Raw genomic sequence first — 72,089 nt, 5'->3', positions numbered from 1 at the left:
CATAAGTAATGTCCTAACTACCACAAACAACTACTCGTACATCATCAATGCATATACCATCAATTCACCATCGATTAAATCATCACCATAATCAATATTAACCCTACCATAATCACCATCAATTAGATCATATTTATCATTTCAACCAATAGCTCACCATCATCATCATCATGTTACCACACATGTATCATTATCTTAGTCATCAATAGGTGCATCACACCAAGGTGTGACCCCTTACATTGACCTTACACTACGTGCAAGGTGTAGTCCTACAACTCAAGCGTGAGTCCCACTTGGTGCACCACTAGGCCAACTCAAAGGGATAAAATTCCAACCATAAGGCTTCCAATGGTGTAGATCCAATTCCACAACTAAGTGGGCTCCACATATTCCATCACCAACTAGAAATAATGCACAATCTCAAAAATAGGGGCAACATACTAACATCCTTCATGTCATACATCATATTGGGCCAACTAGCCACATGCACAAGCAAACTAAGGAAAAGCCCAATTATCCAATTTATGCATTTTAAAATAGGCCTCGCTAAGTGTGGTCTGCTTGACTAGAGGTAGTGTGTAAGGTACACTGACCGCTGGGCAATGGGCCTGCCCAACCGGCTTAAGGAAGGTTACCATAGTGGGTTTCTCATTTCCCAACGACTTCTTGCCTCATTTGGATGCGCCCAAGGCCACCCATATCTTAAGAAAACAACTAGGTAGCAAGATTTGTCCACCACACATTTCACAAGTTAGATAACACCCATTTACAAAACATGACAGGTGGGCCTCATTATGTACCTGAGTATGTGTTAAGTGTAGGATGATGAAATATAAGGTAATATTTGAAAATCTAAAGTCTAGTTGATTAGTAGATTTTTAAACAAGTTCTTTTAATGAATTAATTGATACAAAAATTTAAACATCAATTTAGTCTAGTTCACAATTTACATCTAACTCATATTATTTAATGCTAACTAGAACTCCTAGTGTTTAGCTTGATGATTACTCAAAAGTGTTAGGAGTCGAGCCTTAAAATCCTTGTATACCTTAATATAAAAAGAAGAAAAGGACCAGATAAAAAAATATAACTAAAAAGGCTACCTATTACATATGCATTGGATTACACAGAATAGTGATTTTCTGAGAGAGGTTCGAAGTTTGGGTTTTAAAGTTAGTTTCACACGTTTTGCTCGGGATTAACAAAATGCTGGTTGGGGTGTGTGTTGAGTGTGAAATATTACATATTTTTCCCTTATTGTACATTGGTTTTATATGAATAAGTGTGTTAAACTGATTTAATTATGTGTGTTTTTCTATGCGAGGTGATTTGGTGAGCTAGGATGAAAATGGTGATTAAAGTGAAAATTTAATGCTCGAAGAATAACCAACTAAAAGATTGGATCTATGGAGGTCAATATTAAAGAATTCAAATACCAAAGATCCATGAAAACTACGTGAAAAGGATAGAGAAAAGACTAGAAAAATCACACAATGCATTAATAGAAATAACAGGTTGTTCTGTCCCACCTAAGGTTGGTTCGGTCCAATTAAAACTGCATAAACAGTCTAACAAAAAATCATGATTTTCATATTTAATTTGGTTTGAAGTTAGGTTCGACCAAAGCCATGTTTGGTGCAATCGAAGAAGGCTTCAATTCGACCTAAGGGAGAAAAAAACTTTAGAATTTTTTTAAGGAAATTCAGCTGCAACCGAGAGACCAATTTGGTGCAAGCGAAGTGATGTTCGATGTGACCGAAGGCTATAGTTGGTGCAATCGAAGTGTAACAAAAATATAAAAATATAAAGTTGGTGCAAAGTCAGTGTGAGTTTTTCTTATTTAAGGGGGGGTGATTAAGGCTCTTATAAATACAATTTAGGATTTAGGAGAGGGAGCAAGGAGTAGCGGAGCATCTATGGAGACGTTCTTCTTCGCCAATCTTTCGGTTCTAAGTTCTTTTTCATGTTTTTGTTTGAGTTTATTTTAATCATTACTGTGGTTGGCTAAATCTCTTAGATAGGGCTAAGAGGTGAAGCTTGTACTAATTTTATTATTCTAATTTACTTTGATTCAAGTTATTGGTTTGAATGTTGAAAAATTCATTAATATTAGTTTGAATAAGCTTTAGTTTTGGTTTACTTTGATCCATTGTTGACTTCGGGTACTTTGGATCCTTAGGATGGCTAAGATTGATTGCTTATCTCTTTTGCAAGAGATTGATTTGTAAAATCCATTAATCAATCATACATTAAGTGATGTGAGACATGAAAACTAAGTATGATATGCAAGATTTTAGGCTTTAAATCATATTAATTTTAAAACAATCATAAAAATTCCACATCCCACATAAAGTCAAGCATTCAACAAAGGGAATCTATGAGGGTCCAAGCCTACATATGTTAGGGATGAATCAATTAAAATTATAGACCAAACAATGCTCAAAGGAGAATAGATTCATTAACACATGCAAAGGATTACTTCCCAACCAACGGATTCACATGTTTCAAATCGGGAAAACCTAAGATTTGCAAAAGTGGCATTGGACTTAGGATTTAAGATTATCTAGGGTTAGGTTTAGGGAGATAAGGCGAGAGAGAAGTGAAAGAGAGGAGAGAGAGAACCTGTAATCAGTCTACACATGTGGACAGTAGGCTAGCCTAACGCATGTGCGTGGATTGCTGTCCGCACGTGCGTGGGGCCACAAACCCAAAAAGGTCTAGCTAAGTATTGGTCGGCTAGGATGGGCCACCCACACACTAAGTTTTAGGGTAATCGAATGACTGGTTTGAGCACGATGCTCCGTTGAAGTTTCGGCCCTCGTGCAGGGCTTGATTCTAGAAATCTGTTGTAGAGAAAGATTGGCTGCAAAATAAAGGTGGATATAAAGAGGGGATGGTTGTGAGAGATGATGAATATAGAGGGTAGAAGGTGGGGGTGATTTGAAATGAATGTAATTTCGCACCATGGTAGTTAACCCTTCGAAAAAGGGAGGGTTTCACACCCAATTAGATTTTCACAACTCAGAGAATTAGAGAAGTAGAAAAACACAGAATTTTGTTAATAATCTTCAATGAGAAAAAACTTAAAAGGGGTTTCCTATTTATATAAAAACCCTATACCCCAAAAGTCACGCCATGTACGCACACTATTGCTTAGAAATGAAGTAGCAAAAATAACAACTAATCAAAGCAATCTAAACCATTCATGACGTTCCTAATAATGATAATAAGTAAAACTCAAAGTCTTAAATCATCTATGGTAGTGGGCAATGATCATGAGATCCAATGGTGGGATCCACATGATGATCGGGTCCACCCCAAGGAACCAAAACATAGTCCTCTAACTAGGAGGCCCTCTATGGATGTCGTCATCGATCCAGATTGAAGGTGGGGCCCTCCTCCTCCTTGCCTACGTACGTATGTGGGCATGCGTGTGCACATGATGTCCCCATCAACTCTCCCCGGTTACGAAGATTTCACCACTGGAGAAACAAAACTCATAAACCGCTCCAAGATGTCAGGATCAATTTGTTGAAGCTCCTCCTTAGTGAGTCACATACTATCTAAAGCTGGGTGTGACTTCCACTTAATCAAGTCCTTTTGAAATTCATCGTCCAACGTTGATACTATCTGATGGTCCAAAATATCTTTTATCTCCTCTCTAGGTGTGGAAAGGGTAGGTATGAGAGGTAGAAGCTGGGAAGAAGGGTCGGGAAGAGGCCATGGATCAAGGAAAATGTCTGGAGAATCAGGATGGCTAGATGAAAGGCTGGACAATGTATCAGAGGTCCCTTGAAATGCAACTAGATCCTCCACATTGAATGTGGAACTAATTCCCCATGGAAGGTAGAAGATCTACCACATACACATTGAAACCGTTTCATTTTATAATTTGAAATGATCCAGTGCTACGCGCGTGTAATTTATGAATGGCTCCCTAAGGGTACTGCTCTGGCTTAATGCGGATCATTACAGAGTCCCCTACATTGAATTCTTTGAAACATTTATGCTGGTATGTAGAAAGTTTGTAATCTTCATTACTAGTAGTGATCTTTTGCCTGATTTCTTAATGCAATGAATGAATGTGATGTGCAAAGGACTTTGTAGACTCTGATGGCCTATAGGACAGTGACATAGGGACAAGATCAATAAGCCTCCTAGTTTTATAATGAGTAACAACTTCAAAAGGACTTAAACCTATGGACCTATTGACAAAACTATTAAATGCAAACTTGACTATAAGTAGTGAAACGCCCCACCCAAGGACACAATATTGTCCGCTTTGCCCAGAGGGCTCACGGCTTTGTTCTCGGGGTTGTCCCTAAAATGTGTTGTATCCTTAAAGTGAGAACCCCACATATAGCCAGGACTTCAAACGACTGCCTAAGTGATGTGGAACAAAGTTTCATCCACAGTCACCTGCAACAGTAGCTCGCCCAGTCACCTAGCCTCACCCACATTAGAGCAGGGACCGGGGAGTCACAATCTCCCACCGTTCGAATAAAGTCATCCTCAGCTCTGATACCAAATGAAACGCCCCACCCAAGGACACAATATTGTCCACTTTGCCCAGAGGGCTCACGGATTTGTTCTCGGGGTTGCCCCCAAAATGCATTGTATCCTTAAGGTGACAACCCCACATATAGCAAGGACTTCGAATGACTACCCAAGTAATGTGGGACAAAGTTCCGCCCATAGTCACCTACAACAGTAGCTCGCCTAGGCACCTAGCCTCATTCACATTGCACCCGCCCATATTGGAGTAGGGACCAAGGCGTCACAGGTAGTGCAGTGTCCCACGTCCTGGTGTGTTCCCCCACTAAACATCTGAGCAAACTCCCTAGGCTCTTATTGACCACCTCAGTAGGCAGAAGAAAATTGGAGCCTAGTATTCATTATTTGCCATAGTGTCTTCCAAAAATAACTCATGAATCGCACGTCACGGTCAAACACTATGCTTTTTGGTAACTCGTAAAGTTTTACAACCGTACTAAAGAATATCTTGGCAAGATGAGATGTATCAAATATCTTAGAACAAGGAATAAAGTGGGCCATTTTAGAAAAACAGTCCATGACAACAAATATGGAATCGTGTTTCTGAATAATCTTGGGGAGCCCAAGCATGAAGTTCATACTGATGTCCTGCTAAGGGATGAATGGAATCGGCAAAAGTGTGTATAGTCTCGTATTTTTCTTTTTCTACTTTGCCAGTTAACAAGTACGACATTGCCCTATAATTTTGGCCACGTCTCACTTGAGGCTTGGCCAATAGAACGTATCCTCCACTGGGGTAATGGTCTTGTCTTGACCAAAATGACCCACGACCCCTCGTGAATGTAACTCCTAGATAAGAAAATTGTGGAGGGTGTTGCGCAGTATGCATAAACAATCACTCCTAAACAAATATCCATCTAAAATCAAGTACTCACTGCTAGCTCTTGACGAACTCTCTAACAATTACGCGTACATAACTGCAAAATCTGGGTACTTAGAATAGTCCTCTCTGACATGCTTGAGGCTTGTGACTTCGACACTCATGGAATTGACTAATGTGACTCAATAACTCAACATGTCAGCAGGCTTATTCTCTACACCAGCCTTGTGCTTAGGCACAAAAGTGTACTCTTAAAGGAATTGGATCCACTGGCATGGCTAAGGTTTAATTTCTTCTGAGAGTTCAAATATCTCAAGACCTCGTGATTAAGAACAAGACTAATTCTTGCGGCAATAGATAATGATGTCAATGGCGCAGTGATTGCACTATTGTTGTAATGCCCTGAAAATTGGGGGTCGAGTATAAGTCCAACCCCAAGTTCCAACACATCACTTATGCAACATATTTAATGATGATTAAATGTTGTCTGAGTTAGTGCATTAATCATGAGTGGGATTATACCAAAACAGTAATTCATACTCCAGATCAATTCATATAACGCAAGCAGAAGACTGAAAAATGTATATAAACGTATATGAACCAAAAAGATCATGATCAGTCTCTAGAGTATGAATACATCACTGAGTCACCATATACATGTAATAGTTCAAATAGTTCAACTACAAAAAAAAAAAAACCCTGTAGCCCCGTCGATCCGGATGGTCTAAGCGAAACCCCCGGAGAACTGCATATATGAGAACTAGTCCTGATCATCATAGAAATCAGGCTCCGCCTCCTGAGTCGCATCATCATCAGTAACTAAGACAGAGTCTGGTGGGTGTTCAGAACATCGTCTCAGAACGTGGGAGTGAGTGATCAACTCAGTAGAATAATAAAGCAAAGGTTAACATGTTATCAATTCAGTCAAGCAGTAATGATAACGCAATACAAGCAAACATCCCTAAGTACTATGATTAATGCAAGAATGATATGAATAATAATGCATGCCCTCACCTACGCTCCCTCAGTGAGTTCATCTTACGATCACGCATGCAACACTGCCACAGTGCTTGACCTGCTATGCCAAACGCACGCGTAATGCGATGTATGAGCAGATTATCAAGTTCTTATTAGGCCTTTTCATACAGCAGGATTGGAAAGCTAAGGTACCTCCCTTGTATCAATTCACAAACAATGATCCATTCTAGGGTCGTCAATCCTAGTAAATCTCATACGATGATACGGTTCTAGGTCACTGCAAAGGGCTCGTCACCTTATCAGTGTAGGCCTAGTGTACTCTTGTTGCTATATAAGGGCTCGTCGCCTCTACGCAGTCTTACTGTACGCTCGAGGTCACTACAAAGGGCTCGTCACCTTATCAGTATAGGCCGACAGCTCGAATACAGTGTCTCATACCACCGTATTCAGCTCACGAGTCTGGGTTGCTCACTGGTCACTACGGGGAGGCTCGTCACCCCAACGTAGGCCGACAGCTCGACCATAGTGTCCCATACCACCATGCTCGGCTCATGAGTCTTAGCGAATCGAGGTACCAAGGTTTAAAAAGGATTTTCACTGGTGAGTTTGGTACCTTAGATTCAAGAAGTAGCGTCCATACATGGTGAACATACATCGGGTCAATCGGGTTACTTGACAAGCTCGACTGGTACGAGCGTACATTGAGTTAATCGATATGAAGTGCGTAAGCACTCCGTGTGGCCTAACCACTGCCGACAACTAAGGTACGACTCGTGTTCATCGAACATGTCCTATGTGGCGAGACAACCTCAGCCACCAATCAGAACCTGTTACCAATTGCCTGGACTATTTCATAGTCCCAAACACATTTAATTATAATAGATACTCATACAAGAAATTCAGAACAGTAATGGATCAACAATTCCAATCATACAAGCATGTGAGCATTTGATGGATTTCAACTTAACATAAATTCACACATAAGTAGTGTCTAAGTTAAGCAGACAAAGAATGTAAGTTACATGGAGGAAATCATACACATCGTTAAGGTAGTTGAGAATCTCTTCTCAATGCCCATATAAAGTATAATATATTACACACTTGTTCATTCAGACATTTCTACAAACACTTAGACTACATATTCTAACATACATGACGTATGTTGGTGATAGCACATATTAGGACAAATCCTTTCGCCAAGGAGTTATTATACATACGACTAGCATAAACATACGACAATTAATTATGGCAAACACATGTTCATATTTCATATGTATACGATACTTTCTACCTATACATGGAATACACTAATCTCAATATAGTTCATATATATCAGAAACGCAATACAAACACCGCATTTTGCATGTGAAATTGCACCCACATCACTACTAAACCATTAACTGACATTGAAAGCCTTGAAAACCATAACCTATACATTTATAGTCTGTACCTTTCACCGGTAGACTTGTAATGAACTCAATTTAAAGCTAAGTCTTTGTCTACGGCAGATTTGGCAACCTATAGGATAAATTAGGTTAGCTATTTGATAACCTATGCTATCAGAAACCCTAGAATAGATTAGGGTTAGGTTTTCTTACCTAAGAACTGAATGGAATTTGCTGGAATAGTGATCCAATAGCGATGAATAAGCACGGGAAGAGGCAGGGTAGAATACCAAGAATCTTCTCCAAGTTCTCTCTCACTTTCTCTCTCTTTACTCTCTTCTCTCTCTTAGGGTTTTTCTCAAATTCGTATGGAGTGAATGAGAGAGGGTTTAAGGTCCTTATATAGGCCCAGATTGATGGGAATGGCCCCAAGGCCAAGGTATACTTAGGTTATATCCAAATATGGGCCGTTTCGGTCCAACGGAGCACTTCTGGTGGCCCCTTTTCCACTTGCGGTCGGACTTAAGCTCCTTGACTATGGATCTAGGTCAGGCTGAGTTTTCGTTCCGATCGGATTTACAGATCAGCCGTGGCGGACCAGTTTCAGTTCAACGGTCACGGTCACTCGATCAGGGCCACAAGTACATCGACATGTGTGGGACATTTCCCCTGATCTGAGGGTGTATTTGGGTCGAATTCTAACGGTCTGAATCCTTATATTTGGCCCGCAAGCGAGACGACTCAGATTACTTAAATTTAAATTTTATTTTTAAATAGTTTTACGTTTCTCACACTCTTCGCTCCGGGCTCAAGTTATGCATTTCTGGACACAGTTAGGACTTGATTTCCGAGGGGGTTGTCAAGTCCAGTAATGCTATCATAACTGTATAGTTTCGGGGTAATCAGATTTTTGACATGCGGTCCAGGTTCGATACGGAGTTTCAAGATGCTCCCGAGAGCAACCGAGTTTAAGGATGGATTCTAGATTTCAGGGTAATGTAGCGTCAATGATTCTGCATGTTTTGGGTCTTGCAGATCATATTTAAAATGATTAGTGTTAATTTCATAAGCACTCTACCTTAGCACTTGCTAATATTAACCTAATTTCTAAAGGATTTGGTTCTGGGTGATTTCTGCCTGAGGTGGTACTCGGGTCTTTGTACGGATTTTTTTGGGACGTTACAATCGCTTAGAATTCTTTGTCATAGGTGGAGTTTTTTTACTTCGCCTCATTTAGTTTCTCACTAAAAAAGGCGACAAGATGTCCTTCTTGACTAAGTACTCCTCCTATGCCGACTCCTAACACGTCGCATGCAACTTCAAAAACTTTCAAAAAATTTAGAAGTCGCTTGACTGGAGCTTTGGTCATCCTGACCTTTATCTCCTTGAAGGCTTTTGAGGCTACATTTGTCCATTGAAACTCTCCTTTTTCATGCAATCCGTGATGGGAGACATAATGGAACAAAAGCCTCAAATGAACCGCCTATAGAAGGTGCCCAAGCCGTGAAAGCTATGCACCTCATGAATATTGCGAGGTTCAAGCCATTTGACAATGGCTTTGACCTTCTCGGGATCCACCGACACACCCTCGGCTAACACAGTAAAACCTAAGAAGATAACACTACTAGACATAAACATACACTTCTTTAGGTTGGCGTACAATTTCTCAGCTCTAAGGATCCCATAAATTTACCTCAAATGGTTGAGGTGTTGCTCCTTGGTCATGCTATAAATCTAGATATCGTTAAAGTAAACGACCAGGAACTTCTACATAAAGGGCCTTAACACTTGGGTCATCACACGCATGAAAGTACTTAGGGCATTAGTCAACCCAAAAGGTAAGACTAGCCACTCGTATAGCCCATCCTTCGTCTTGAAGGTTGTCTTTCACTCATCACTAGGGCGTACACGAATTTAGTGATAACCACTTTTGAGGTCAATTTTTGAAAAGATAGTAGCGCTGGCCATCATATCCAACATGTCATTAAGACGCAGTATGAAAAACCGATACTTGATTGTGATCTTGTTAATGGCCCTACTATCAACACACATACTCCATGTGTCATCCTTCTTAGGTGTGAGAAGGGCGGGCACGATACACGGGCTCATGCTCTCTCAAATAAGACTTTTTCCTTGGAGCTCATCAATTATCTTTTCAACTCTGCACGCTCCTTTGGGTTCATTCTGTAATAAGGGAGGTTTGGTATAGTTGCCCCAGGGACTAAATTAATGGCATGCTGTATATCCCTCATAGGGGAAAGCTCATTCAGTAGATTCTCAGGAAAGATATCATGGAACTCATCCACTACCGAAATGGCTTTAGTAAGTAACTTTACACTAGCCTTTGGTGCACTCTCCCTAACCATAAGGGAGTACACCACCAAGTTTGACTCAGTCTCTCGCTTGAAATATTTGGCATTTAGAATGTGGAGAGGCTTAGACTTGGACCTTGACTCCTTCAATTCCTTCGAGCTGCTCACACCACTCTTTGTGGTGGACTCCTTTTTAGTCATGTTCTTAGGTGGAAGTAGATTTAGCTTGACTTTCTTGCATTCAAACCAGAATGTACATACATTTGAATGACCAAATATGGTGACATCTTTGTCACAAAGCCAGGGCCTACCCAAAATAATATAGCCAACATCCCTGGGAACAATGTCACACCAAAGTGTGTCTTTATATGATCCAAACTGAATAGGGACAAGACGACGGTGCAAGACTGAAATGAAAGTCTCATCAACCCAAGACACTCTATAGGGTTGAGGATGGGCGTCGAGCTTCAAGCCCAAATGGACCACATTGCTAGTTGATGCCACATTGGCACAACTACCACTATTCATGATCATCTTGCAACTCTTATCACTACATTTTGCATAGGTATAGAAGATCATGTTGCGGTGCCAATTATCAGTATTCTTTACTTAGGTAAAGGCGCAACGCACAACTGTCAGGGTCACAAACTCTTGCGCTCCCTCTTCCTCATCACTAGGGGTCTCTACTGGCTCATACTCTTCTTCCTCACCGTCACTTTCTGTGAGGCACTACTTCTACTTGCCCATCAATAAGGAGAACCTTGGACCCTCTTTCGTGCCATACTGGTGGGCATAGTGACCAAACCCCTGACATCTAAAACACATGGTTACATCACTTCTGCATGAACTAGACCCAATAATTCCTTTACCCTTATCATCTTTAAGCTTATACTGGAAACTACTGGAAGGTTTATTTTGGTATCCAGTGCTAGGCTTAGCCCCAGAAGGGTTGGCCTTAGCTTCAGAATCGTGAAACTCAAACTACCTTCCCACAGATGCTTTAAGGTATTGCTCAACCTCCAACACTAGTTGATATAATTGTTCAAGAGCGTCTATGTCCTTGGTGAGCAACTCTCGACTGATGTCAGAATGGAGGCCTATCTTAAATTGAGTAAGACTGAGTATGGGATCCTCATTAACTTCACACCTGGTCAAGTACTCTTCAAACTTTTCAATGTATTCCACCACACTCATGGAACATTGTTGAAGAGATTGTCATTCCTCAACTAATCTCAAGTGATAAGAGAAAGGGAGGTACTTTTCCTTAAGCGTTTTTTTCATTTCTTCCCAATGGACTATTGGGGGCTCCCTCGACCTTTCTTTCTTTCGCTCAACAATAGCCCAAAACCTCTTTGCTTGGCCCACAACCTTCAGCTTGGCAAATTGGACCCAACAAGTATCCGACATGTCATACCACTTAAAATAGTGATCCATATCCACCAGCCAATCTAAAAAAGCTTTAAGGTCCAAGTAGCCATCAAATGTATACTCTAACTCACTTAAGGAATTGAGCATCTAGGTCATAATGATCCTGATGTCCCTCGCGAGGTGGGTGCATGGGTGCCCGCCCATGACTATTTCTTTGGCCACCTCCATTCCTTGGTCTATCCTCTTTATCACCTACTTGTGATTGAGCATCTACCTCAATGGTGGTTTCTAGTTGGGTAATGCGCACATCAAGCTAATCCAAGTATTACTCAATACATTGTTCCAAGCACCTACCTAAAGACTCAAACTGTCAAGTTAGGTCATTCACAGATTCTTGTAATTGCTCCATGTTTAGTGTAGGGTGCAAACCAAAACCACGACTAGTACGAGTGGGCATACCACTCACTTAAAGATCCTCTAATACAACTATATGCACGTAGATGGGACTAAATGATCCTACATGACTCTATGTGAGGGAAACTATATAACACTACTAAAATTCCAGCAACATAATTGCCTAAATAGCTTGTTAACAGAAAATTCAGCCATGAAAATTGGGGATTTTCTGACAATAGAAAATTTAGCAGTCCATGTTATGAATGATGGGTCCTAAATAGCCCTATATGATGAGATTTAATGCAAATTAAATGTGAGTAGACTAAACCCTAAACATGCAATGTAATCCCCTAGGAAAAAACCTAAGCTTTGATACCAAATTTGATGCAGGACGTGAAAATTAAATATGATATGCAAGATTTCAGGCTTTAGATCATACTAATTTTAAAACAATCACAAAATTTTTACATCCATAAAGTCAAGAATTCAACAAAGGGAATCTATGAGGGTCCAAGCCTACACATGTTAGGGATAATCAATTAAAATTATAGACCAAACAATGCTCAAAGGAGAATAGATTGATCCACACATGTAAAGGATTACTTCCCAATCCAAGGGATTCACATATTTCAAATCGGGAAAACCTAGGGTTTGTAAAAGTGGAATAGGACTTGGGATTTAGGATTATCTAGAGTTAGAGTAAGGGAGATAAGGTGAGAGAGGAGTGAAAGAGAGGAGAGAGAGAACCTGTAATCAGTCCACACGTGTGGACAACAGGTTGGATTGATGCATGTGCGTGGATTGATGCCCGCACGTGTGTGGGACCACAAACCCAAAAAGGGCCAACTAAAGGTTAGTCAGTCAGGGATGGGCCACCCACACACCAAGTTTCTGGGCAATCAGATGACTAGTTTGAGCATGATGCTCCACTAAAGTTTCGGCCCTCCTGCAAGGCCTGATTCTAGAAATCTGCTCTAAAGAAGGATTGACTCCAAAATAAAAGTGGATTTGAAGAGGGGATGGCTATGGGAGATGATGAATATAGAGAGTAGGAGGTGGGGGCAATTTGGGATGGATGTGGCTTCACACCATAGTAGTTAACCCTTCGAAGAAGGGAGGGTTTCGCACCCAATTAGATTTTCACAACTCAAAAAATTAGAGAAGCAGGAAAACGTAGAATTTTATTAATAATCTTCAATGTGAAAAAGCCTACAATGGATTGGCTATTTATTAGAAAACCCTATACCCCAAAAGCCACGTCATGTGCGCACACTATTACTTAAAGACGGAGTAACAAAAATAACAACTAATCAAAGCAATATAAACCATTCATGACATTCCTAATAATAATAATAAGAAGAAAAACTCAAAGTCCTATATCATCTATGGTAGTGGGCCGCGATCATGAGATCCAATAGTGGGATGCATATGATGATCAGGTCCACCCCAAGGAACCAAAACACAGTCCTCTAACTAGGAGACCCTACATGGATATCATCATTCATCCAGATCGAAGATGGATGTCTTCATCTTGGTAACTACAAGTGGATCCTTGGCACCCGAGTTCCCACCTTTAAATTCATAAGTTTCAATCAACAATATTCGTCATTACTCTCAATTATTCATATTTCAATTTAGGTCTTTTTCTGGTTCTAGTTCTAGTTATTTTCAGAATACGTACAAGTTTAGTCCTTGTGGATTCGACCTCGGTTTTATAGAGTTATTACTACATCGCGACCCTACACTTGGGGTTGTGAACAACTGCCAGCCTAGGTCAAAGGGTGTTGACCTGAAAATTTCCAAAAAAGAAGAAAGTCCTCTCTTTCCCGCCTGTGCATGGTTTAAACGAGTAGCACCTGTTTTTGTCAGTTGTGGCCCACCATCTAGGGTCATCAAAGAGATCCAAACTGTTCATCATGTGTGGACTGACATTCCGACCAAACCCTATGTCTTTTCACATGTTTTTCTGTATGTGCGAACACATGAGCTTTAGCTCAAGTGGTATTGCGTCCGGCTATTTTTACGAAATGGGAATCCCATTCTTTCCTCTTCGCCGGTGATCTATGTGCACCTCTCTCTGAGCATCACGACCGTCCATTTGAATAGATCTTAACCCTCCAAGTTAGGGTTTTCCTAGTTGGAAAAGATTACGAGGGAATGTTTTTCTGTTTCGGCTCAGTTATTAGTGTGGGTGTTAGCCGTTGTTTCAATGTTCCTCTTCCTAGCATGGGTGATGAATATGCGGGCATGCCAGAATTAGAATTGCAGTTCCAATTCAAACCGAATAACAATGACCCTGAGCACCAAAGTAGGTAGACACTGGGTATGATCGAAGTCTATGGAGATCAGTCTCCTAGTTGACCACTTGCTCAAAGCGTAAATTAATCGAGTGATAGTCAGAGGGTGGGGTTCGTCCTCTGATGATGAGTTTCTCCTTACCTTTAATATGAAAGGACTTTCTCAATGCATGAATGATAAAATACAGAGTGATAATTTAAAATTTCGACGGCTAAAGAGTATTCAGATTCTAGCTATCGACTATTGTATTTACGCTACAAATTATACTAGTGAAAGTAAGTAAATGTGATAAGTAACTGATTACTCTAAAGGAAAGAAACTACTTGAAAGAAGTTGCGATTACACTATGGAATATAAATCTGACAAGATATTTGAAAGATAATTTAAAGACCATTGATTTGTTTGCGTTAGTGTGTGATAGTTTTACCTATTAACATTTTCTTCGTATTATAGCTTTGATCCAAGCATTCTGGATCCTTCTCATGATCTGATGGTTACCATAACCATTTTTTCCCATGCTCTGCTTTCAGATTCTTCCCACGATGTAATCTTTCTTAAGTCCTTAACCCTTATTCAGCATTCGTGATGACTCGACCACTGGCTGACTTAATCAATCGTTCGCTTGAATTTGGTTGTGCCTCAATGATTACTTGTCATGTTCAAGACATGTGATAACACTCTCTGGAAATTCAGTCGCATATTCTTATTGTAATCTTTCGATCATTAACCTCATGCATGTGTGACCCACATGAATATGACTGAAACGAGATCCAATCGAATATGGTACAAACATTTCCCCCCTCATTGCGATCTTTTTGAAGAAAAGGGTTGCGACGTTTAAGTATGGTTTTTAAATATTCACACGTGTTTCCATCATATGGCATGTCGATATCGAACAGCGAAGACGTCTTGCACAGACACATGTCTTCAAAACTAGCCGTTCTGCTGCGAAATGGCATACTCCTTGTAAGGTATCCCTCATATATATATATATATATATATATATATATATATATATATATATATATATATATATATATATATATATATATATGAAAATCTATTTTTTCATCTTGAATGATTCCTCATTTCTTTCCTCCTTTACCCTATTTCTTAATCTTCTTAAGAGAGAGAAATAGAATGAATGGGTGTGCAGAATGGGCTCATGGGTTTGGGTTGGGCTTCAAGCCCACTCAATGGTAGTTAAGGAGGCCCTCTTCGTATCTCTTTTTGGGATTTCTTCTTGGACATGGGTTTTAAGTTCTTTGCGTGATATGACACGAGTTTAGGTCTATTAGGGGGATTTAGGCCTATACGATTTGGGGATTGCACTCTCATTCTCGGGGGTGTGCACACACATAGGACGATTCAGGGACATATATGCACAAGGGTATGGGCATGCACATATGCGCACACACAAGGTTCCGAATTGACAGGGTACCTGCGTTTGCACTCGGAGGGACAATGAGAGATTGGGGGTGGGGTGCTCACTCACCTGGGGGTCTAAGGAAGGGTTGAAGGCACATGAGTGTAGATCACACACTCGTGCGTAAATTTGAGTGTCAGGAAGGCACTAAAAAAGACTAGGATATGACAACAATTTACATTGTTTGTGCCCTCTTAGTCATTTTCTATAGTGTAAAGCAGATAAGAACCTGGAGATTTTCATCCCCAAAGGCGCAAGAAGGAATTTTACTTGAAAAAAGGAGAGGATGCCTTGGGTTTTTTTAAGGATCTCTCAAAAACATTCGAGAATAAAAAAGAAATCCTTAGAATGAACCCTGTGGAGATATTTATAGGCAAATCCCAAAAGGTCAAGAAGCATATGGGAACACATGGAATTCTACTGTTGGCCAAAGCAATGCATGAGTGACTCTGTCTCACACTAACAGGCTTACCCAACACGTATGTGGCACACTGTCATTAGCTAAAGAAAACTTACAGAGCTTAAGACCAAAGATATGCTTATTAGATTAAATTTATCTCTAAAAGTCATTGCCTCTTTTTCCTCTGCACCTTAGAAACCACCAATCATATTTTCTTTAATTGCCCTTATGTCTCATGGGTCTATGAGAAGATTCACCAAAAGTTATATATCCCTACCTTCTTCTCTCATTCTCAACCTTAGGCGATAACCCATCTACTTTAAAATTGTATAGACCTTGTTAGCAATTTTTTAGTAGGCTCTACTTTTCACCCCTTTCCTGGCACATCTAGAGGAAATAATCATCTTTTTAGAAAAACCTCCTTTCTAAAGTAGACTATCTTAACATGTATTCTGGAGGAGGTGAGGTCCTGATCCCTTTTCTTTTTTGGTCTCTTTATTATTATGATCTCCCTTATGTATATTTCATCTTCATGAAATCTTCATAAATCTTTTTCAATCATAATCCCTGACAATTTTTCCAATGGGAGGATCCAATCATTCATTATGGGTCTCCTTGGATGCTCTCTTACACCAAAATTAACTCCTTGATTGGCCTTTTGTGTTCTTTCACTTCCTCTAGGACCATTTAGGTGTTATCACTGATGTGAGTAGTCAAGGGCATAGGGATAGGAGTCTACCTATATTCTTTATTGCCTAAAGAGAATGATTCCTGTTATTTTAGGTATTCTTATCAAAGTGCATAATGAAGATCGTTACCATGCGATTTTGAAGCATGATTCTTCCTCTTAGAGTATGAGACTCTTAGTCCATAGTTTGATACTGAGTGAGGGGGGTGAAGAACATTAGTAAGCGAAAGAAAGTATTTGTATCTAAGCATGCTAGTATCTCATCCAATTCCTTTATTCATGTTATCTCTGAGATTGAGTTAGCTTTGTTCCTTTGAGTGTAGCTCTCCCTATCTTTCATACTTTCCACTTTTCCCTGGCCCAGGGTATCGGCTCCTCCCTCGACTCGTGTTGTGGGTTTAGTTTCTTTTCTTTTTCTTTTTCTTCTTCTTTTGTTACCTATTCCATAGCCTGGGTTATGGGCCCTGTAAGTGTTATAGTTTATAGCCCTTTTTGTTGTCAAATTTGTGGTGTTAAAGACACTGTTATGAAGCTTGCATCTGTGAAAAACAGTGCTCTACTCAAGATCAACTTTGTTTGACAAGCACTATTCACAAGTCAAGAATCTCAAGAAGCTTTCAAGTTCAACCTCAAGATCTCAAGAAGCTTTCAAGTTTAAGCTCCATCAAGACTTCAAGCTTTGCTACTTTCAAAGGTCTCTTGTCTCTAAGTTTCAATATCCTTACTTCACTATTGAGGTATGACTGACCTTAGGTTGACCTTTAGAGTAGGTCATTCTAGATACATAATTCATATGTTTTATATACATGAGTTTATGTTGTTCTAAGACTAGTCCTGGACTTTGTTCGACTAGTCCTAGCACTGCTTCGACCTGTCTAAGAATTTCCTAGATCAGTCGTAAGTTTGTTGCAAAATTTGGATATTTTTTGTTTGGCTTCAACTAGTCTTAGGGTTTGTTCGACTAGTCATATGAACAGTGTCAACTGTTTCTTCGACCTATCGTAGAGCTACGACTCAATGTAGAATGTTGAAGATTGGCTAGCTTCGACTAGTTGTGTGAAACCTACGACCAGTCGAAGGGGACCTATGACCAGTCGTATACCACCTACGACCAGTCGTGAAACCGCCAGATCTTATCGCGCCTGAATTTTCAAATATTTGTTGGTTCTATGACCAGTCGTAGAGGTCTTTAGACCAGTCAAAGACGTGATTTAATCACCTATAAATAAAACACGAATCTCATAATAAAATAGGAAATTGAAGCTAATTTAATTCGGCCTTCTGAGAGATAAGTCTGTGCTCCATTTTAAGCTAAGTGTGCATATTTAATATTCTCTTTCTTTAGCTTTCCTTATTTTATTTTGTTCCTGCATTCCAATCTTATTTGAAAAGTGGAATTGTTGTATTCCGTCTTCTTAGAATCAAAATCAAATAGAGCTACGCCTAATTGGTTTAATTTAAAATCTGTTAGAACTTAGAACCATTACAAAGAGAGTATTGGACATTGAACTATGACATTCAAATCTCTACTCTGACTTGGTTCTTCTAGGATGCTACAACGAAGGAGAAAGTTAGGTATTTTACCTTTGTGTAATTTACTTTCATTTGGTTTTCTTTTGGGATTTACCAGAAAAATCTCATTGTATTGGTTATCTGAGGAGAGCTAGGAAAACTTAGAAGAGGGGTTTTTAATTGTGTAAGCCCACAGAGAAAAACACAATTGTGAAGGTTTTGGGTGAACCTGGAAAACCTATCTTTGATAGTGAACGCTAATATCCCCTGTGTGAGGATATTAGGAGTGGAGTAGCACTGTGTGGCTGTTGTTGAACAGTTGGTGTACACACAGGCGAACCACTATAACTCTTTGTCTTGTGGTTTGAATGCTTACTTAATTTTTATATCTTTTTTCATTCAGATTTGTGGAATGTATGTGTGAATGTGAATGTTGTAAAATTTACATTTCAAGCACAATGGGAATATTGTAATAATTTAGTTTTAAATTCCTGCAATTTATTTCAATTCCTTGCTATTTATTTATTCATCTCTAGTTTGAGTTTTTGATACAAAGGACGTTCTAGAAATAAGGTTGTCCTACCATAAACCTTTGGTTTTTATGGTGTAAGGTTGTCCTTAGAACTGAATTCGTATCAACCTCTCAATACTTGTTTAGTGAGGTTACTTTTATTTCAGCATTGTGATTTGATTTAGTTTATTTATCTATCTATCTTACTTTATTCCGCTGTTAAAGTTTTATTTTGGCATCGTCCTATTCACCCCCCCCCCCTCTAGGACGTATAGCTAGGCCATTTCAAGTGGTATCAGAGCCTAATAGCTCGCTCTTATTGCTTTTTATTTGGATTTAATTCATGAACTAACGATCTAAGCTATATATAAGATGTTAAATTTTGATAGCCAGTCAGTCACTAGGCCTCTACCCTTTGATGGCTCCAACTATGCCTATTGGAAAGCCAGGATGAGGATCTTCCTCAAATCAATGGATGAGAGTGTGTGACAAGCCACAGTGACTGAATGGAACCCACCTACCACTAAAGTGACTAGTATTGATGGTTCAAAATCAATGAGAGTAACACCATATTTCTCATGGACCACCCTTCAGAAAAATGAGAGTAGTGTCAATGCAAAAACACTAAATGCAATCACTTACGCACTATCACCGAATGAGTTCAAAAGAATCATATCCTATGATACTGCAAAGCAAGCCTGGGATATATTAGAAATGACACACGAGGATACTACAATTGTCAAAAAATCTAAAGTCCAACTCCTCACAACCAAATTTGAAGAAATTCATATGGAGGAAAATGAAATGTTTATGGACTTTTACACTAGATTAAATGACATTGTAAACTCAATGTGGGGTCTTGGCGATAAAATCCCAGAAAGTAAAGTGTGTGCAAAGATACTACGCTCACTTCCTGAATTATTCAACTCTAAGGTAACTGCGATCCAGGAACTTCGTGATACGGACAATATGAGGGTAGAAGAACTAGTTGGTTCTTTACAAACTTTTGAGTTAAACTTTAAAACTCCTAAAAGTAAATCTATCGCTCTTAAATCTTCTAAAGAAAACTCTGATTCTGAAGATGATATGGCTCTTTTAGCGAAAAAATTTTATAAGATTTTCAAGAGTAAAAAGAGGGTTGATTTTCAAAAATCAAATGATAAGAAAAGATCAAAACCCAAATCTAAAACTTGGAAGTCTTTAAAAGATAGTCAATGTTACAACTGCCAAGAATATGGGCATTTAGCAAACAAGTGTCCTAAAAAGGACAAACCTAAAAAGAAGGGTATGTTGGCTACTTGGGATGAATCATCTGATTCTGAAGCTTCTTCTGAATCAGAAGATTCTGAAATCGAGTCGGGCAGTGAAGTTAACGCCCTTATGACTCTAGCCAAATTCACTTTTCAAATCATGATGATTCAACTAGCCAAGAAAATCTGAATAGTGATTATGAAAATGAAGATGATCTTCAAGATGCTTACAATGCCCTATACAAGGAAAGTTGTAAAATTGCTGTCAAACTTAAACTTCAAAAAGAAAAGTTTTTTAAACTCAAAGAATGTTTTGAATCTCTTGTTTTAGAAAAATCCCAAATTTCAGATTATTTTGAAAAATCAAAATGTGACTTAGAATTCAAAACCTCCCTGATTGAAAATCTAAAATCTGAAAATGAGAGACTTAAAAATGAAGTATCTTCTCTTCTAAGTTTAAAGAATACATGAAGGTATGCCCAAGGAGATCCAAAGTTAGAAAAACTTTTTCTGGATTTAGAAAATGTGGCGACAGATCCGGGTTGGGCTATGATAAAAATGTTCCTCCTAAACAAAAGTATATTTCTCCTAAGTTTGTGAAAGGAGAGTCCTCTAACTCAAAAAGGAAAAATACTAGTCAAGGTTTTTCTAAAAATACAAAAGCTTTTCAAAAACCTAGAGGCAGTTATGTCAACTTCAAAAATCAGAACAGAAACTCACTAGTTGAAAAGATAGTGGATTTACTTAAGGAGCTCTTAAAATCTAACTCAGTAGGTCATTCTTATAACAACAGTCAGAAGAAGACCAACTATACTCATAAACCCAAAACAGTTCTGAAATGGGTTCCTAAAGTTGCCTGCTTGGTTACCCACACTGCTTTCAAAGCAACAAGCCATTCAAAGTGGTACCTAGATAGTGGAAGCTCCAGGCATATGACAGATGACAAGGCATTATTCACCGATCTTAAAGATATGACTAATGGGTCAGTTACTTTTGGTGATTGAAGCAATTACAAGATTATGGGCCAAGGTACGATTCAACTCTATAACCTTCTTTTGTTTAAAAATATTTTGTACGTCGAAGGTCTAAAACATAATCTTCTAAGCATATGACAAATTTGTGATAATAACCATAGTGTTCGGTTTTCTAATCAATATTGTGAGATTCTAAACAACAAGGGTTCAGTAATACTAACTGGACGTAGAACGTCTGAAAACTGCTATATTATTAGTGAATCCAGCTCATCTAATCAATTGTGTTACATGGTCCATACAGATGAGACTGATTTGTGGCACAAACGTCTTGGACATGTACACTACCGAAATCTATATAGATTGAGCAAACGAGAACTTATAAGAGGTCTAACCAAACTACAAAAGTTAGATAAAATATGTGGTGAATGCCAGATTGACAAACAAATGAGGACCTCATACAAAAAGGTGATTTCCAATACCACATCAAGACCACTCGAACTTCTCCATATGGATCTTGTAGGACCTACCAGGACGGAAAGTCAAGGTGGCAAAAGATATATCTTAGTAATAGTAGATGACTTTACCAGATATACATGGGTTGTCTTCTTAAGGGACAAATCAGAAACCTTTGAAGAAGTGAAAAAGGTTCTCAAAAGGATTTAAACTGAAAAAGGTTCTCAAGTCAGTAAGATTCTGTAACGCCCTGAAATTCGGGGGTCGAGCATAACTCAACTCCCGAGTTCCAATATATCACTTATGCAACATATTCAATGATGGATGTATGTTGTCTGTATTAGCGCATAAAACATGGAATAGATTAAGCTAAATAGCAAATATAATTCAGGGATAAGTGAAGAAAGCAAGCGGAAGACTTATAGAAATAAATGTGTACATGTGCAGATCCTTGAAATACATATACATACCAGGTCGTAATTCAAGTGTTACTACCAAAATTATAAGTATCAAACTACATCATTTAATTTTCCAAAGAAATCCCAGCATCCCGCGCATCAGAACTAGGCTCACTAGAACCCGTCTGAAAACTGCATAAAAGAGAAAGCAGCCTCATCATCATCCATCTCCCGCTCTGCCTCAAAAGTCGCATCAACATCTGCAACATTAGCAACTAAGACAGAGTCTGGTGGGTGTTTAAACACTGTCCCAGAACGTGGGAGTGAGTGATCAACTCAGTGGAACACTAAAGCACAGGTTAACATGTTATTAGTTCAATCAAGCAGTAATGATAAAGCAGAACAATTAAATATGTCCTAAGTACTCTTGTTAATGCAAGGATGTATGCAGAATGATGCGTGCCCTCACGCGTACACCCTCAGCGTCTTCATCTTACGTTACGCATGACACCACCTCAAAGTGCGCCACGTCTACAAAGCACATGCAAATGCGGTGCATAAACATGATTACCAAGTTGTTATTAGTCCTTTTCATACAGCAGGATTGGGAAGCTAAAGTACCTTCCTCATATCACCATCCAAACAGTGATCCATACTAGGGTCGTTAGTCCTAGATATCTCATACGATCATATAGTTTTAGGTCGTTGCAAAGGGCTCGTCACCAATCAATGCACGCCTATCATACCGTCGTTACCACAACACGGCTCGTCACCTCAATGCGGTATCCAGGCATGCTCGAGGTCACTACAAAGGGCTCGTCACCAATCAATGTAGGCCGACAGCACGAATATAGTGTCCCATACCACCATAATTGGCTCACGAGTTTGGTTACTCATTGGTCACTATGGGGAGGCTTGTCACCCCAGCGTAGGCCGACAGCTCAACCATGGTGTCCCATACCACCATGTCCGGCTCATGAGTCTTAGCAGATCAAGGTACCATGGTTAATAGGATTTCATCGGTCAGTCTGGTACCCTAGATTCAAGCAGTAGCGTCCATACATGGTGAACATACATCAGACAATCGGGTTACTTGACGAACTCGACTAGCACGAGCACACGTTGGGTTGAACGACATAGAGTGTGAAAACACTCCGCATGGCCAAACCACTGCCGATAACTCTAATACGACTCGGGTTCGTCTAATCACGTCCTACGTGGCGAAAGTAACCTCAACCACGAACTTAAGGCCGATTACCGATTTCCTAGACTAATGCATAGTCCCACACACATTACACTACAACAGATAATCGTATTGAATGTAAAACAGTAAAGCAACAACAACTGATATCATGCGATACATAAGCACTTGAAGAAAATCAACTTAACATAAATGTAAGCATAAGTAATGCTTGAAATTAAACAACAAGGAATGTAACTTACATGAAGGAAATCATACACACTAGTGGGAGAGTTGAGAATCGCTTCTCAACGCCCACAAATAGTATAATATATCACACTTTAGATCATTCAGGCATTTCTACAAACACTTAGAATACATATTTCAACATACATGACGTATGTTGAAAGCACGCATTTGGACAATTCCTTTTACCAAGGAGTTGTCGCACATACAATTAGCATAAGTACATGACAAATAATCATGGCAATCACAGGTTCATATTTTATACACATACGGTACTTTATACATACACATAGAATACACAAATCTCAATATAACACATATATGCATATCAGGAACGCTTAGAATGCCTGACGTATTTCTACAATATATCAGGAACGCTTAGAATGCCTGACGCTTAGAATACACAAATCTCAATATATCACACTTTAGATCATTCAGGCATTTCTACAAACACTTAGAATACATATTTCAACATACATGACGTATGTTGAAAGCACGCATTTGGACAATTCCTTTTACCAAGGAGTTGTCGCACATACAATTAGCATAAGTACATGACAAATAATCATGGCAATCACAGGTTCATATTTTATACACATACGGTACTTTATACATACACATAGAATACACAAATCTCAATATAACACATATATGCATATCAGGAACGCAACATAAACATAACATTTGGCATGTGAAATCTCATCCATAACAAGAATAAACCATTAACTGGCATTGAAAGCCTTGAAAACCATAACCTATACACTTAAAGTCCGCACCTTAAGCCAGAAAAGAACACCGAACTGATTTCAGACGATATGTCTTCGTCAACGGCGACAGAACAACCTAAGACAAGAATAGAAATGAGATATAACAACACCAAGACTATTCTAAGCTCTAACACAGATTAGGGTTAAGTTAACTTACCCAAAGATGAACTCATAATCGCCGGAATAACGATTCAAAGTGAAGGTTTAAGGATGAAGGAGAACAAGAAAGAATCTAAGATGATTCACCAACTTCTCTCTCACTTTCTCTCTCTTTTCCTCTCTCTCACTTAGGTAGGGTTAGGAAATTCTTATGGAAAAGAGAGCTAGGGTTTAAGGACTATAAATAGGCCTAAATTGAAGAAAGTAACCCCAGGGCCAAGGTATACTTAGGGTATAACCAAAACCAGCCTCTCACGATCCAACGAAGCATTTTCGGTGGGCCTATAACCACGAAAGGTTGGACTTAAGCTCACTGACCATGGATCCAGGTCAAGCTGAGTTTTCGTACCAACCAGATCTTTAGATCAGCCGTGGCGGACCACACTTAATTCAACGGTCACTGAATCTCGATCAGGTCCACAAGCACAAGGACATGCCTGGGCCACCTTCCCTGATCAGAGGGTGAAATTGGGTCAGAATCCAACAGTCAGATTGCTTAAAATCATCGCGCAAGCGACACGACTCAGATTTTATAAAATCACATTTACTTTCCAACCGTTCTCACACTCTTCACTCTGAACTCAATCAAATCGACCCAGAACATCATCTGGACTTGATTTTGAGGTGATGGTCAAGTCTAACATGGTGACCGCAACAGCCTAAGATCATCGCTATCGGACTTTCGACGCGCGGTCTAGGTCCGATCCAGAACTTCCAAAAATTTTCAAGAACAACTGGATTTAGCGATGGATCCCAGATTTCAGAGTAACATAGCGCTAACCAATCTACAAGTTTTGAGTCATGCAGATACAATTTAAAGTGATTGATGCAGATTTCACAAGCAATCGAGTATAACGCTAATTACTCCAAAAGCTACTAAGGAAAGATTAGCACAAAATTTTCAGGGTCATTATAGATTCGCAGTGATCATGGATCTGAATTTAAGAATAACGGTTTTGAGAAGTTCTGTAGCGACCAGGGAATATTACATGAATTCTCAGCGCCCAAAAATCCACAACAAAATGGAATAGTTGAAAGTAAAAATAGAGTGCTTCAAGAAATGGCTAATGTCATGTTGAACAGTATGAAGCTCTCTAAGAATCTTTGGGCTGAAGCAGTCAATACAGCTTAATATATCATTAACCGGGTTTACACTAGTAAAGGTAATAATAAAACGGCTTACGAATTGTGGTTTGATAAAAAGCCTTCTGTCAAATACTTTTGAGTTTTTGGCAGCAAGTGTTATATTTTATGAGATCATGAATATCTGGGAAAGTTTGATACGAAGAGTGATGAAGGGATCTTTTTAGGTTGCTCTTTAAACAATCGAGCTTATAGGGTTCTGAACAAAAGGACCGGTGTGATTCAAGAGTCTATCAATGTAGGTATTGATGATCACTTAAACACACCAGTCTCAAGTTTAGATAATGATGAAGTACTAGTAATTGATAAATTCGATACTTCATCTAATCAGACTGATTCTGAACTAAGGATTGTTAAAGATCACCCAACCACACAAATTCTTGGAAACCCTCTCACTAGTGTTCGTACCCGTAGACAACTTGAGGATATATGTAATTATATATGTTTTACATCTCAGATAGAACCATCTAACGTAAAAGAAGCTCTTGCTGATGAAAACTAGATTATTGCGATGCAAGAAGAACTTAACCAATTTGTGAGAAATGATGTTTGGTATCTCGTACCTAGACCTAAAGACAAACACATCATTGGAACCAAATGAATTTTTAAAAATAAGTCTGACGAGCTTGGCAATATAATTCGAAACAAGGCTAGGCTAATGGTACAAGGTTACACTCAAATTGAAGGTATTGATTTTGATGAAACCTTCGCACCAGTAGCACGGCTTGAATCAATTAGACTCTTTATATCCATTTCGTATTTTAGAAAGTTTAAGATTTACCGAATGGATGTGAAAAGTGCATTTTTAAATGGCGATCTACATGAGGAAGTCTATGTTGAACAACCGATGGGTTTTGAAGACCCTAAAAATGTTGATCATGTGTATCGCCTTAAAAAGGCACTTTACGGTTTAAAACAAGCTCCTAGGGCATGGTACGAGAAACTAACAAAGTTTCTATTAAGCTATAATTTTCAAATGGGATGTGTTGGTAAGACTCTGTTTATCAAAAAACATGATGATCACATTTTAATGGCATAAATTTATGTTGATGATATCATTTATGGATCTACCTGTACTGACATGACTTTTGAGTTTGCAGATTTGATGAAATCTCAGTTTGAAATGAGCATGGTTGGGGAATTGAATTATTTCCTTGGGTTGCAAGTAAAGCAAAAACCTGATAAAATGTTTATTTCTCAATCTAAATATGCTATGAATTTGATTAAGAGATTTGGATTTGAGAATGGTAAGAATTTTGATACTCCTATGAGTACAACTTTGAAACTCTCAAAAGATTCTACTGGTAAAAATGTGGATCCAAAATTATATCGTAGTATGATTGGTAGTTTACTATATTTAATTGCTAGTAGACCTAATATCGCTCTAAGTGTTGGTATTTGCGCTAAATAACAGTCTGATCCTAAAGAGTCGCACTTGATTGTTGTCAAGCGGATTATGCGATATGTCACAAGTACTATTAATCTCGGTCTCTGGTATCCACATGAGACTAGTGTTCAATTAGCTGGGTAATCGGATGCTGACTGGGCTGGTAATCTTGATGATAGAAAATCAACCAGTGGTGGTTTTTTCTATATTGAAAACTATTTAGTTTCTTGGTTTAGCAAGAAACAAAGTTCTATATCGTAGCTGGTAATGCGTGTACACAGCTAGTTTGGATGAAACGTATGCTAAGTGATTATGGAATTAAACAGGATTCTATGTTATTATATTGTGATAATTCCAGTGCCATAAATATCTCAAAAAATCCAATTCAGCAATCTCGTACTAAGCACATTGACATTAGATTTCATTATATTCGAGAATTAGTAGAAGAAAAGGTTATATCTTTGGAATATATTCCTACCGAGAATCAACGTGCTGACATTTTCACTAAACCGCTCGATAAAAGCAAGTTTAAGAAAATGAAATTGATCTTGGCATGTGCATTTTAAAGTGATTATTTATGCGTATTTGTATCATAGTGTATATAATTGCTTAATTTGTTTTCAAATTTTTGAATATAATGTTGGAAATCAGTTTTTCTGGCTGGTACTCGACCAGTTGTGAATCTACATGACCAGTCGTGCTACGACCAGTCGTGTACATCCACGACCAGTCGTGAATTGTGTGAATCTCTTATAATTTGGGGAAATGGTTCATCTTCTTCATTTCTTCTTCTCCCTCCTTTGAACCGACGCACAACCAGTCGAACCCATCCTTCAAAATCTTCAAGGTTAGTGCTCCATTTACATTTTTCTTGTAAATTTGTGTCTAGATTTCTTCTATTTGACTCTTGAAGTTATCTATTTCAAATTTCGTTGAGATTTGGGATTTTTCTTGGGTAAAATCTGATTTGAGAAAACCCATTTCTCACTCCTTTGCAACTCTCCATTTCCTTGAAATCCTTGTTGTAAATGGCATCTAGAGGCAGAAAAACAACATCCCGTGGTCCTTCTTCTTCCTCTAGATCAGCCCCTATTACTAAGCGTCATCTTCGGGCTCCCGAGGACAATCCATCCTATGTTCGGGACATCAGATTACGTAATGTTATTGTTGAACATCCTGTTAATATTAATCATGTTGCTCCTTTTGATATCCTTCCTATGCTCCAAGCTGTAGGTTGGGATAACTTATTACATTGGGGTGGGCCAGCATACCGGTCTATTGCCCAGTCCATGTTTACATGCATATGTGATTTTTTATTGGAAAATTTATCTTTTAAGATAGCCACAAGAGAAGGACCATTTGACGTTGATCGTCATTTGATTTCAACTCTTATAGAAATTCCTGTGAATGATGAGGGCATTCTTATCCATAACTTATCTGAAAAACCCTCTGTATCTAAAAAACATATGCTCACTAAAGATTTATGCAATTTGGATGTTTAATAGACTCATAAACGGAATGCACTTCCTTCAAAATATCTGTTACCCAAATACAGAGTTCTTCATAAAATCTTTGTGTCTAACTTATATCCTCGATCGGATAATAAATCTGAATTGACTTCCTTCATGGTCCGTGTTCTTCATGCTATTGCTAGCGGTGCAGATGTTTGTCTACCATCCTTGATTTGTCACTCCATTATTCAGTTTTGACTCCATCCTGGTCACAGTGATATTCCTTTTGGTTATTTAATGACTTTGTTGGCTACACATATGTTAATCGATATGCCGGTTGGAGAGGCCCTTATCCATCATCTGATATTTAAAAATTCTAATATCAATAAGATGAAGCTTGATTTCCTTCCTAGTCAAGGTGTTGGTGGTGGCAATGCTGAAGCTGAACATGAGGAAGAAGCTAGTGATCTTCCTCCTGATGATAATAACATGGATGATATTTTTGAAGAACTTAAATCTGATTCTGAAAATGATCCAGATTATGAGCCTTCTGAGTTTGATGCACGTCTGTGTGCATTGGAAGATAAAGTTGAGAATATGAATGTTAAGATGGAAAATATGTCTGTTGCCCATGATTTATAATTCAAGTATATGTACAAATATCTTAGGCGCTTGAATAAGGGCTTGCATCAACTTGATCCTTCCATCCCTGCACCTTCATCTGGTTCTGATTAGATCTTTTAAGTTAGCTGGTCTGTTATAACTTTATTACTCTTGTGTTAGCTTAACTGGTTTTGAGACTGTAGCTATTTTTGACTTAGCTCTATATATGAATTATGTGGGTTGTTTATGCTGGTTAATCATATCATGTCTTGTTTCCACTCATATATATCTTTCCTTATTTCTCCTCAACCATCTGTTCTATGCTTCCTTTGTCCTATTGTGACAAAAAGGGGGAGAATGGTTATGGATGTGATGTGTCTAATGAATGATTATGTTATGAGGAGGGAGTAACATTGTATGCTACTCAAGGAGAGTATGTGCAGAAGTGGATTGTATGTTATGTTGAATATTGATTTACAGGTTTGCAGGATCATGTTCGTATGCGGGTTGAAAACAACTGGTGCATAATTCTTTAATCAGATATTATGTGTTATGTAACTTATCTTGGAAGTGTGTTTTGTCACTAATTTGACAAAGGGGGAGATTGTAAGTGCTATGGTTTATAGCCCTTTTTGTTGTCAAATTTGTGGTGCCAAAGACACTGTTATGAAGCTTGCATCTGTGAAGAATAGTGCTCTACTTAAGATCAACTTTATTTGGCAAGCACTGTTCACAAGTCAAGAATCTCAAGAAGCTTTCAAGTTCAACCTCAAGATCTCAAGAAGCTTTCAAGTTTGAGCTCCATCAAGACTTCAAGCTTTGCTACTTTCAAAGGTCTCTTGTTTCTAAGCTTCAATGTCCTTACTTCACTATTGAGGTATGACTGACCTTAGGTTGACCTTTACAGTAGGTCATTCTGGATACATAATTCATATATTTTATACATGTGAGTTTAGGCTGTTCTAAGACTAGTCCTGGACTTTGTTCGACTAGTCCTAGCACTACTTCGACCTGTCTAAGAATTTTCTAGATCAGTCGTAAGTTTGTTGCAAGATTCAGATATTTTCTGTTTGGCTTCGACTAGTCTTAGGGTTTGTTTGACTAGTCGTATGAACAGTGTCGACTGTTTCTTCGACTTGTCATAGAGCTACGACTCAATGTACATCGTTGACGATTGGCTAGCTTTGACTAGTCGTGTGAAACCTACGACCAGTCGTAGACCACCTACGACCAGTCGTGAAACCGCTAGATCTTATCGCATCCGAATTTTCAAATATCTGTTGGTTCTACTACCAATCGTAGAGGTCTTTAGACCAGTTGAAGACGTGATTTGCTCACCTATAAATAGAGCACAAATCTCAGAATAAAATAGGAAATTGAAGCTAATTTAATTCGGCCTTCTGAGAGATAAGTCTATGCTCCATTTTAAGCTAAGTGTGCATTTTTAATATTCTCTTTCTTTAGCTTTCCTTATTTGATTTTGTTCCTGTATTCCAATCTTATTTGAAAAATGGAATTGCTGTATTCCGTCTTCTTGGAATCAAAATCAAATAGAGCTACGCCCAATTTGTTTAATTTAAAATCTGTTAGAACTTAGAACCATTACAAAGAGAGTATTGGACATTGAACTTTGACATTCAAATCTTTACTCCGACTTGATTCTTCTGGGCTGCTACAACGAAGGAGAAAGTCAGGTATTTTACGTTTGTGTAATTTACTTTCATTTGGTTTTCTTTTGGGATTTGCCAGAAAAATCTCATTGTATTGGTTATCTGAGGAGAGCTAGGAAAACTCAGAAGAGGGGTTTTTTAATTGTGTAAGCTCATAGAGAAAAACACATTTGTGAAGGTTTTGGGTGAACCTGGAAAACCTATCTTTGATAGTGAACGCTGATATCCCCTGTGTGAGGATATTAGGAGTGGAGTAGCACTGTGTGGCTGTTGTTGAACAGTTGGTGTACACACAGGCGAACCACTATAACTCTTTGTCTTGTGGTTTGAATGCTTGCTTAAGTTTTATATCTCTTTTCATTCAGATTTGTGGAATGTATGTGTGGATGTGAATGTTGTAAAATTTACATTTCAAGCACAGTGGGAATGTTGTAATAATTTAGTTTTAAATTTCTGCAATTTATTTCAATTCCTTGCTATTTATTTATTCCTCTCCGGTTTGAGTTTTTGATACAATGGACGTTCTAGAAATAAGGTTGTCCTGCCATAAACCTTTGGTTTTTATGGTGTAAGGTTGTCCTTAGAACTGAATTCGTATCAACCTCTCAAAACTTGTTTAGTGAGGTTGCTTTTATTTCAACATTGTGATTTGATTTAGTTTATTTGGCTATCTATCCTACTTTATTCCGCTGTTAAAGTTTTATTTTGGCATCGTCCTATTCACACCCCCCCCCCCCCCCCAAGACATATAGCTAGGCCATTTCAGGCCCCTCTTTGTTCTTTGAATTGTGTGCCATATTAGAGGAAATAAAGACCCTGCTTATCTTCTTAACAAAACTTATATAGCTAACTAGCATGTATATGTAGAGCCCCATGCCCACAATTTCAAAATGGCTTGTGTTCCCTTGTGATGGAGGGTGTAAGAATTTCGAGCCTTAATGCTAGCAAGGCACATGATCTACAACAACACCTTCTGACACCCTCTCAGGATTAAGGTGCGCGCTAGCAAAATGAGAATTTTAAAGTCCCACTTCCTCAACTATTGGGAGGGTGTGGCTTCCAAGCCCTAATCTATTAAGAAGGCATAACTTCATCACCCTTGGCTATTGAGAAGGCATGATTAGTACTTGGAAAATTTTAGCCTCTTCCTCAACTTGTTTTTTCAAAAGATGTGTAAGTGTGCTCTTGATCCTAGCCACTATCCTTTGTGTGTACTTTGAATCAATAGTTTCATCCCCCAAAAAAGGTCCTTTTTATGATTTAGAACATCCAAATATTCATAATTGTTGGTCACTAGATTAGTTAGGCTCATTTGTATTCTACATTAAAAGAAAGTCATGGACTTATTAAAGGAGGGGTCCATCAAAGAGAAAAAAATACCAGTAAAATAAAAAAAGATGAATGTGAAATATAGCGCATATACCCTCATAATAATTACTTGATGATGTACAATGAGATATGACCCACCTTTCATGTACATACTTGAGTGAGAGAGAAAAGTGGATATTCCCACATTGTATTGAAACTCATACATATCATCAGTGGTTGGACTTGGACCAGAATCCAAACTATTTAGCTAGCGGCCTGACCCCCAAAATTAGTTGTTAGACCATCCTAACCATTCATTAAAGGGCACCCTTGTCTTTTGAATATATAATATTTGTAAGGCCTGTATCCTAATCTGTATCATTCCTTAGACTTTCGCGATCCTCCCCGTTAAATTTCAGTAACCAGTGACCTGTAATCGGTGTTTGCAAGTGACCCTAAGGTGCATCCTGCAAATACGAATCAACTCAACCCGAGACTTATACCATTGCGACCGCATCGTTGCCGAGGTTCCAATGCCACGTCTTATGCACCGATGAGATGCCCAGGCCAAGAGTTATGGGCCCATGTTTAATTCGAGGAAACACCGCGCATTTGCGAACCCTGAGAGAATCTCTACCCAAACATCACATCAATCAATCAATTACTAGTCAAGTACAACCCATCACTCACCCATATCTCTCTCTTCACCAAGTCAAATGAACCCATACCTAGCCATTCCTTTCTTACCAACAAGTCAAGGCAACCCATACCCCATGCCACCTCATGCCCCCAAAAGTCAAAAGAGCCTATACCCTCCATGTCACCTCCTCTTACAACATCCTCTCTCTCTCTCTCTCATTCTCTACCCATTCCCCAAGCAACCTAAGAGAAGCAACCGTCCAAGGCAAGAAGAGCCAAGAAGAACCTAGGTGTGGCCCACTTCCTACCCTCAAAACTCTCAATCTAACCCTTTAATTCTCATCTTCCACCATTAAAGGTTGAGCTTAGAAGCTAAGGAAGCCAAGGAACCAAGAAGATTAGCAATCGATGGTATTTTGTAGGAGTAGATTTACATTTTGATGTTGGGCCAAGTGGGGCCTACCAATCGATGGTATGGATCACACTTCGACCCTAGGTGTCGCTGATGGCCCACCATGATTCATATGTTCATTCTATGATGGGGCCATTCTCCATGGACCCCATCATGATGTTTATTTTCCTAGTGTGAAAAGGTCATCTAGACCTTGCATTTTTTGTGGAGAAGGGATCTCCACCGTTGATTTTGATTGGTGGGCCCACATGTAATAAGACCCACTTGATGTACATCTTGTAATGCATAAAAGGGAGGGCTTATAGTGGTGGAGCCCTCCATCGCACGTCTCTCTCTCTCTCTCTCTCTCTCTCTCTCTCTCTCTCTCTCTCTCTCTTCCCTGTTTATGGCCCACCATGATGCAAGCAATTTATCTATGCTGACCGCCTGTGAGGCCCGCCTTGCTGACCGTTCAGACGGCCCACCTGGCTGTCCGTCTAGACAGGCCTAGTTGAAAGGAGAACATAAATATTAGCTTTATTCAAAGCTATGGTGGGTCACACGTGTGGAACCACCTGACCTATGTATTTTATCCAAGTTGTCTATCCCTAGGATGGTGGGACCCACCTCTATGTATGTGTTTTATCAACACCGTCCATCTGCTGGACCACCAGCTATATATGTGTTGTATTGATGTCAGCAAGCTTTATTGGTCCCACAACTATCTAGCTATTATGTTGACGTCAGCAAGCTCTATGGGTCCCACAACTATCTAGCTGCTGTGTTGACGTCAGCAAGTTCTGTGGGTCCCACAACTATCTAGCTGCTGTGTTGACGTCAGCAAGTTCTGTGGGTCTGATAAGAGGTATGTGTTTTATCCCAACTGTCCATCTGGACGGTGGGGACCACCCTCCTATGTAGCTATTGTATTGACATCAACAAGTTTTGAGGGTTTGATCATGGGGTATGTGTGATATCCAGACCATTCATCCCCACCATCCACTGTCTGGAATGGTGGAAATCCCACCTTGATGTATATGTTTTAGCCACGCCGTCCAGACCACTGGATGTGTGGCCCACCTTAATGTATGTATTGTATATCAGCACCGTCCATCTAGATGGGTTGTGTGGGGTCAATCATGATGTATAGGTCACATCCACGCCATCTGTTTGCTGGACAGGTGGGGCCCACATTGATGTATGTATTTTGTATCTGCACTGTCCATCTCTGGTTGGTGTCATGTGGGGCCTACCTTAATGTATTGTATATCCTGGTCGTCCGTCCACGGCTGGATGAGAGGCCAGCCATGTGTGTGGTCGTCCACACCATCCACGTGGGACATAAACCCCACAATGATGTATGTGTTATATAATCCACACCGTCTGGCCATGAACGGTGGGCCCACCTATTGTGTAATCACAAGGCCCACCATGTTGTACATGTTTCATCTATGTCATCCACATATGCGGCCCACCTTGTGATGTGGTATATTCGCATTGTCCATCCATGGACCCCACGTGATGTACGTGTTTGATCCAAGTTGTCCATCTGGTGGGGGCCATTTGGAATGTGTAGGGCCAACCTTAATGTGATGTATATGTGGCCCATATGATGAGGCCCATTGCGATGTGTATGAGGCCCATGAGTGAGGCCCTTGTATGAGGCCCAACGTGATGTATGTGAGGCCTTTGTGTGAAGCCCAATGTGATTTATATGAGGCCCATTGTGATGTGAGATTCCACCATAACGTATGTAATGATATTTATGATGCCCATTCATCTTCCTAGTTAGTTCTAAATGGGTCATGCCTTATGAGCAATGATGGTTAAATGTCCACATTGTAAAAGTAATGATGGTTAAATGTCTGCATTGTAACCCTTCCTAAGGCTCATTGTTAGGCCCATTCTCATCTTCCCTTAATGGGCTAACCCAAACTATTGGGCCCTCATAATTGTTAGTCTCATGCTTGATATGGGTAGGCCTTCTAGGCCCATCTTTGATATGAGGAGAGTACATCATCATCATATAACATGCTCAGTATGACTTCATGATACATGCCCATACGCATCATATGTATGCTTGATACGAGGAGTGACTGATCATAGGATATGCCCTTGGGTAGATTGTTTATGGGACTCCCTGATAGGCGGAGTTGCCCCACATGAGCACGCGGTATGTGCAGAATTGCTCCATGACTGATAGTGTGATTCATGCATTTCGCATTTGTATAACATGATTACTGTTTGCCCTAGCGATATCAGGGTCGTAGCCTCCACAGGCATATCGTAGATGACAGAATTGGACACCGAAAATCTCTTTCTCTACATGGGGTGCGATAGATATCCCTGGGTGAAATTCTCTAAACCCTTATGGTACCAAGAGGTCGCTCTAATGTCTAGACCGAGTGGATTCTTTGAGTGCAGAGTGCCGAATACCATAAGGCCACGCTTCCCACTGTATCATGGTTAGTTGGAAGGGGGTGCGGCCTTACTCTCCCGAGAGGAGGGGACAAAGCTAGGCTGAGTTTGACCAGCTCGAGGAATGGGTCCGCTATCGATGATCCGAGACCGATGTTGGCAGGCAGATAGTGAGGTCTCTTCCACTCACCTTATTGCGCGCGATATAGCGACAGTATGGTTTATAGTGTACTAGACCCCGGTGATATCCCAGAGATGAATTGCATTGATATATGAATTTTTTATGAGGACTGACATGCTTGAGTTGCATTACATCTTGCATATGACATTTGGCCAGATAGGCCTTGCATCGTATAGCCTTGATATGACTGATAGCATTCATGAGTATGCCAGCATGTTTTCGCATTACTCTAATACTGCATATTTAGCTCTTATCTTGTGCACACACTTACACCACCCTCTAAGCTTTCTATAAGCTTATACACGACCATTGCGTGCAGGTGACGTTGGATCACAGTAGCGCTAAGGCAGGAGCATGTGACAGATCATCTTAGAGCTTTTGTCAATCTTTGCATTTTCCTTTCCGCATTATACTCAAATGTTTTATTATAGTGGATATGTAGTGATGTTGTTTTGTGACTTGGTTGTGCTTGTGGTTATGCTCCATTAAAAAAACTCACATTGAAAATCCTCCTTGTAGGGTCCCAGGATCGAAATCTGGCATATAGGTGCCAGGAGCCAAGAATGGGGCAGTACGGAGGCTGTCGGCGCCGGATTCGGCGATCGAAAATTCTGTGATCCAAGTTTCCGAGTTTGGGGCGTGACAACATTAACAATTTTTATGGTCTATTTGTTGGGCATAAGTTAGTCAGTTAGGATTAACCGCTCAATGTAATTTTTTAGTTCATGCCCTATCCACAATGAGGGTAACTATTTGGACGGTTTTGATACATCCCACTTTTACAATATATATATATATATATATATATATATATATAAGATAAAAATAAAAAAGCATCAATCTTTAGTAAATTCACTCACTTTTATTATATTTAAGATGCATATCATATATACGTAGATACTACATATTACATGTATTTATACCTCAATGAAAGTTCTCTATAGGAGCATTGATAAGGGAAGAGAAGAAAAAGGGACTCCATTTTTTCTTTTCTTTTTATATTTTATAACATTTTGGTTCATGTGTTATCCCCTTCTTCCACCGGAACCTGTCTCTCGCTGACAGTTAAAATACACTGCGGCAACTGGCAATCCTAAGTTGTAAAGCTCAGCAAAGTCTCTGGTGTTGAAATTCTGCCGCCAACCTGGAGCATAGACAGTCTGTCGGCCAAGCTGTCGGAACAATACGAAAACAAATCGATGAATCCCAACCGTTGGGCGCGGGCTCTCATAGCACACTATCTCTTGTCCTGTAACCATCAATTGCAATGAAGAATAGGTTTAGATCCATGTCGTTGCTACAAGTAAATGAAAAAAAATGATCTTACATATACGTTTCTAACTGTATTATGTACAAGTTTGCTAGCCCCCCATGAGCACTCTACACAGGTACTAACATGGAAGGTGTGGTGGCCCCACCATGAAGATGGCCATAGGTACAAATAAAGCCAATCCATTCATCTAGTAGACCGCACCGATATAGAATTCATGAAAGATTTGAACAAAATTCCCAGCTACCCACATCCAACTTGTATGTGTGGACCACCTAATGAGTGGACTCTGCCTGATTTTGTGTATAACCATCTTCACAGTGGGGTTGTTGGAGTTGCGCCTAGGAAATCCATGTAAATATAGCCCATTGGCCATGTGGATGAGACATTGACATTCTTAGCAGTAGATTATGATGATCAAGTGGAAAACCTCATTCATGAGTTTCTCCCTCTTACCCCTACCTTGGATATTGATAAAGAAACATTGGTCGTTTATACCAATTACACCAAATGGGAAAGAGAAAATGAAGTGGCTAAAGTGTATATAATGGCTTCAATGTCTGGAATGTTCCTCAATTAGTTGTGGAACATGATGTATGTGAGGGATACTTAACTTCGTTTAAAGAGAATGTTTTATTTCCAAGTCACCACTCAAATACAAGTCGTTAAGATGAAATTATATAACATGAAGCTAGAAAGAGGTACTTCAGTCAACAAGTATGTGTTACAAATGTTCAAAATCACTAATGAACTCAAAATGATTGAGGGTGGCAAAGAGGAAGCCACATTAATGAGTGTGATTCTCATGTCTTTGATGCCCATGTATACCAAATTTATAGATAACTATAACATGAATGATCTAAAATACTCAGAGACTTAGTAATATAACCAGTTAATGCTTTATGATGCCAACAATAATAAGTATGAGAAATCACATATTGCACACTTAACCGAAGGATCCTCTAGTAGCAAGCTCAATCCTCAGTACTATAAGACGAGAGAGCAACAAAGGAATCATGGTACCAACCCTAAGGGAGTAGGGGGTTCTATTGGTATCAAGATAACGGAATTAGAAGAAAAAGGGCATGCAAAACAAGAATGGTTGTTCCATTGTTAAAGCCTAGGTCATTTTAAGAATAAGTCTAAAATATTTAAGAAGCAACTTTCTTAGGAAGAAAATGTAGGTAAAGCTCTCTCTTCTTAATTTCCTGAGATTCCATAGATTAATGTTTGACATATTATCTAATAAACTACTAAATTATGACTATGCGAATGTAGAAGGGTAGGATAAAATGAAAGTAAGCCCAAGAGAGGATTAGCAACTTAAGAATAGGTATACTGACATAAATTAGATCATGTGAATGACTTGGTTTAGGTCTCTAACCAGTTAGTACACCATAGTTTAGTTTAAAACTAGTTTAACTATTATTCATTGGAGAAAAATGATTTCATCTTAAGTGATGATTAGTAATAATTCCTCCTTTATTGCTTTTACTCTATGCTTTACTCGAAGGTGAATCCCATGTTAGAGATTGAACCTTACATTCCATCCATTAGCCTTTGAAAGATATGAAACACCATTCACATAATTCCATCAAAAGACATCCAAGAATAAAATATCTTAGTCAAAGGTTTGTTTTAATGTTATATAAAGATGTTTGGGATGATGGAATTATGTGAAAATGCTTAGTTCATTAAATTGGATCCAATCACTATACATGATCTCTAAGAATGGTGGTTATTAACACCCTTGTGCTAGAGATAGTCATGTGGAGCTGAAACCCTAGTTGTATTCAACAACGATACCCTATGAATCACAAATGAGACTTATTCTCACATTAAATAGGAGTGTTATATGAATGAATAACATGTTAATCTTACTCTAATCGTGAGGATAGGAGATTAAAATATTTATCACACTAAGTATGATAGAAGGTTGCGTTATCAGTATATCCATGTTTCTTTCATGATTAAAAGTTGGTTATGAGGAGATACTATAGTGACATTGACCTAATTGTGTCACGTAGGGATGGATGTCAGCTTTTATGGTTAATCTACTTATACTGGATACTTACATATATCCGAAGCGTTTCTTGACCCTATTAAAAAAGAACTCGATATGATACATGTATCGAATATGACTTGAGATGAGATGTCTTAGTTAGTGAGAGAAAAATGTACACAATAATTACTCTAGTTTATACCTCATATTAGAGGATATACATGTTAGAACAACCTCAGTCTATGCATAACTCTATATCCACTAATGTGGAAGTGCAACTTTTTGCAGTGACATATCAGTAGAGGATTGTTTATATTGCTTTCATGGCAACACTATTTACTTTAGCCGAGAATGTAAGTCAGTTTTATGATGATCCAAGTATGCGGAATGTACAAGTGCAGTTTCTCAGTAGATCATGGAGTTCTTAAGTAAGCCTTAAATAGTTAGATGATCGAATTATGATCATGAACTAAGTGCATCTTATAGATGTGATAACTACGAAACTGATAATTGTACGTAGTTATTCCTTAATCATGGTCAAATGCATATATTAAATGGTGGGAATTATTATTAGAGAGATTGTGTAAATTTTTAAAAGATAACCAATATGGCTCTTTATATTCTTGGTTAAGAAGTCTCATTTAATAAGATTGAAGGACTTGAGCATGGTTGGTTTTAAATCAAGTGGGAGATGTTGGAGTTGTGAGCTGGAAAACCAACGTGAGTCCAATCCACTAGCCATGTAGATGTGTTTGTAATGATCTCAGTTGTAGTTCATGATGAACAACTCCTAGGTGGACAAATATGTGTGCCATAGTTGATGTGCAATGATACTTTAAATGTTCTTAAATATGAGTCAAGTGGAGAGTAATTCCTCTAATTGTCCTTGAAATTTTGAGATTAAACACAATGATCATTAACTGAGGGAGAGTTATGGTCCATGAATCTTAGTACGCTATATACCAAAGCCATCATAGGTTTTAGGATAGACCTATTGTCATTATATGATAAAAGGTATGGTAATCTTATGTGAGGGGGACTAATTTAGTTAGGATGAAAATTCTTCATTATTGTGGAAAACTTGATATCAATATGCCTTCACCCTACCTTATTTGGGATTGTAAGTGTTCAATCAATATAAGATCCCATTTGACCTAATGGGCAGTTGCATTGGTGTATCAAGATCATTAATTTGGAAGTCCATTTGCTTGTACTGTGATCAAACTTAATTATGCATTTAAATTTAATTAAACCTTAGATTTGAGGACATGTGAGGGTCAATATATTGATTGTATATTCTTTGGGTCACTTTAAGAGGCTATCATGTGGCCAATAAATGTAGGTGTGGCTAAATACATCCATCAGGGTCTTTTGATCCTTACATGGGCCAATAAAGGATTCACTAGTTTCTAGAAACATATTTATGTCAAATATGTAATAGATCAAGGACTAATCAGGTGTTTCTCTATCAGGCTTAGTACTTAAAAGTTTTTCAATGGCTTTAGGGGGGTTTTCACCCATTAAAGTTTTGTTTCAATCGTTAAGACTATTTTAAATGCACTTATGATCATCTGATGATGCAAATATGATGGCCACCTTTGACTACTATAGGCATGGTCTTTTGTGGATGGTCATGGCAGTGAAAGGATTGGATCATAAGTTATGCATGGATAAGGCAAGTTACAGGCTTCAATTGATATGTAAAGACTATAAAAAATTATAGGGTGGTAGAGTATCATATGTGGTGCACCCCTAAAATTATAAACCTCTCCTTACAAATAAAAACCTATCCTAAAAGAGAGAGCGTCTTTAGAGAGAATATGAGTAGAGAGCTATTCTCTTTCACATCCTCTTTTTCTTCTCCCTTCCATATGTGTGCATATGGGGTCCACTTTAATTAATGTATGAGTATCTCTACCCTGCCAAAAGTCTAGCCTGTGACTTTCACTCTCTCTCCATCTAAAATAGATTGGGAAGATACTTTCTACGTTGGAGAGTTGGAATCGACAAGAGATTTGTGAATCTTCATTATATGCATTTCATAAGTAAGATCTAAACTATTTAATATAAGTTTAGAAGTTTTAAAAATCTAAAATTATCAAAGATAGAAAATCCTAGAGTTAAAAATAAAATCTAAAATTTCTTAAACCACTTTTAAATTTTGTTGAGTTTCATAACTCATCAACCAGTGTGAACCTAGTCCATTAGTCATTGGATGAGACATTTATGATCTTACCACTAGATCATAATGACCATGTTCATAGATGGACAAGTTGTTAAGTCCTAGTTAATATATAGTGGTGCATAAAACATACATAAACGTTTGTTATAATAGGGATTTTTCTGATTTTCCTTAAGAACTTATGATACAAAGGCCACTGACTGAGGAGAATTATAGTATATGGATCTCAGTACCTTATCATACCATGACCATCTACTACATTATAGGATAGCCCTATGGTTATTTTTATCACTATGACGATGGATATGATTCATCTTATGTGAAAAGACTAATAATAAATAAGGATGAAAGGTCTCAATTACAAGGCATGACAACAAGTCGGTTTACCTTCACCCTATTGCACATGGGAGTGAGTATGTCATAGATACAAGATCCTAATAGTAAACTTATTGCACATTTACATTAGCAAATCGAGGTCAAGTCTATAACCTGCGGTCCATTTACCTAGATTATAGTTGACTTGAGGGTATAATGTAACTCTATTAATCATTAGATATGGGGACATGTGAAGTTCAAGGTCTTGATTATATGTGTTTTGACTCGCTTTACAAGGTCATCAAGAGGCCAATAAAAGTAGGTGTAGCGAGGCATATCCATTAAGGTTTCTTGATCCTTACACGGGCCAACAATGGATCCATTGGTCTCCTAAGAACTTGTTTATGACATAGAGATTCTGAGGTTCATCAAGTGATTTTTTTACTAGGCCTAGCACTCAAAAAGTTTTAAGAGACTTTATAAATGTTTTTAACTGTTAAAGTTCTATTTTGACCATTAAAAATGATTTGATCACACATAATAATAATATAATAGTTCAGATATGATAATATGTTAATTAATCTACATGGGCATTGAGTATTTGATGGATGGCCATTGTAGTAGAAGGATTAGATTGGATTGATATATATATATGGATAAGGCAGAAACATAAGATTTTCAGTAACGAAGGGTATATGACAAACTATAGGATGATGGAGTACCATAACTGTTACCAAACCATAAACCCTCCTTATAAATATATTTTATCATAGAAGAAAGAGAGCCATAAAGATGTAGAGAACTTGGACCCCCACTTCCTGGGTGTCAAGTTATAGAGAGGTAAAAAGAAGTGTGGAGAGAAAGAAGAGGCTGTCTTTTCCCTTCATCCTCCCTATCACACGTTTCACATGTGGGGTCCATGTGAGTCAATTGTGTGGCATCCTTGACCCTACATTAATATTAACATGTTGATATCTTAACTCTCATTAAATTGGAATACATTGAGGAGATGCTTCCTAGTTTTGTAGATTGGTAGTGATAACTTCTAGTAAATCTCATCTTATTTAAATTTCATAAATTCTAATTATTCATCTTACATTTTTTCTCATTTAAACATCCAAAATTATCTATAGGATTAATCACGCTAATGATCCTTTTAAAAATTTTAAATTTTATTATGTTTCATAAATTTCAACAAAAGTAGTATCAAAAGGGTCTCATTTTGCAATAATAGTCGATTTTTAATTTGGTTTGCACTCATAAATGTATGTGTTTCACACTTTGATCAGTCATATCATAACATCCTTAACAATGATTGACCACTTGAAATTTGAGTATCCTTAACAGATGCATATATACGGAGATTCAATCGATTCAAGTTGGCGTATTGTTGGAGGTCATTATTAATCCATGATTCATTAGGACACGTAAAGGGTTTTTTCATGTTTTCCTAAGTGGATGTTTATAAAATATATTATGATGATGTTTCATGGCTTTGATGGTATTGATTTAATGGTTAAATTTTGAAATTATATGATTTTGTAGTTAATATTAAGTGGTCATGATCAACCATTATTCATATTCAAAAGTTTATGTAATTTTCATATTTCTTATAGATTTCAACTTGTATAGTATCATAGATGACCTAGATTAACTAATATTTTGATGTAAGTTAATAAATATTTTTCTTTTCATCAATGAAACTTTAAGGACACCCAATAAAACAATTGTGAAAGAGAAAACATGGTTGAACATTAGATAGAATGTTACTATACATCATTCATGAGCTTCTCCCTCCTACCCCTAACCTAGATAATGACAAGGAAACATCGATAGTCTCTACCAATTATAATTAATGGGAAACAGGGAACAAAATGGTCAAAGTATATATATATATATATATATATATATATATATATATATATATATATATATATAGACCCAATTCGAATCGAAATCAATCAGATCGGATTCCGGATTGGATATCTACCTTTGCAGAAGGAAATATTTGATTACTAATTCATCACCTAGGTATAAGCCATTGAGAGAAAATTATAAAACATGAAGCTAGATGAGGGTATCTCACTTAGCAAGCATATGTTAATATATTAAAAACTCACTAACGAACTTAGAATGATTAGGGCTGCTAAAGAGGAAGTATAATGGTGAAAGCAACTCTTATATCTCTAATGCTCATTTATATCATATTTATACGTAACTATAACATGAATTAGATAAAATAGTAAAAGGTTTAGTTACATACTTGGTGCTCTATGAGGCTAACAACAACAAGTATGAGAAATCACGTGTAACACACTTAACTAAGGGATCCTCTAGCAACAAGTACATTCCCAAGAAATGCATGGGTAAACAACAAAGAAATCATGGTAACAATCATAAGGGAGAAGGTAATCACACTAGTAAACAAGGTGAAGGAGAGAAAAAGAGAAAAAAAAAACATAATAGGAATGGTTGTTGACACTATAAGAAATTATATCACTTCAAGAATGAGTATGCAGTATTTAAGAAGAAAATTGTTCGGGAGGTAAATACAATTACAGCTTTGTCCCCTCAATTTCCTAAGATCATATAAATTAATGCTTAATAGATAATCTAATAAACTACTCAACTATGACTATACGAATACAAAATGTTAGAAAGGGCAAGACATGAAATGGAGAGAGGATTGATCGAGAGCAAAGGAACGACTTGAGGATAAGAGTACTCACACAAAGTAAAGTGTAAATAGGACTTGGTCGACTACTGTTCATTTAAGAAATAATACTTTCATCTTAACTAATAATTGTTATAATTTATCATTCATTGCTTTTATTTTGTACTTTACTAGTACCTTGAGACGTGTGAAATTCATAATTAAGATATGATATGATTGATTCCTTACATTCTCTAAGTTAAATTCAGTGTCAATAATTGAATATTATATTTCATACATTAGCCTTGTAGAGATGTGATGTACCATTCACATAGTTCCATCACAAAGACATCGAAGAATAAAGACTATGGTCAAAGGTTTATTTTGATACTTCATGGGGATGTCTTGGATGATAGATTTAAGTGAAGACACTCATCCCATTAAAATAGATCCAATCACCATACACAGTCTTTAAGAAAGATGGTTGTCTTTATCGATGTGCTAGATGATGGTGATGTAGAGCTGGGGCCTCAGTTGTATCACATAGTGATACTATATGAATGCCAAATAAGATCTATTCCAACATGACATATTATTATGTTACATGAATGAATGAGTTGTTGGTCTTACTCTAATCATAAAGGCAAATGAATGATATGTTGATGACATTGGACATGATAAAGTTTTCATTAGTGGTACACCTATCTTTTTTTCATGATTAAAAGTTAATTCCAAAAATATACTAGGATAACACTGAATTATTATGTCACTTAGGAATGGATGTTACCACACATGGTTAATGTTCTTATACTAGATTCATACAGTGATGTGAAGCATTACTTGCCCCAAATAGAAAGGAATGTGGTAGAATACATGTATCAGATATGACTTGAGACGACACATCTTAGTCAACGGGAGGAAAATATATACCATAATCACATTAATTCAAAGATCATATTAGAGGACATTGGTGTTAGAACAATGTCAACCTATTTATTAATTTGGATCCACCAGTGTGGACGTGTGGCTTCTCATGATGATATATCATATAGTGGATTTTTTTATATCGCTTTTATGGTAACTCTATCAGGTTTGGCATAAGATATAGTAGTCAATTCCATGATGACCTAAGTCTATAGGATAATATGTTCACTCTTTCAATAGATCATGGAGTTCCTAAGTGAACTTGAGTTGTCAAATGATTAAGTTTTTATCATGAAGTAATTACATGATATAGATGTGATAATTATAGAATGGATGATCTTGCACAACTATTCCTAAATTAAGGTTAATTGTGTATGTTAGATGGTAGGAATTACTATTATAGAGACTTTTTGGACTTTCATAAAAGAATTAGTATGACTCCTTAAGTCCCATGGTTAAGAAGTCATGTTTGATAAGTGTGCTTGAGGTACGTGAGTATAATTAATTTTAGGGCAAGTCAGAGATTGTTATAAATTATACCCTACCAAACCAATGGGAACCCAATGTATTGGCTATGGGAATAAAATATTGACAATCTTAGCTATAAATCATGATGACTAAGTGTCCTAAATGAATGAATTGTTATGTTTTAGTTAATATGTGGTAGTGGGTAAAACATACATGAACATAAGTTATAGTAGACAGATTTCTCTGATTATCCCTAGGAACTTGAGATTTGACATAATGATCACTGACCAAGGGAGAGTAATGGTCTATAGATATCAATACCATGTTATGTCATAGTCATCTAGCTATTTATGAGACAAACTTGTGATAATTATCATCACTATGATGATGGATACGTTCATCCTTTATGAAAGGACTGATGGTGTGTCAGGATAGAAAGTTTCTACTATCAAGTACGATAAAGAGTTTGCGTGCCTTCACCTTACCACTCACATGGGATTGATATGCCATAAATATAGAATCCTAATGTTAGACGTATTAAAACTTGTTTTGATAAATTGAGGTTAAGTTTGTAATCTATGACCAACTTGTCTTAACTATAATTGATTTGAGAGTGTATTGTAACTTAATTAATCCTTAAACAAGAGGACATGTGCAGTTCAAAGTCTTCAATAACGTACTTTGAATCACTTTACAAGGTCACCTAGTGGCCAATAAAAATAAGTATCATTTAGTAATCTATTAAGATTCATAGATCTTTCCAAACGTGAACAAGAGATCTACCAGTTTCTTAAAAAGTTATTTATGACAATAAAGAGATCATAAGTTTATTAAATGATTTTTCCACTAGACCCACCACTCAAAAAGTTTAAAAGGCTTTACAAATATTTTTATTTATTAAACTTCTATTTTGAATGATAAAATATTTTGATTTTACTTTATGATAATTTGATGGTCTAGATCTAATGGTCCACCACTTGATTTACATATATATTAGGCCTTTGGTTAATGGCTATGGAAGTGGAGGGATGAGATCAGATATACATTCACAAATATGGAAAGAACACGATTCCAATGATGTGAAATGTATAAAAATGTAAGGTGGTAGAATATATTAAATATACATCTCTTAAAACCCTAAACATCTCCTTATAAATAGATCGTATCTTAAAAGGGAAAGAGCTTTTGGAACCCCTTCCCCCATTTTAGGATTTAATTAGAGAGAGAGAGAGAGAGAGAGAGAGAGGTACGGAGAGATGAAGAGACTTTTTTATTTAAAAGATTGTCGGTATTAATTTCCAGCACATCGCATGTGATGCTGATCAAATAAATTATAATCCTTTATCTTGTGATTTTCTTATTTAGAAATATGAGGTTATCAAAATGAAATTTTATGGGTTGAATCACACTAATATGATCATTTTGAAAATTTTTAATTTCATTGTGTTTTATAAATTCTAATAGGAGTCACTTTACCTTAATTATTGCTCAGATGTTTCACCCACTTGCCATGTGTCAAATGTTTGTGTATACAAATATGTATGCTTTCGCAATAAATCTTTATTTATGAATCTTGATATGATCATAATTATAATGCAAACTAGTTATGAGGGCCTTAAATATGTTGATGACATACACCACAATGATCATGCACACCATCCCTCATTTGGCCATGGGCCCATTAACGTCTTAGGCAAACCCTACAATTGGGAATAGTTAGGAGGGGAGCATACCCTATTAAGTGTTCCCTATGGTGTGACCCATGGTAAAATATGATTGGGCAAGGGTGATGGCCTAAGTCGATGTCATCAACACATTATAATTGCCCTACATTAGTCGGTTGCACCATAATTATGTTGACAAAATTTGCACTCGATTATTACACTTTCATTTTGAGAGAGAGAGAGAGAGAGAGAGAGAGAGAGAGAGAGAGATGAATATCAAGTGTATAAACAAGATTTATAACTACTGAAAGTTCTATATAAGAAAGTGATAGTGTGGTTAGGATCATCCATTCAGTGACATTCTCTTGGATATACCCATTCTAAGTGGTGTCCCATCTAATGAATAGTGTAGATTGGAAGGCATGTGCACATAATTTGTTGGGTGGACTCCACATCATATACATTACAAACACCAAAAGAATAAATGAGAGTTATGTAGCAGATTGAATGTTTAGTATATGAACCATAAAGAAGAATAATTTTCCCTTAAGAAAGTCCAGAGCACCAAGTCAGATGCTACTTCCGGTCCCATTTTAGAAACTATCGGACCCACTATTCGTGTTAGGATCTCAACATTGAACAACTCGAACATCTTCCCCATCGTTTCTAACATCTAATATTTGGAGCGGATTTAATAGTGACCGTAACACTACTCAATTAGGTGGTGTTAGAATGAGATTTGATTAAGCCATATAGATGGAACCCATGTAGAGCATGTTTGAAAGTTATTAGGTGAGCACACACCCGATCAGACATGTCTTTGATAGTGGCATGTGGCCCAATTAAATTTCACCACATCCCAACACCATTATGTTAAGTGGATGCAGATTGGCTACTGCCCCTACTTGAATTGAGCTCCCTCCACCCTGATGTGGTGAATTTGATTAGAGTGCATGCCGCCATCAAAGGTAGGCCCGATCCCGACCGAACAACTTTCAAACGAACTCTAATTCAATAGTGACCCATCTAGTAAAAACCTCGGTACTAGTTAGTGTTGGAAAATCTTTATGGGACCCATAATGATGTATGTGCTTTATCCATGTTGTCCAATAATTTCCCTAGCTCATTTAGGGCATGAGCTAAAAATGAGGCAGATCCAAATCTGAAGTTAACCATACGATAAGAAAAGACAATGGTTGAACGTCCACTATTAAAAACTTTCTAAGGCCCGTTGTAATGTTTGTTTACCATCAAACCTATTGATTAGGTTACACCAAGCTAGATGAAGGGAAGACATCAATGTCAATTTGATCCAAAACTTTTATGGCCCCAAGAAGTTTTTAATTGTAAGTATTTCAATTACTATTGTTTCCTATGGTATGATCCACCTAAGATTTGGATATGCCTCAATTTTGGGCTCAAAGCGTAAAATGAGCTAGAAAATTAGATGGACGGTGTGGATAAAACACATACATCATGGTGGGGCCTTTCATGGCACTAACTAGTACCAAGGTCACCACCCAATCCAACTCCCTTTCAAACATGTCCCTTTCAAATATGCTTTGTATAGCATATATCTAACAGCAGCATGCGGTCCAATTAAATTTCCGTCACAATTTGCTTCCAAGTTACGCCATAATTAGATGGCCACACAATCTGGATCCCCAGTGACTTTTGGTGGTCCCAGGCAGATTCCCTAGTGAGACTGCGACTGAGGCCACCTTGAGGTATGTATTGTGTATCCATGCCATTCATCTGTTCTCCCTGACCACTTTAAGACATGATAAAAAGAAAAGGAAGCATTCCAAATCTCTAGTGGGCCACTGGTGATTGAATGCCCATCATTAAAAACTTACTATGGCTCACCATAATATTGATTTTTCCATCCTAACCGGTTGATAAGGTTCCATGGACTTGGATGAAGGCTTGTTACAAAACTTTTTAACACTGGGCGTTCAATCACCACTGTTCACAATGGCGTGGGCCCTACAGTCACCGCCCCATCTAAGTCGGTGTGTTCCCGCGCTCACCTAATCCGTCTTCACGGCTCCGTGGAACCAGACAGCGCCCTATGACCCCAAGACCCCGGCCTCACCCAAGACGGTGCACCCTTTAGCATAAGCCCACATTGATCTATATCCACTCCGTGAATCTGTTTTGAGATCATGTGCCCAAAAATAAAGAAGATCCAAAGCTTAGGTGACCATGTTATAGGAAACAGTGGTGATTGAATGGTCTGCCATTAAAAACTTCCTAGGGATTACTGTAAGGTTTATGCGATATTTATTTTCCATCCAACCGGTTGATAAGGTCACATGAACCATCCAACGGATGGAGAATACATACATCGATGTGAGCCCAAAAGTAAAGGGCGCACCGTCTTGGGTTAGGCTGGCGCCGCACCTAATCCTCTCCCTACCGGAGAGAACGCATTTCCATCCTGGAAATCCATGCGTTCTCGACCCTGACGCTATGGATTATACTCGGGTTATAGATTCTTGCAATTAGTGCCTTCGTAAATTAATCCAGACCATTGATCTCTTCTGTACCACTGTGAATGGTCATGTCCATCAATCTTTCAATTGAGACCATCGTAAATTGATCCGGACCATTGAGCTACTACTTTATTTTTCTCATGAAGCGGAAAAAAAAAAATAAAAAAAATACTGTTTTATTGAGGAGATTTTCTGCTCGTATCTGTTGTGGTGTGCAACAGAACAATGATTTAGATTACTGAGTTATGGGCCTACTCGTCAAAGTAAAAATGCCGAGTACTCGTGCAAAAGCCTCGGGCCGGCTCTGATTGAGTCTGCAATTTTTGTTTTCTATCAGACGCACTCACGCACCCCCACACGCCTGCGTTCTCACGCCACTAACCCAGGATTTCGTGTTGAAATTCCTGTGATTTTACCACTGAGCCATAGGGTCGCAAGCAGAGGATCCGGACTATTCACATACTTTCATGATAGTCTGAATAAATCAACGGTCTGGATTAGAAAACTATGGGGCCCAATTGCATTCTGTGTTTATCCTCAGTCAAAGGCCATATAATTACTCGCGGGGGTGGCAAACAGGTAAGAAAATCATAATTATTATGAGTATACACCTATCTACGTGTATTTCCGTCCAATCAAATACGCCTTGAACACGTGTGAGCATGACACACGGGTGCAAGATCCATCCCTTTGGCGTATGGCGAGAATCGGGTTCGTCAAGTTATCAAGTAGGCCACAAGTGCATGAATAATGAACAATCAGGAGGAATTTGACCAACGGTCCACATTTAAAATACAATGGTATCCTACCCGATTACCTAAACAGACTGCTTCTTGAGAAACGTCACGTGCACTCAAGATCACCAGGTTAACCGTCAACGGCACTGATCTTACACAGAGTATCCATACTCGCACGTGTAACGTATAATAGTATACAAAAATCCGGAAAAGTATAGTTTTTACTCACCGAAGCCTGCACCTGTTGTCGCCGGTATATCGGTTACCAACCTACGTCATGGAAACATAAAAAACAGAAGCCAGTTAGTACGTACAAAATCTATCGGTCTCTCTTCTCTCCTCAAAAAGAAGTAAGTCGGTACGTTCTCTCTCTCTCTCTATCTCTCTCTACTGCCAAGCCACGTGATGGTCCAGACCGTTGATCTAGAGGATCCACTGTATATGGGCCACATAAGGAAAATCTCACCGATCAGAGATCATCACCATCCGTAAAAGAGGTAGGTTGTTAGAGGATTATGTGGCCCTCTTTTATAACTAGATTTTTATGGACGATCAGATTCCTGATGAGCGCGATTTTTTCTACGTAGCCCATCTACAGAGGGAACTTATAGATGAAAGATCTGGATGAAAACGGGTCAGCAGCAAGGGTGCACGGGGACGTTGGTATTTTTTGCCCATTTCCAATCTGAGTATTTCAGAATTCTTGACATTCGGCCATGCATTTTGTTTATTTTACAATCATTCGTGTGATCCTTCCACCGAAGTAGCTAGTCTTTGGAAATCTTATAAGAAGAAGACCAAGCACGAATCCCACTAATGTGAAGTTTGCAAAAATGGGTCGAAAGGTAGCCCTTCCCATCCCGTTTTGGCATTGGTTAGCCACTATTGCTTACTAAGTAAGAAAGAGGAAAAAAAAAGTAGGCAATATGGGATCATGTAGGAATTAAAACAGACCAATGCAAATACTCCCTTAGTGTTGGATCACTCGGACTTGGAGCATCAGGATCCACCATCACCTGCAAGATAACTAAAATCACTGAATATCAATGTATAAAAAAATAAAAATAAAAAACTCAAAACCTGACTTGGAGTCGATTAAATTTTCATCTGGACTTTGATTTGAATAATTTTTCAAGACTTGGGTTTTGTTTCTGGAGCAATCTATTGAGTTTCTCAAGTACTCAGTTGATTACTTTCCACTTTTCGGGTTTGTAGAAAACCAAGCCACTCATATAACTCAATCCAAATCCTGATTAAACTAAGTTGACTGGAAAGATTTTCAAGTAGTTATTTGTGGAGTTCTAAACGAAGTGCTTATAAAACACCCAAGACAAATCAGTAAACGAACTAATTACCACACACCATATGTGTGGCTGAAATTGGGTATGGCCACATCAACATTGTGAAGTGAGAAATGGGGCTGCTGCGGCCATCGATGATGTGGGGTTTGCCATATTATTTACAAGATCACATTAGAGAAACATTGTTGAATGCTGAAATGGGGAGGGTGTTTGTGAGTGTGCTGATTTACCAGTGTATAAAAAGTCCTTAGGTCATTGCCTCCAATTTCAACCCTTGGTTGGTTGACTACAGCTGAGGGTCTAAGCTCACATCCATTGGTAACTTCCCTGTTGTTGTAGGTAACTCTAAGAGATATAGACCTGTTGAAGGGGTTCAAAACATCCCCAATCACACGGCCAACAACCAAAGGATCTCTTTCTCTAGGCATTAGATAACAAAGATATTTGAAATAAAAATACTACTATATACAAACAGGAGTGGAAGAAGAGAAGAGGGGGAGTTTTTCCTTCTTTTCTCTAGTAAACGGAAAGGAATTCAAATGGGTTTTTTTGAAGAGAAGTTGGCCAATTGGTGGGAAGACTAACGGTACATATATATATTGTTTGGGGGTATCTGCTTTTCATCTTTGTATATCCGTGGCTGGAATCTGCTTTTCTTTTTGAAGTTTGTATTCTTAATCTAGAGGTGTATCCATTTTCCCTTTTGGACCGTAAGTCTAACTGGGCCACATCTTATTATCTGGTGGACAGATTTGCAGGGGCGGGTACGGAGCATCCCATTATTATGAACCATATCCGTATCTGCTCTTTGATTCGTAAAATTCAAAAAACCTTTGTATGATATGCAGGCATCATTTTTTTATGGCCTCTTCATCTGCCAACCTGTCTTCACCTGATAAATACAATGGCGATGCGCAGGAATAAGAATCGAAACAAAAATGGTGGAAATAAACCAATCTGGATCCAGCATTCGCTGGGACCCACCAATATTTTGTACATGTGGGGCCAACATTCTGGTGATCCAAGTTGTTCATATGCTGGGCCTCGACCCTCCAATCTCCCTCGTTGAATTATCCATTGTAAATGAGAACCATTGATTTGAAGTTGTCTATTTTTCTTCCCATTGTTGGGATCATCTCATAGGGGAGATACTAATGCACAAGCCCATCCCACAATGTGGCCCACTCGATCGATGCCTCACTCTACATAAAGGTGGGTTCTACGTCAAATTTGTGCTGTCATCATTGTTGCCATTGATTGCTTAAGCCATGCGTAAGCAATGCGATGGTGACCCTTGATTCGATTCAAACAAAATATAGCTATCAAACGATGTATCCAAGGGATCGTTACCACCTAGCAATCTGTGATTTTAGCCACTAATACTGGGCTGAAGAGCATTTGCAAAATTCCTAATTGGGTTTAAGGGTTTATGATAGAGAAATTTGAGTTTTTTTTTTGGAATCTATGGGTGCTTTTGGTGGAAGGGAAGAAGATGAGTGCGGATTTCTCAACATGGAAAGAAGATAGCTTGGCAAATAAGCAGCTACCAAAGGAGGAAACAATTCATTCGCACCAATGGTGAGTGGAGCTCTTTCCGGCTGAGAAAAGCGAAATATACATTTTGGAAGATGAGACTCACTTCATTTTCAACTCCTTTTTCTTTCTTTGGCTTTTTTGATCTTTTTTATCATTGTACCTTCTGATACAAAGCGAAGAGATATTATCTTTTCCCTCTTCAATGAGGCTTTAGGTAGGTAGGAAAGTTCTTTCAGCTCTTAGTAACGATCAGGATCATCCGATCATTGTGGTTTTTCACGAGGTGGCCCATGAAATGCATGCTCAATCTAATGGACAGCATGGATCGATGCGCCCAGGCACAAGGATATGGCAGAAAAGGCTAATGATTATTTATGGATTCCCATGAATTTGATGAGCACTACAAAACATGGATTCCATTTTTTTAGTATTGTTTGGATGGAAGTGAAAATCTTATTTTCTTTTTAGAATAATCACTTATATCCTGTGCATGTGAATTTAATAATTAAAAAGAAAACTTTAATGATTTGCAATTTTTGTTCTCGGCCTCAACGCAAAGCATTATCACACGAGATTTAGATCATTGTAAAATACCCTGATTCAAAGTCGGAGATGTCCTATCACACTGCAATAGGTTATGATGTAATCAAGAAATCTCATTAGTAAAAATAATGGGGAAGTTTAGAACTGGACACGAACTGAGCGGAACTGAGTTTGATCTAAGTTTGGTTTAGCTTGTTTATGTGACACCCCTCTGTTCAGCTCACATGAGCATTGCTTCAAGGCTATCCCTGCTGTTTGAGCTTGGTTTGGTATAGATTATAAGAGCCTGAGCTTAGTTTGATTTGGTCCAAATATCGGAGCCGAGCCAAACCAAGCCAAGTTCCAACAAGAGTCGGCTCATTTTTTATTATTTTTTTTCTTCTTCTTTGTTAAATCACTACTATATGCTCTGGTGGGGTCCATTGTAGACTCAGATCTATCCCATTTTTTGAATCATTTCTCAAAAATAATGTCATAAAGAGAATGGACAAAGCGGATAAAACATATACATTAAGATGGGCCCACATAGCTTTTCCAGCACCAATCAACTGAATCCAAGTCCGCTTGAAGTAGTTTCATCTGGATTTTTTTTGTGGGGCTACCTAAATGTATGTGTTGTACATCCTTGCTGCCCATCCATTTTTCCAGATCATTCTAGGACATGGGCCCAAAAATGAAGCAGTTCAAAATCTCAGGTGGGCCATACCATAGGAAATAATGGTTATTGAACGACCACCATTACAACTTTCTTAGGGTCTATCACAATATTTATTCACTGTTTTAGACCGCTGATAATGTCACCCAGACATGAATAAAAGTGATTGACCACGAAATGCTTTGTGTGGGCCACATTTTTTGGATCAAGCTGATATTGACACTATGATGATTTCAATGGCAGTCGTTCAATGATCAATGTTTCATGTGGTATGGCCCACTTGATATTTGGATCTACTTCATTTTTTGCCTTTGCTATAAAATGAGCTAGAAAAATGGATGGCAACATGGATATGCACACCCACCCACCCACCCCGGGGGAAATCGTATTGATTCAAAACTTTTGGTCCCCAGTAAGTTTGGATCTTGCATGGTCTAGCGGAGGTTTAATTTGGATCTCCCTTATTTTTGGTCTCAAACTATAAAATGAGATGAAAATTATGATGGACCACTGGATAAAATATATATATCATGTTGGGGCCCACGGAGCTTTTACACCAGCTACGTGGTGGGTTTTCAGGTCAACAGCAAATTCAAATCCCATTCTAGCGTACTAAATAAACTCTATGGGCCCGTCATCATGTATATGCATTATCCACGTCATCCATCTGTTTTTAACTATCATTTTAGGACATGATCCAAATTGAATCATATCCAAAACTCAAGTGGACCAAACAAGAGGAAATAGTACTGTGCGTTCATGTATATGTATTATGTTATCTCCATGTCATGTATATGTATTATACACGAGTATCATTTTAGGACACGAACTCAAAATTGAATCATATCCAAAGCTTAAGTGATTCACACTATGGGAAATGGTGTGCATACAATCTGCGAGCCGACTCAAGTCAAATCAAACTGAGCTGAATCAAGTTGAGCTAATACTACCCTGATTTGAGCTTGGTTTGTTTTTGAAAACAAGCTTGACTCGTAGGCTTGGTTTGGTTTGAACTTCTACTGGAACCAATCCAAGCTTTTTCAAACCAATACGATCTGAGCCTTTCAAGTTGGCTTGGTTTTTGTTTTTGTCCATTGAAGTTCTCCAATTGCACGTACTGTACACGCTAGTGAATGTTTTGAGTGGCACAAGGGTGCATGATCTAAGTCATCCATAATCCGGGTCCATGTGTAGATTCCCTGGTCTGAAATTCATGCTAATCCATTCATAAGGTATGCAGATATGGATAGGTAGAAGAGACTTGGCCATTCTCATCCATAGATTTGTTTACAATATTGTTTAATTTAATCAGAGTGGACCAACTTGATATTTCGGCCAGGGCATCTCTACAGTGCAACCTATCCAATTAATGGCTGGGGTCTTGGGACCTTGTCCCGTGTCATCTCCCAGGAAATACTAGGTGGAATTTAACATTTCCAAGGAATGCAGTCCCTGACCTGCCCATATGACGTGTTTAACATCCAGCCCGTCAAACAAATACACCCCACCTTGATTACTAGAAGATCCAAAAATCAAGCCTACAAATCACCAGATCGGTCAAAATGCAAATGGAGTTTTTTAGTTGGTGTAAGTTGTTTTTACGGTGTGGCCTCATGATGATTAAACTGGCCTGAGTTTTGGTTATTTTAATAATTATGTTGGAGTGCATCTGTTGGACAGATAGATGTTATATGTGAACCATGAGGGCCTCAAAATTTCGTGCTCTTATTATCCTGAGAGAATAATAATAAGAAGGGCTCATTTCAACACTCAAAAGGGACGTGACTTGCCCTCCCTAGGAAGTTTCTACTGTCAAAATATATAGTATAGAAGTCCAAAAATCATGTAGATCCAAGACTCAGGTGAGCCACACCACATGAAACAGCATGGATTGAATGCCTACCATTGTAGAGCCAAGACTCAGGTTAGCCACACCACATGAAACAGCATGGATTGAATGCTTACCATTGGAAACTTTGTAAGGGACATGAAAGTTTTATATCAGGATAATATTTGAACCTACAGTTTATCTCACTGTTAATAAGCAGATAATCGATTTGGATGGAATATAAACATCATGGTTGGCTCTTGGAAGGTTTCAACTTTTCAAGTTTCTATTCTAACTGCTTCACGTGGTGTGCATCTTTTAGATTCCCTTCCTATCGTGGTCTTGCAAACTTATGGATGGAGTGGATTTGTTGCGGTCATATCTGTGGGCCCTACTTAAGCAATTTCCTTGGGGCAGGCAAGTGGCATTCCTCAGAAAGCACACTCCACTAACTTTAATTTAGGTTTGTCTGGGCATTACTTAGTAAAACTAATTTTTTTGAAGAATTGTAGGGTAAAATCTTAAATTAAGAAGCGGGGAAATACGAAATATAACAACCAAAGCCACACGTACAAGATTCGTCGGTGGTGGACTGTTGAGTCAAGCCGCACAGGATGTCCGAACACATCATGTGATGTGACGTACGCGCCGTTGGTGGTGCACTATGAGACAAGCCAGACCCCATGCGCGAACACATCCTGTGATGTGACAAAATAATAGCATGATCTAGACCGTTCGATCTGTGGACACATTGTTAATTACTAATGGGTTTTTAAGAATTTGCATTTTGAAGTGCTTGATCTATTCCGCCAGTTGTTTTTACATGGTAAAATAACATAATGAAATTGGAGACAGAAACCAAGCCATGGTTTTCTATTCTAGAATCAACCGAGTCAACTCGATTTTCATGTATGACTCGTCTGTCCAGTTGATTTATTCCCTATTTTATCGAGCTTTTCCATTTACTTGAGTGGATTAGGCGCAGCCCAGTGTCACCCAAGATGGTGCGGCCCTTACCGAGGGCCCACCTTGATTATGTATTCTATATTCACATTGTACGTCCATTTTGCCCGCTCATTTTAAAGTACAACGAAAAAATTAAAAAGATTCAAATCTTAAACGAACCCTACCACGGGAAACAGGGGTGATTGACCATTAAAAACTTTTTATGACTTATAAAAGTTTTAGATTAAAATAATATATATATATTTTTTGTTTCTTTTTAAATTTCTCTATTCATGTTTTCGTCACGTTATAAACAGATTGGATGGGAAATAAATATAATAAAAACATTACGGTGGGCCTCTGGAATTTTTTAATGGTGGGTCATTCAATCACAGTTGTTTCCTATAGTGTGGTCCACCTGAGATTTGGATCTACTTCATTTTAGAGCTCATGGACGGCGTGGATATGCAATACATGATCAAGGTGGCCCATGGTAAGGGCCGCACCCAGTCGGATACGATATGCTAGACTAGTGGCAAAATGTTAGTTTATCACCACTTTGAGAACAGTGACCGCTCATGGCCCTACGCTTGTCAATGTCATAAGCCATTCAAACCATCTAAATTGTGAGCCTCGTTACTTGGAACATATCTCTGGAATCCCTCTAGCAGAAGAAATCATAACCATCTAATTAATCGCCAACGAATGGATTGTCAAAGGTAATGCATGGTTAAAATTGAGGAAGAAAATCAGATTATTAATATCTTCTCAAACTAATTTTTAGCCATGATCCATCCGCAGTTAGTTCAGTGACGGTCTGGATTTCCGGACAACTGCTCCATGTGTACCGTTGAAAAGCACCAGACTCACCGTCCTTTTTAAAACAGTGTTAAAACTAGCACGGGACCCGTGCCATCACGTAGAAGAACACGTGTCCCCGCTACAACAACTCCGGACATTCGTGAAATAATTAGCCGACGGACGCGGATTGGTTACTGACACGTTGAGTAGCGTAAGTCGATCCTAAAGTGACGTCACCAAGTTATGTGGTCCCCACCATGATGTGTATGTCTTGTATCCGCACCGTCCATCCATTTGGATAGACCATTTTAGGGCGTGAACCAGAGAATGATTCAGATCCAAAGCTCGAGTGGATCCCACCATAAAAATAAGTGGGCAGAGTGATGCCCACCATTAAAAACTTCCAAGTGCCACGAAAGTTTTCGATCATGCTGATACTTGGTTTTCTCTTCTTTCATGTATGCCTTAACTTATAAACAGGTTAGATCTCAAGTAAACATCCAGGTAGATTAGGAAGGTTTCAACGGTGGATGCCACTCTCCCCACTGTTTCTGTGGTGGGGCCTACTCCAGCTTTGGATATTCTTCATTCTTTAACTCATGCCTTAAAAGAATCTGTTCAAATGGATGGACGGTGTGGATACAAATAATACGTCACGATTGGGGCTTTGGCGACGTAACTTCAGTAGCGAGGCTCCTTATTCAATCTGTCAGTTGCTAATCCGCGTCCCCAGATGACCAGCGTCCCTGGCCGGAAGCGATTGGCTGGTGTACGACACACCAGCAATATAAACTGGCATGGCATGGATACGTGTCGAGCAAAGACGAGCGCTGACGCTCCTCGAGCTCCGAGGTGTACGAACGGTTTAAAGGGGAAATGGATTGGCTACTCCCCCTGACACCGGCTACGGGCTTGGTGGTCGGTGCTCTGTGGCCCCACCATGAAGTATGTGTTTCATCCATACTGTTAATCCATTTTTACAGATCATTATATTGCTTGATCCCAAAAATGAGAGGGATATAAATCTCAGGAGGACCACACCACATGAAAACAATAGTGATTGAATATCAACCATTAAAATCCTCCTGAGGCCCACTATACTGTTTATTTTACATTCAACCTGTTAATTAGGTCATACAAGAGAAAAAACAAATATCGGCTTGATCCAAAACTATTATACCCTCAAATTGTTTTTATTAGTTGACCCTTATTAGACATTGTTTCGTGAAATGTGGCCCACTTGAGATTTAGATATACCTCATTTATTGTCTCGTACTATAAAATGATCTTTAAAAACAGATGAATGGCATGAATGAAACACAAATCATGGTGGAGCCCACATAGCACTGTCCATCAGCCATTGGTCGGTGTAGGGGGAGTAGCCGATCTGTTCCCGGAGATCAAAATTACATGCCCCAAGATGCTGTATTTATCATATTCACCCTCCGTCCATTTTTCGAGACCATTTTAGAGCATATCCAAAGAACAACTGGACCGCACCACAGAGAGCAGCGGGTAATAGTGTTCACCTTTAATACAACCTATTCAGAAGGTCACAAAGACCTGGATAAAGAGGAAAAACAAATGTCATATTAATCCAAAATTTCTGTGACCCAAAAAGGGTTTCAACGGTAGACGTTCAATCCCCCACTGCCTTTTTCTATGTGGTCCAGTTGATCTTTAGATCTGTTTTATTTTTCTGCTCAAGCCTTCCAACGAGTTCGACAAATGGATGGACGGTTTGGATATAACAAATAACTCATGATAGGACCCGCAGAACTTGCTGACGTCAATACATCAGCTTGATAGCTGGTGTGTGGTACACCACCCAATCTGCTTCCTCCCTGACCCTACCAGTAGCTACTGTACGGTGCTCTGCGGGCCCGACAATGATGTATGTTATTTATCCACGCTGTCCATGCCCCCGGTAAGTTTTTAATAATGGGCGTTCAATCGCCACTTTTTTCTGTGGTGTGGTCCTCCTGCGTGGATAAAACACTAGATCATGGTGGGGCCCACAGAGCACCGCCTGGAAGTATCATTATGCAATCCGCGGCAATTAGCCAAGAGAAGTGAGTGTATGGAAACCTTCTCATCCACTTCGTTGCATTTCGAATACATGACATGTACATCACCTATCTGGATCGTCCATTAGATCCTGTGAATTCAAGAGCTTTGAAAAATCACCGGATGATCAAACTGTACAGTAAGTAGCATACAGAAATGGATTAACAGGATCGTCCATAGTAGATACGTCCAGTCATTGAGGTTCAGGACCATCCGACTTTTGTGAATTTGTCTAGTGGCAGAAGAAGAATGGAAGGAAACTAATGGAAGATCCTGGTAGGGAATGTGGATATCAATGAATGCAAATACAACTTGGTGGTAGGGGAGGTTTCCATACACAGTTCACTTGATGGTTCCCCATTAAGTGTATGGAAACCTTCCTATGTACCTAGTTGGATTTGAAATACTTGGCATCAACGTAAACTGTCTAGATCTTCCATAAGGTGTAGTGAACACTTCGCTAGTGCCTTGGAAAAAATAAAAAATAAAAATCATCAGGTGATCCATACAATAACCATCTCTAACCATAGTTTAAAAACTTGAAAACTCAGGCTCACATCAATGTCTTGCAAAATGAGGGTTGACTGGAAGGCTTGGACAAGTCCTTATCTAGCGTGACCTGGATGTTTAAAAGCTGATTTACTTTATTTAAATAATGTGAAAAAATTTTTACCAAGATAGTGTAAACAATTGTGGGCTACTTTTTACTTTGTCAAGAAATAAGATTGTCACCAGGAAAAAAAAATGCAAAAGTTGAGGTGAATTTGCAATCGTCTAGATCTCCGGCCTAAATAGCTTTCGACTGGGCTTGAAGAATAAGAAAACCTTTTTAAAAATGAAGACATATGCAATTGTGTAATTCAGAAATTGAAGAATGCGTTTAACTGATAACCAATATGCTCTTTCAAGGAGCATGCATGAATTGATACACCTAATTAATTGCAAATGCAATAACTACCCTAATGATTGTAATATATTGCAAAGTACCCACGATACTACGATACTCATGGGAATCAGAAAGATGATCATCGTCATAGCATGGCAGCTTAAACCCAAACACCACGGGAGAGCATAAAGACTTCACTCCACCCATATTTGTATGGCGTAAAAGATCTAATACATACTTCGATTAAGTAAGACATAAATCAAAGGAAGTGTGATGTGCTTCACGATCAATAATAAAGATTTCAAAACTGTGATGTGCTTCACGATCAACAATAAAGATTTCGAAACGATTGGAGACGAGGCGGTTGATCCCCCTTAGAGTACAAAAAAATGAACACAATAGCAAAGATAGCCTATTGTGCGACCGTGCAACATAGATGAGTTGTGTAGCCGCACAATGAATAAATGCTGCTAGATTACTGGCTTAGGGGCAGACTGGCCCAAAGTGGATAGAAGACTTGTTGTATGACCGCACAACATTATCCTGTTGTGCGGATTTGGCAGTTCACACATGTGGAGGCTTATAAATACCCATCCCGTCTCTCATTTCAGGCATTAACAAGTGAAGAGCTCCAGAGATATTAGGAGAATCTTTAAGAGTCCTCTAGAGCCAAGAGTCATGATATCCAGGTATCCCGTAGCACGACACGGGAGAAGAGCAGAGAAGAAATAAGATGCAAGGAGCAGAGTGGAATAACACTCTGTTGCGCGACCACGCAACAGGGTCTGTTTGTGCGACTGTGCAAAAAAAGTCCCCACCATATTCGATGATTATGCATCGTTGCATATTAGTCTGGGATTTGATCTCATATGCCAAATTTGTTTGGGATTTGATCTCCTATGCACGTATTCTAGGCATATCGAGGTGAAGCAAGGGTTTCGAACCCGCACAACTCTTCTGTCATTATGACATACGCCATACAAGTCGAGATGTTGTCGGAATTATCATTATTGAGTTATTTTCAGTTATATCGATTAAGTGTATTTTGTATTAGAATTAAGGGCAATGTGAGTGATGTAATAAGAATTCATATTAATGGAATAAAATAATGATATTTGTTCTTCGATTTTCCTTTGCTATTATTAAATATGTATATTTCAATCTTCGATACTTGTTTCTGGTCAAAATAAAATGGCAACTCTGCTAGGGACCGAACCCAGAATCTCTGGTTGAAATATCTATGTTTAATATTACCAACATGATAACTAAAGGACATTTATAAGACAAAGTACACACCAATTTAACCCAAAGGACTTACAGATTGTTTCATTATTAATATGTTTTACTTTTCCATAGTCATAATGACTTCTCTTCCGATCAACATGGTTTTCTATTTCATGCCCAATGGATTCAGTGTCAATTACACTAGTAGCATTTAATCACCTCTTAAAAGGGCCATGGGGAGAGTTCGATCACTTACAACCAAAAATCGAAAGCAACGAGCAATATCAGGAGTGATTTCCGCTTTGCCGATAGCGCAAGATGATAAAGAAGAATGGATAGTGGTAACATCTAGGAAGGTGAAGACCCGGTCTCCTTCGACGAGGAGTCCAATCCCGTTGCGGGTAGTTAGAGGGCCAGTTACGTGTAATGTTGTAAGACGTAACCTTGAATTAGCTCTACCGCAACTTTATCCTGGATAGGCAGAAACTACTCTCTTCACTCCGCGGGACTTTTCCCCCCCTTTTTGGTCATAGCTTCATAGCCTACTCGGAAATAAAAGGGAAAGACTCCCTTAACAAATGAGTCATCATCCCCAAAATTTTCTGCGACAACCCTGCCACGAGTATTAATGCCAGGCATGCCCCGGTCAAATTCACTAGAATCATTGAGACCGTGCAAAAGTATTAACAAATCCAGTGGCGACTCTTTCTCTTTAAACTCCCCTGCGACGACTTACCCACTCTCTCCTTCGACGTCCAGACGATTAAGATGTGGAGAGGCAGTGGTTTTCATGGCAGGAATGAGCCAAACCCAGTTGCTATCATGGACAAATGCCTGGATGAAATGGCACATAAACAGACCATCTTAATCAAGGAATGTAGAAACCTCAGAGGGGCATTAGCAACACTGGCTTGCATTGTAGCCCAAGTTACCTCCCCTCTTGTGATGGCTATAGTGAATGGGAACAAGCAGTAAGCAGAATGATCGCAACTGCTGAGAGTAAGATCACGTGGATCACCACCTACTGTTCGCATAGTAACTTAAGATGAAATCAGACGAGTATTAGCCGAAGCTGTCCGAATGGAAAGAGATAGAGAACATACGAGGATATTACATTTTCGAACATTGTACCCCTGTGAGGACAAAGATGTGACATTTCTAGCAAATTTCAAGTATCCGGACTTCCAGAAGTTCAATGGGGATGGGTCACTGGAGGAACACCTGATGCATTTTTATCACGACCACGGGAAACTTCTCTATGGTCCTACAATATTTTTTAAATCTTCCCTAACAAGAAAAGCCTTCATGTGGTATTCAGGCCTGGCGCCGGAATCTATACATACATGGGACCAAATGCAGGATGCCTTTATGGCAAACTGCTTTTTGTATGACACAGACGTCAACTTGACTAAATTGGCTTCCATTCGACAATGAGAAGGTGAAACAGTGGAGAAGTTCATCAACCGATGGAAGACCTTGGGGGCGTGTCATCTCGACAATCCCAAGAGAATTAGAACAAGTAAAAATATGTTTGAATTCTATGGAAATAGGAGTCACATTTGGCATGACAAGTGCTGATATACGGACCTTCTGAACCTCACCACTAAAGCCCATCCTCTCAAGGCCATGACTAGGAAAATGCTTGCCTTTCAAATAGAGATGACGCCCCGAGGTCTGAATAGGGTATCGACAAATGTCGCCAACATAGAAAGGAAATAAGAAGACCCTTGTCTCAAGTAGAAAGACGATAAAAGAGAGAGTAGAAGCCGTTACATGGATGGAATGACTGATAAGTGGCCCAGAGATATGATGATCACGTGAGGTATGCTTTTCAGAAAGAAGATGAACTCCCCATGATGAATCAACTATTGGTCGCAGTGACGATCGAATTTCCCCGGCCGAAACATCCGGAAGATGTACGAAAAATGAAAGAAAAGAACTACTGTCATTATCATAGTATGCTTAACCATTCGACTAAATATTGCTACAATAGAAAAAATATACTTTGGAATGATAAATCAGGGCGAGATTGTAATAGAGAAAGATATAGAGTAAAGTAGGAAAGTGGTAACAAATATAATGTTTATATGAGACACATTTCGCTCGCACACATTTCGGGGCAAGCATAATAAAATAAAAAGGCTGAGAACTGTTGAGTGTCAAAAATTGTATATTTTCCCCCTATTTACCTCTTGGTTTTATGGACATGATAATGCTTAATAGTACATATTATACATGTTTGTATTACAAGGTGAATCTGAGAGCTTTGATTGAAATGAATGTTAAAAGCATAGATTTTATACTCAAGAATCACCAAGGCAAAGGATGAATCTTAGGAGACTAAGAATAAAGAAATCACATGCCAAAGATCCAAGGAAACTAAGTACAAAGGATGAAGAAAGGACTCTAGAAGATTTTAGAATCTGCAGTAAGGAATAAACAGGTTCGATCCGATAGATATTGCACAAAACAGTCCAGCAACCAAACAATGAATTTCGAAGCTAATTCGATTTGACCGAAAGATAATTTGGTGCGACCAAAGGAAGGATTCGGTGTGACAAAAAATACACAAAAATCTTCAGTGAAGAACGATGCATTTCAGAGTTAATTCGGTTTAACTGAGGATTAATTCAGTCCGACCAAAACTTAAGTTCGGTCTGATCGAACCCAAGCTTGGTATGATCGAAATCAGGCAACTACTGAAATAGAATCCTGTCATGATTTGAACTCGATTTTGGTCCAACCGATGCGTAACGTGGCTGTGTAAAATTGAGGTGGTTTCAGGGTCAGTTTGTGGAAATTCCAAGGTGGTGCGAAAGATAGTTTTTCACAACTATAAATAGGAGTCTCTAGGACATCCCAAATCATTTTATAGTGTTTAAGGAGTATAGCAAAAGGGTGGAGAAGCCTCCCAAGAGTTTTTTTTTCCTCTTCTCTAGTTTATTTTCATGTTTTATTTAAGAGTTGTTGGTTTAATCATGTCCATGGTTAACTAAACTTGTTAGCTAGGGCTAAGAGGTGAAGCTTACAGTGTGTTGGGATTTTTATGTTGCTTTGATTATTGTTTATGTTGAACTTTATTGAATTCTAGTTTGATATTAAAGGAATATTTTCAGTTTTCTATGATTTATTGTGACTTAAATTACAATAGATGTTGTGATAGATTCGGATATCTTCTTTCCTGTTTTGAGGTTGTGAGATTGGTAAATCCTGTTGTTCACCATCGTCTCCTGCGCATGGTAGGGTGATGCAATCCCTTCCAATCATCACAATTCTCCTCCATTGAGAATTAGGTCAATGACAAGTTCAGATTTGATTTAAATTGCTTTATCTTCCAATTAGATATGATAGAACTCCAATTCCAATTGTGTTCCTTAAATTAAGTAAGGTAGCATCTTGATAGCTACAAGTGGATCCTTGGCACCCTAGTTCCCACCCTAAATTCATAAGTTTTAATCAACATTATTCACACTCACTTTCATTTATTTCAGAATTCAGATTTATATCTTCTTCTAGTTATTTTCAGAATACATACAAGTTTAGTCCTTGTGGATTTGACCTCGATCTTACTAAGTTATTACTATATCGCGACCCTACACTTGGGGTTGTGAACAAGTTTTTGGCACCATTGCCGGGGACTACAACTGCATTTTTTGAGATTAATTGCTATTAGAATTAGGTTAAGATTAGGGTTTATTTTTTTGTTATGCTTTTAGGTTAGGATTTTTCTGAAATTGTTTGTAGACACTAACTCTGTTTTCTGTTTTGTAGGATCTTAATATAGCAACCCTAATTGGCTAACTTCTCTTCAACTCTCTCTTATCTTTTTAGAATTCTTATTTGCTGTAGGTTTTATTTTTCTTTCTCTTAGATTTCAATTGTTTAGTTACTTGAGGGCTGCGAGTTGTTTCATGCCCAAGTGGGTTCATGACAACACTCTCCGTCTCTTGAGCGAAAGAGGAATTTATGTCTTAAAAGAGGAAGATGATGTAAAATGAAAGAATAGCCAAACTCACAAGAAAAGTTGAGGCCATGGAACTTAAGAAGGTAGAACCCGAAAAGGCTGCAGAAGTTGTTTGTGGTATTTGTGCTTACAACATACATACAATTGAAAATTTTCCAATAATTCCTGCTTTTTAAGAGATATTGAATGAGAAATCGAATGCTAAAAACAACTACCAAAGATCTTTCAGTGGACCCACCTCAAATACATATAACTCAAGTTGCAGGAACCATCCAACTTTCAGTTGGAGGAATGGACAAACTGCTACTCCTCAAGGGATCCTTAATCAATTTTTGAATCAAAGGAAACCTTAAGAGGATATGGTCTTGAAACATATTCAAAATCAAGAGCTTTTTAACCAAGGTATGCTACAAGCCCTTTCAAGACCTTGTAAAGGCCATATAAGGGCTTGAGACAAAAAAATCAAGTGGGGAGAAAGGGATCCTTCTGGCCTAGCCTCTTTCCAATCCAAAACCACAATATGAAATAAGTGACCCAAGCTCTTCAAATTAGATGGAGCAAGCTAAGTCTATCACCACTCTTAGGAGTGGGAAGATTATTAATAAAACTATTTTGGTGAGGGCTGATGAGGCTAAAGACTTAGAAGAAACTGAGAATGATTGACCTAGCAATGCCCCACATGAGGATGAACCGAAAAAGTAAGTAGGCCGATTACGCCATTCCCCCAGTAGTTGATTGTACCAAAACCTCTAGGTAACTCACAGGATATTCTAGAGGTACTAAAATAAATGAATGTCAACATCCCTCAGTTGGACACTGTGAAATAAATTCCCTCTTATGTCAAATTTCTGAAAGATTTATGTACAACCAAGAGAAAACAGATTATTTAAAAGAAAATCTTTTTGATAGAAAAAGTGAGTGCTATCCTTAAGCAAGATGTGCCACAAAAATATAAAGATCCTGCTAGCCCAACTATCACCTATATAATTAGGAATCACCAGATTGAGCATGCACTTCTTGACTTAGGAGCGAGCATTAATTTAATTCCCTTCTCAGTATATGAACAATTGAGTCTAGGTGAATTAAAACCTACTCGGACCACATCACAACTTGCTGATTGCTAAGTTCGTGTACTGAGAGGGATGATTGAGGATGTGTTGGTCCAGGTTGATAAATTCTACTATCTAGTAGATTTTATTATCTTGGATACTCAACCCATCGTGGATATGAGCACTCAAATTCTTGTCATTCTTGGTCAACCATTCCTTACTGCATCAAATGCAATCCTAAATTATAGGAATGGAATTATGAATTTATCTTTCAAAAATATTACATTCGAGCTCAACATCTTTTTCAACATGAGTAAACAGTCAGATGATGTTAAAGATACCCACGACATTAATATGATCGATTCTTTCGTGGAAGATAGAACACTTCCGACTCTATACTCTGACACTTTAGAGACATGCTTAACTCACTCCCCTGAATTGGATGATGACACAATTAGGAAGATAGATGCCATGCTTGATTCTGCGTGGGTACTTGAAGTTAACCGGTGGAGGCTACAATTTAAAGAATTGCCCCAAACAGGTGCAGTGCCTCTATTGTCTAGCCTCAAAGCACTGAAGTCTAGCCTCAAAGCACCGAAGCTTGACTAAAACCTTTGCCTGTTGATCTTAAATATGTCTATTTAGGTTAGATGAGACATACCCGGTGGTGATTTCTTCCCACCTTGAAAAAAGAATAGGAGAGTGTGCTTATTTCTACTCTCATTGAGCATAAATGAGCCCTTGGATGGTTGATTGTGGACCTCAAGGGAATTGACCCTTTGATTTGTACTCATCGTATTCATCTTGAGGATAATGCGAAAACCTCCCGACAACCACAATGTCGATTAAAACTAAATATGAAAGAAGTGGTTAAGGCCGAGGTACTTAAGTTATTGGATGCATGTGGGTATCATATACCCTATATCCAACAGTCAATGGGTGATTCTGAAAAAGGTGAGCTAACAGTCCTAGAGGGGGGGTGAATCTCATTATGCCAAATAAAAATAATAAGGTACTAAAATAATAAATAAATCAGAATAAATCACAGATCTCAAAAGCAGTAGTATTGAGAAATTGATTAAAACTTAGTTCGTAGGACAACCTTACACCAAAAACAATGTTTTAGGTAGGACAACCTGATTTCACGAACGTTTGTAAGGATCAAAATCACAAACTAAGCAAGAGACAAGAGAATTATCTATTACAAGTATTTACCATATATGCATAAACAAATTACAATCATTCACCACATAAACAAAAATAGAACATTTACCATAAACACCAGGAGTTATAGTGGCTCGATGTGTACACCAACTGTTCTCAAACATCCACACCTACTCCACTCCCAATAATCACAACCCACGTGATATTGGCATTCACAAATAAATAAGGTTTTCACAGGTTCACCTTAAAACCTATATAGTTGTGATTTTAGAAGGACTATCACAAATAAAAGCCTACACTGAGATTTTCTGGCTATCTTAGTCAAAACCAATAAAAGAGATTTTCTAGATATCTCAAAGAAATAAAAAAAAAAAAAATGATACTTATCTTCTCTTTAAAGACGTTCTTAATGTAGCATGTAGAACCGCTTCACTTAAAGTAGAATGTTTAATGTCCAATTACATAAACAAAAGTTCTAGGTTCTAGATTGATTTTAAATTAATTCAAACCACATGCTACTTGTTTGAATTCCTTAGATCTTAAAAGAAGAGTGATTACTCTCTTTAAAACATATAATTCATGAAAAGAGATCGAGGAATTAAAAATAAAAGCTATATAAATAAAAATATAAAATACCGTGCAATAGCTTGATGATAGTAGGGACTTCTCTCTTTCTAAGTGGATGCTTTTCTTAGCTTGGATGAGTAATTTTGGAATGAGAAAAGGCCTCTATTTATAGGCTGAAATGATGTTGCTTTGACTCGTCTAAGGTCTCCTTCGACTCGTCTAAGAACTAACCAAATTTAAAATTTTGGGCGCGATCGGATAAAATAGACTTTCGACTAGTTGAAGGCCCTACTCGACTGGTTAAAGGCCCTCTTCGACTAGTCGAGCACAGGCTTCGACTGGTCGAGGGTGCTAAAAATTAGTCGCTGGACTTCAAGTCAAGCATCCTTCGATTGGTCGAAGGTGCTTCTTCGATTGGTCGAGCAGTCTGCTCGACTAGTCGAAAAATCACCAGAAATATCCATTTTTTGAGTTTAAAACTTGGACTGGTTGAAGATAATCTTGAAATTGCGGTAAAGACCAATTTAGTAGAAGTGGGAATAGGTTAAAGTGTCCTAGAGGGGGGTGAATAGGACTTTATAAAATTTTTGTGATGATTTAAAATCCTATTATCATAATCCTGATTTAACAAACTGCTATCAAAATGACCCCAATTTAACTTTAATGGCTTCCAAGCCAAATAGAGGATCCAATCATAAGACTATCCAGTATTTAAACAGTATGCAAGCTTAGTCTATGATGAATGAGTGATACGACTGTGTGTGTGGGGGATGTGATTCTTATCAGTTCTAAATAATCATGTGATCATGCTTTATGAGAACATTCAAAGTAAACACAAATAGTAAGGCGAAAATATCAATCCCAAATATAGTCATTTATAGTGATTCGGCTACATACCTACTCCACTTTTGGTGGACGCACTCAACCCTTGAGTATACCGGATCTCACTAAAGGAGATTTTAAATCAGGTTCACCTCAAACCTTCATAACCTACACAAGGCCGACTCTAGGACCTACACAAGGAACCTAGGAATGTCTCCACAAGACACAAGTTTATGCCCTACACAGGAGCAAGGGTCAATACACAGTACCAAGGTTTTATGCTCTATACACGAGCAAAGGATCCACACAAGGAACCTAGGGTTTTAGGCACATAGGCCAAGGATCCACACAAGGAACCTAGAGTTTATGCCCTACATAAGAGCAAAGGTCAACATACAACACCTAAGTTTTAGGCCACACAGGCCAATGACCTACTCTAAGGACCTAAGTATATGCTCTACAAGAGCAAGGGTCAACACACATCACCCATACGTACTTTCCCATTGGAGGCCTCTTATGTGGACTTGAAAGGGGTGAGAATCACCTGTGACCCAATCATGCACAAAGGAATGATCAGCATGGTCTCTGGACTCTAATGACTTACTAATAAGTAGAGGAGCCCCATTAAGCACGTTGATGAAGATCTCCTCCTTTGATGACGAAGAATCTTCAGCTCCCTTGATCCGCAACATTAATGATGCTTCAATGTATGGCGATGGGTTAGGTCAAGGTTATGTTGGCAAATATTCTATTAAATGATAATCATTGAAGAGACTGAGCAATTCAAAGATCTTAGGAATTCAAGGGATCCTAGCTTAATGATCTGTCATTAAGGCGATAGCTGGAAGATCCTTGAATGTGGAAGTTCATTCACCAATCCACTCTATTGAATATCAATGATGTGGGTGGATTGAGGAATGAACTCCCTTGAGAAAAAAAGGGCTTAGGGTAGGTGATGTGAGTTACTCTCTCAAAGCTCTCTATTTTTCTCAATACTACAACCAATAACAATCTCTCCTTAAATAGCTAAAGAGATCCAACGGTAATAAAATAGTCAATTTTTTTTTACAGAGTTCGATATCATCGAGCCATCCTCGATATCATCGAATGTATACTTTCGAAGACATCGAGGGACAGATCGACGATATGAACTATATTGACAGTCACAATTGAATCTCTTATACACAACTTAACATATCGAACATGCTTCGATGTCATCGGATTTCAAACTCCGATTTCATCGAACCACAATTTGATTCTTCGATAATGAAAACAGAAGATCAGGCTATATATGAGATAGTTGGCTTCGATATTATCGATCCTCCCATGATGTCATCAGATTTCAAATGTCGATGATATCGATACCTAGTTTGATTCATCGACTTTTATAGAAGATTTTCCTATAAGCTCAACGGACATTCCATTGTCCAAATTCGATGATATCGACAGATTAGATATGATCGGTATTTGAATATTGATATTATTAATGGAGTCTCAATTCCTCCAATCATTTAAAGAGGATTTACCTAAAAGCTTGCTGGACAGTTTGGTCTGAATTCAATAAAATTAAAGGTCCATCGATATCATCAGAGTTTAAGTCTGAAGATATCGAGACTCCCTTCGAGTCATCGACAAATACATGATTTTCCTTATGTAACGACCTTGGAAATTTTGTGCTAATCTTTCCTTAAGTAGTTGTTTTTGGGGTAATTAGCGCTATACTCGATTGCTTGTGAAATTCGCATCAATCACTTTAAATTGTATCTGCATGGCTCTAAACTTGTAGATTAGTTAGCACTATGTTGCTCTGAAATCTGAGATCCATCGCTAAATCCAGTTGTTCTGGGGAATTTTTGCAAGATCTGGATCGGACCTGGACCGCGCGTCGAAAGTCCGATAGCGATGATCTTAGGCTGTTGCGGTCACCGAGTTGGGCTTGACCATCACCTCAAAAATCAAGTCCATATGATGTTCTGGGTCGATTTGATTGAGTTCGGAGTGAAGAGTGTGGGAATGGTTGGAATTTAATAAGTTTTTATGAAATCTGAGTCGTGTCGCTTGCGCGACGATTTTAAGCTATCTGACCGTTGGATTCTGACCCAATTTCACCCTCTGATCAGGAAAGGTGGCCCAGGCATATCCTAGTGCTTGTGGACCTGATCGAGATTCTGTGACCGTTGAATTAAGTGTGGTCCGCCACGGCTGATCTGAAGAGCCGGTCGGTATGAAAACTCAGCTTGACCTAGATCCATGGTCAATGAGCTTAAGTCCGACCTTTCGTGGTTATAGGCCTACCAGAAGTGCTTCGTTGGATCGAGAAAGGCATGCTTTGGTTATAACCTAAGTATACCTTGTCCCTGGGGTCAGTTTCATCAAATATAGGCCTATTTATAGTCCTTAAACCCTAGCCCTCTTTTCCATACGATTTTCTCTAACCCAAACTTGGAAAGAGAGAGAAAGTAAGAGAGATAAGTTGGTGAATCATCTTGGATTCTTCCTTGTTCTTCTTCATCTTTGAACCATCACTTTGAATCATTATTCTGACGGTTCTGAGTTCATCTTGGGGTAAGTTAATCTAACCCTAATCTGTGTTGGAGCTTAGAATAGTCTTGGTGTTGTTGTATGTCATTTCTATCCTTATTTTAGGGTATTCTATCGCCGTTGACGAAGACAACTCGTCTAAATCAGTTCGGTGTTTCTTTCCTTGCTTAAGGTGCGGACTTTCAGTGTATAGGTTGTGGTTTTCAAGGCTTTCAATGCC

General features: G+C 38.5%; 1 protein-coding gene across 1 annotated transcript; it reads right to left on the bottom strand.

The window, feature by feature from the left end:
- Positions 1-36,108: 36,108 nt before the first annotated feature.
- Positions 36,109-51,857, bottom strand: LOC131240060 (protein HEADING DATE 3A-like). Its single transcript, XM_058238070.1, has 4 exons — positions 51,508-51,857; positions 50,931-50,992; positions 50,206-50,246; positions 36,109-36,515 (listed from the first exon to the last, which is right to left on the bottom strand). Exons 1-4 carry the CDS (start codon positions 51,703-51,705, stop codon positions 36,292-36,294), a joined length of 525 nt encoding a protein of 174 aa, XP_058094053.1. The 5' UTR covers positions 51,706-51,857; the 3' UTR covers positions 36,109-36,291.
- Positions 51,858-72,089: the final 20,232 nt, after the last annotated feature.

This window comes from Magnolia sinica, chromosome 3 (assembly GCF_029962835.1).
Source record: "Magnolia sinica isolate HGM2019 chromosome 3, MsV1, whole genome shotgun sequence".
In the NCBI taxonomy this organism is placed as follows: Eukaryota; Viridiplantae; Streptophyta; class Magnoliopsida; order Magnoliales; family Magnoliaceae; genus Magnolia; species Magnolia sinica.
Note: the sequence above shows the minus strand (reverse complement) of the source record. Positions and strands in the feature narration are given on the sequence as shown.

Bases quoted from the DNA above. Each gene is read 5' to 3' on its own strand.
- LOC131240060 (XM_058238070.1), bottom strand. From the start codon at position 51,705: ATGCCTAGAGAAAGAGATCCTTTGGTTGTTGGCCGTGTGATTGGGGAT. The intron at 50,247-50,930 runs GTCTGTTTTAAT...TCCATGACGTAG, and splicing joins CTAAGGGAGTATTTGCATTG to GTTGGTAACCGATATACCGG. The intron at 36,516-50,205 runs GTGAGTAAAAAC...TGATGGTTACAG, and splicing joins GACAACAGGTGCAGGCTTCG to GACAAGAGATAGTGTGCTAT.